We start from the raw sequence: 71,895 nt of genomic DNA, 5'->3' as shown, positions 1-71,895 counted from the left end.
AAAGTTACACCTGTCTCGACTGAAGCCGTCGGATGAATCGGAGAAGGTTGACGGACCGCGTATTGCGCCGCTAGCTCGGCCTCTCGACGTGCTCTACCTTGGTCCATCACGTTCTGAGCATCGGCCCCACCGCCTGCCGGGCTATGGCCACGAGGCGAATTACGATTCCGCGCACTGCTTGACACGGCCGGCTCATCAATATGTCTGCTGTAACTCCTGCTTGGGCGGGGGGTGGAATGAATCCTCTCACGGCTGTACGAATAAGCCTGCTGCTGAGCCAAGGCTGTCTGAAGAAGCTCTCTATCCCGCCGCATCTCAACTACTACTGGGGACTCGCCTTCGACTGGGAGAGCCGCCAATCGTGAAGCGGCGGCGACCATGTTATCTAAGGGGTTAGAGTAATGACCCGGCGGCGTCGGCACATGCTACGACATCGGTATATGTTGCGGTGGGTTATTGCCTTGATGAGGCGGGTACATCGTGCACGGTTGAACAGGCGCCCCTGTTCCTGGTACTTCAGTCCGGTTTACCACTGGCTGGTTACTGGTCCCTGCTCCGGGCGTGTTGACGAGGTTTCTCGCCTAGTAAACTGAAGGTAGGCTGTCTGATGCCTTCTCCTCATGACATCATTCGATGCATTCTGATCCAGCATAAGCCAAAAAGACTCCGATTGAACCCACTGCGTCTGAGCCTCTAACTCGGCCCGCATGGTGGCCATTCTTACGTCTTCGGCTGCCAGGTATTCCCTGGCTTGAGTTATCTGGTCTCTCACCTTGGCAATTTCCGCATTATGCTCATCCCGGTTTGCCGCGCTAACCTCGGTCGTCATCAGTGTTGCTAAAGTGTCAAGTAAACCAGACAAGACTTGAGCCGGCGGGCGCGCAGGGCCTCCTGCCCCGGCCGCCATTGCCGCCGCTGATTCGGAGATTAACACCGCCGCAGTTGAAGAATTCTTCCATGGTTGTGTACCAGCCATGAAGATTGCAACTCGGTTCAGTGGCTCGTGGGGATCCGGAATACTGTCGCCATCGGAATAGCCCCCAAGCTGGCCGTCTTGCAGATGGTACAATGACTCGATTTCTCCAGTAGATGACTCGCCATCGGAGTAAACGACGGTTTCACCACCAGATACCGATCAATCCTCAGATTCTGCCCTGTGGATGACTCCCACGAAGGCACGCTTCATGGGAGGCTGAACCAGGGCGGATCTCGCGCGCTGAGCCGTCTCGATGATGTTGGTGCAGATGTCCGGCTCAGGGCCCGGTTCGCTGATCTTACCGATGAAGACGTGAATTCCACTAAAGGGGACCCGGTACCCGTACTCAATGGAGCCGGCCTCGGGGCCCCAGCCTGCGTTGTCGATGTAGAGCTTGCCGTGGGGACTCTTGGTTATTCGGCCCACGGCGTATCCCTTGATCCCTTCGAAGCTGCCCTTTAAGAACTCGAAACCATCGTGCGATAGCCCCACGGTGGGCGCCAACTGTCGTGGGATTGTCACGGCAGATGTCCTAGTGTGAGGACTTAGTCGTGGAGCCATCGTGTTGAGGTTAACTTAAAGGGGTTAATCAGGACAAAGGACACGAGGAGTTTATACCGGTTCGGCCCCTTACGATGAAGGTAAAAGCCTAGTCCAGTTGTGATTGGAATTGCTAGGGTTTCAATGAACGGGAGCGAATACGCTTGACCCGGCTCTCGACCTCTTGTTTCTTGTCCCTAAACCGCCGCCCGGTCGTCCCTTTATATACACAGGTTGATGCTCAGTCGGTTTACAGAATCCCGGCCGGCTCATAATCATGCCCGGCTCGATATCTACTCTTTCCTAACGTACAATACAAGTCATACACCTTATGGCGGTTTACACTTATGGGCTCTAACCCGTCCCTGGGCCCTGAGTCTTGTTATTACGTTTCTTTACTAAAGCACCATCCTTTTTGTCTTCATGGGCTTCAATACAGGTGCTTCACTATGGGCATAACCCGGCCCCTCCAGGGCGGTTTATGCTCAATAGTTATATCCCCAACAGATTCCGTTTGATATTCCTTTTCTGCGAAACACTGAAATAGGCAAAAAAACAGCAATTTGCACTGGGTCTTTGATTAGTAGGTTAGTCCCAAAAATAATATAAAAGTGCATAACAAAGTCCATTAAACATCCAAAACAGATAATATAATAGCATGGAACAATCAAAAATTATAGATACGTTGGAGACGTATCATTTGTCGAGGTAGCCGAGAGCGTAGGTGGTGGAGCCATGGTCAAGGTAGCCCTGCGAAGAATGTCGTGGTCGATGTCGAGTCGGGGTGGCCGGTGTCGAGGAAGTCACCGTGGAGCTGCGGGCGCAAAGAGGCGTCGAGTTAGTCATGAGCCCAATGGTGTCGAAGTAGTGGTGCGCCGGGAAGAAGATATTGTCGATGACGCTTCGCAGCGGGTTTGCCAAGCCCGGGGCACATCGTAGACGAAGGCACGCACCGGTGTTGCCAGCACCGGGCATACGTAGACGGACGAAGATGAAGTTGACGAAGCGCCGCACCAGACTTGACAGGTCCGGGGACACGTCGTGGATGAAGGCATGCTTCGGTGTTGCCAGCACCAGGCATGCGTAGAATGGGACCTGCACCAGCTGTACGCCATGTCGAAAAAGTCAGAGAAGCCAGCAGAGAAGGACTCGACGACGGTTGCGGTGCCAATCGACGCGGGGCCGATGTCGCTCGCGGTTGTCGGAGTAGACGAAGTGGTCGAGGTAGATGACGGTGACGCTGGCGACGGGCTGGTGCTGGACGAAGACGAAGGGGGCGGACAGGCGGCTGCGGCGGCGGCGACCGAAGAGCAGCGACGGTGGCGGCTAGGTAGGAGCGCGGCGGCGATGCTCGAAGGAGGCGAAGAACCCAACATCGTGACGAAGACCAGCACGGACGGTGGCGTTCCCGCACCAAGGGAGATGGCGCGACACATACCACAGGAAGTCGAAGCGCGGGGACGATGAAGTGGACCGCGGACCGCGACACTACGATGATCCGAAGAGCGACGCAGCGACGGCAGGCATATCGGGGCGACAGCGAAAAGACCTCAGGTCGGCGGCGGTGACCACGGGTCGCTGCGCGACGGCCCGGGGAGGCGGCGCAGCAACGAAACCCGGGTCGATGCAACCGCGGGAACGACTCAGAACGGCAGCGTGACCGCGTGCCACGCTCGCTACGGCCCGAGAAGGCGACGCAGCGGCGGCGCGATGGTCGGTGCAGCCCGGAACGGCCGCCGTCCGTGCATCGGTCGCTCGCGTCGTTCTGCGCCAACCATCGTCACCTTGATTGGATCGGGATCCTCCTTCCACGTCGTCTCCATCCAGCTCGATTGCAACCAGGTGCATCTTTTTCTCGGAGGATGATGCGTCCCGTGTGGCGTGTACTAGTGCAACACATTGGCCGTGCCTTGCATGGCTAGCTTGGTTACCAGCGCCATACAGCGCGACCCAGGTGCTGTGCACGTCGACCGATGCGCGGACCGTGGCCGTTCCGGGCTGCTGCATGTCGCGCCAGACCCTCGTGTCGGAGAAGAAGCTGCGTAGTTGTGCCGATGTTGGAGTAGAGACGTGCGGAGGTCGATGCAAATCGATCGTAGATCGAAAGACCAAAAAAAAAACGCCGATTGAAACCATCGGCGAGGAAGTGAAAAAAAAAAACAAAGCAAGTGCTCGGGAAAAAGACTTTCTAAGGCAGTCGGTCAACACGACCGGCAGACGAACCCTAAGTACGGGCGGCGCGGCCCCAGCGGCGGTCATGGAGGCCAACCGCCCCGAGGGCGGTGCGCGGGTGCGAAAGCGGCGGCGGTTAGAGTTTGTTATCGATTAGGCTGATACCATATTAGAAGGGAGAGACGAGTTTGATGAAATAGTTCGTCATATTGCTTGAGCCCCGTGGGCATATATATAGGAGTACAAGGATCAATTTGAAGTACAAGACAAGGCAGGATCAAATCCTAGTATATTCTATATTTTCTAATAATCAATATACTCAACAAGGAGGAAAGAGCTTTAGGCATGGCCTTCTTATTGTATTGCGGAAGAATGAAAAACACACACACATTTTTTAATAAATTGTTTCGACCTTTGTTGTACATATTTATGGCAGGGCCGGGCCCATAGGTCTACAAAGTGTATGGCCCGCACAGGGCCCATAATTTTTAGGGGCTCCAAAATTTTTATATAGGCCTAGGTATATTTTCTCCTGGGTGCTGGGCCGCTCTTGGCACTGAGCCGGTGGAGCCTGGCGCTTCCGCGCGACTCCGCGTGAGGCCGCTGCTCGATGGGATGCCTCGATCAGAACAGAACGGGATCCCCCTCGATCGCATCGAGAGGAAATTGGCAGATGAGAGGGTGCATCCAAACCAGATCAAAATTGATCGCATCGCGTCCAGAGGAGGCGGCGGGCGACACGACGACAGGCAGGCCAACAAGCCTTCCGAGTTCCGATTAACTTCGTCTGAACTCTGATGAAGATATTCCTCTCGCCATCGCCATAACAGGTAGATCAACAAAGCATGTTCCTCTACCCTTGCTAGTCATGTGTCAGCATGTGTAGCATCAGTCGTGGAGGGTTCCCCGTCTTGATTTGTTATCGGCAAGAGTTAGAGAATCCATCAGTACTTGCATGGTCCAGGCCCTAGTTTAAGTGTTTAACTACTCCTGCCAGCTGCCACTAGCTTGCCCTCCTGATTAACTTTAGATCCTACATTCTACACCTAAGTCCTAAATCCTAATTAACTTTTTGGCAGAGATGGTTACTTCGTTGGAGATGAGTTCTTGCCTCCTTGATTAAAGATCATAGTATAGCAGTTCATCTAGACAGGACACAAGACTAGGTGAGTTAGATGGTTCGTCCAATTGCCAAACATTGGCGCATAATCTCTAATTGATATCTGTTGACAGCTGTCCTATCACTTTAATTTTATTTTATTCATCTTTTGTATCTTGTTTTTCAGTAAAACAGATTTGAGTCATCATGGGGAGAAGATTGATTACGAGGATATCATTGAAGATTTCACTTCAAAGAATACTAAAAGAATAATGTTGTTCAAATAAATATTATACAACCAGGAGTTGAATAGGTATGATTTTTTATGTAACCAATTGTTATGTAAGACATTATATCATACGCATTATAATTGCTTGTTAGTTCTTTTTTTTCTAGTTAGATAGGGCCCATTTTTTAGTCTCGCACAGGGCCCCAGATTTTGCCGGCCCGGCCCTGCAAATCGATCAACACAATCGGCCCTGGGAGCTCCAACACCAAGGAGTTAGTGAATCTAAAGATAAGCGGGGATATGAAAAACGTAAGAAGAAGAGAAATTGAAGAGCATATTCAATCTCAAAAAGTGGCCATTGGCAGTTTTTTTGTGAAAAAATATAGATGTTAATGACGATGAGATTCATGTTGGATAGTACTAATCAAGATGACTTAGATTTTCCTTTTGGCATGAGGTAGTTCTTCGAGAAATCCACAGTACCGCGATGATTAATGAAAAAACAGTCCAATTGGTTTTCCTTTGCACAACAAAGCAAGCCATTATTAAAAGGCAATTTATTGGATATTTTAGCATAACCATTTATTCGATTTATTGTATGGTTAACATGACTGACTGTCGAAACCCTTCCCTTACATGTAATGGCTGAGGGCAACTGACAACACACACTTTCAGAGCAAACACATTACGAAGATAAGAGGGGATTGACCACATGACCCATGAATAGGACCACACCAGAGATGTCTTCCCGGAGAAGGAAGAGGAAAGGGTGATCCGCGATGAAATCCATGACCGAGGGCGGCCTTGCCTGTAGCAGGGCCATTTTAATGGCAGTTGATGCCGCGGCCTCAGTTCCTTGTTCGTTCACTTCCACAAACGCTTGGTGGAAAACAGATGAGACACGAAGACCGTGTGCCATTGGGGAATCCACCATCTCGGAAAAATCTGCTTCATTGCTGAATGGAAGCTGGAGGCCCAAACATTTGAGCAAATCAGATGCTTCAGTTTCAAATGATATCTTGAACTTGGGGAGCTTGAATTGCCTAAGTGCAACCCTCTGCCTTGGGATATGCCGCTCCAGGAAGTCTGGTTCAGCACTCAATTTTTCGGCCAAGCTTGAGAGACCACCTGGTGCTTCTGGAAGAAGGATATACATGGAGAACTGCCTCTTGTCCCCACCTTGCTTGTAGGGAAGCTTAAGTACCTTCAACCCATCAGAAGACGAAAGGTATTGGTCATCCATGCTGGACATGAATGGTGTTTGAACTGAGCTCCCATCAGGAAGGTAGAAGTAGTCGTTTTTTGTTCCAGATGAATCAAACTGATCTGTCCAAGCCCCTTTGAAATAAAGGGCATTGGCAAGAACAAGTTTAGTGGTATTGTCAACAGATCCTGATGGGAGAATGTCCTTGATGCGACCGCTTGTGACTTTCTCTACCCATGAGTTCACTTGAGTAGCAACTTCAGCGGCCTGCGCCATGGAGAAATAAACAAAGGTCAATTACGTAATGAAAATAGATTGACAGTACTGCTGCCGCCAACCTTTGAACAAACAAACAGAAAATTCTTTCAAAGAACAAAATATAATTGTTATGCTAAGAATGCAAAGCAGCATACTAGCGTTTTTATAAAGCATTTCTATAGTAAAATTTGCAAACACATAGTAAAATCATCACATACAACGACGGATGACAGAGAAACAATTCATATGTGCATACAAACTTAAATGGTCATTACCAAGCCAAAATACTAAACGTATGTACCTATAGGAAGTTGGAAACAGTGCTAAAGCTGCTAGTGTAAAAAATAATGGTATACAATAACCACTAAATTACAAATCTAGAATGTGTATAAGATTGATACAGATCTCTATATTACATCACCACAAAACAAGCACTTTGAGTGAAGCAATGGCATGCCAACATGTACAGGCGGCTGAAGTAGTTAGTTAAGCATGTCATTGTTTCTCTCAAATGTACATAATTATGTCCGTTAAAAAATTCTTTAACTCTGTTTTTGTTTTCTGGTAAGAACCGAGCCCACGGGTGGGGGGTGGTCACCTTAGTTTGGAAGTCCACGGATTGGGTCTCAGCCTTGTACTTGCACACTGCAAGCTCTTGGAAGGATGGCTTGAGGGGCAGCGACGCGTCCACGAAGACACCGTTGGCGAAGGCGACATGCGGACCTCCAGCGGAGGACGCGTCGGCGAGCACGAACTGCACCACCTGCTCGGCGAGCGCGTGGAGTCCCTCGACCTCGCCTGTCCCGAGTGTGGCGACGAGTTGGTCCCGAGTTGCACTGCCCGCGCCAGCGGCGAGGAGGCTAAGCGCGACATGGAGGGAGACCGGGGAGAAGACGGCATTGCTGGCAGCAGACTTAGGGTTGGATGAGATGGTGGAGGCGAGACGGAGGGCAAAGCGGGTCTGGTGCGCGATGGAGAGGCGGACGTCGGTGGCAAGGGTGGTTGCCATGGCTGAGGTGGTGGTTTGTTGGGTTTTGGTTAGACCTGAGAGGAAGATGGAATAAATGGGAACTTTGGAGGTGCTATTTTCATGGGTTCTTGTGGCTATTTAAAGGGAGCCACATGCCCACTGTTGTGCAAAGGTTTGAAGCATCTGCAGTGTGGCCAACAAAACCACAAAAGCAATTTGGGAAGGCTCTCGATTAATTGCGCCATAAAGGAAGATAAGTGGTTTGTTGTCTCTCATTTAATTATTCATCGTCCAGTCATTTCGTATATACGGGAGAAACCTGAACCAATCCTTATCTAATTCTCAAAAAATATAAAGGAAGATAAGTGGTTTGTTGTCTCTCATTTAATTAGTCATCGTCCAGTCATTTCGTATATATGGGAGAAACCTGAACTAATCCTTATCTATTTCTCAAAAAATATCCCATCCTATCCCGGGTAAGTGTGCGGCTTTCAGTCTTATCTTCCCGCACGTATGAATTATGTAGAACATCAGATTCATCTGGAGATTGGTACACGCCTCGTGACATGTTCGTTTTAGAAGCATGGTGTTTTATTAAGATCACACAACGAATTAGTAGTATTCCCTCCGATCCATATTAGTTGTCACTGAAACTTGAGCGACAACTAATATGGATCGAAGGGAGTACTAAATGCCAAGCTTAAGATAATGACGCCAATGTGTAAAGTATCAAAGAAGATTTGCATTGTAAATCATGATATAACATGATTGGGATTTGCATCACTTGCCGTGGGGTGTGGGCTTGGCTTGTGGTCATGTGGATGACCCTCCCCCTCCCAAGATGACGAAACAGATAATCCATGCTTGTCACCACTTTTCCCCTAGAACAACGCTCTTCATCACTTTTCCCCTAGAACAACCAATTTACTTGGGATTACCATATGTCTCGTGACCTTTTAGTTGTTCATTTGAGAGGTATATCATTTTCTTAAGATCACACCACTGATTAATGAGTAGTACTAAATTCAAAGCTTCAGATTGCGATGAAAACGTGTAAAGTAGTGATCTAAACGCTTTTATATTTCTTTACAGAGAAAGTACATAAGATTTGCATTGTATTGCATCACATAACAAATTTTGGATTTTCACCACTTTTCGTGTGGTGGAAGCTTAGCTTGTGGTCATATTAAAATGTTATGATCCAAAACGGAGCATGATTTCATTCCTTAACTGCTCCCTGGCATACTAAAGGATGGCGCTACGAAAGATGACAAAACAATCTGTCTTTTCCATTGCGTCTGCTTGTTGCCATGGACCTTGCGTTCAGAGATGTGCCACCTCTTTCTAGTGTCATGTACATTGGTCTGATGCTGGTCTTGGTATCGCTCTTTGTCATGTACATATCTCACTACAAACAATACATGTATACACAAAAAAATTGTTTTTGTCATTTACCTACTCGAAAACGAGCAGGACTTAAGCTTGGAAATGTTGATACGTCTCCAATGTATCTATATTTTTTTATTATTTCATGCTATTATATCATCAATTTTGGATACTTTATATGCATTCTTATGCTATTTTATATCATTTTTTGGGACTAAGCTATTAACCCAGTGTCCAGTGCTAGTTCTTATTTTTGCTTGTTTTTGACTTTTCAGAAAATCAATATCAAACGAAGTCCAAACACGATGAAACTTTACGACGATTTTTTATGGATCAGAAGGGACCCTAGAAGGTTTGAGAGGAGGCCAGAAGAGCTATGAGAGAGCGACTAGCTCATGGGGCGTGCAACTCCGTTCGACCTAATTCCAAGCCTATAAATTCACAAATATTCCCAAGCTAACAGAGAGCCACCCGAAGCACTTTCTCCGTCGCCGCAAGCTTCTATTCTTCGCGATCCCATCTGGAGGCGTTTTTTGATACTCTGTCGGAGGCGAAAACGATCACGAAGGGCTTCTACATCATCTGTGTCGCCTTCCGATGGTGTGTGAGTAGTTCACCACAGACCTACGGGTCCATAGCTAGTAGCTAGATGGATTCTTTTCTCTCTTTGATCTTCAATACAATGTTCTCCCCGATCTTCTTGGAGTTCTATCCGATGTAATCTTTTTTTGTGATGTGTTTGTTGGGTTGTTGGTTACTATGGTGAAATCTATAACATAGGACTGAGTAGATTGTCGCTTTAGAAGCAACAATGGAGAGTGATCAATCAAACTTTCATTTATGAGCTTGGTATGATTTCTAGACGATTATGCCAATGGAACACTGTACTTAATAGTGGTTCTATAGCTCAACCTAAGGAATCGTAGGTCCTTCTAGTGATTCAATACATAACAAAGCTAGCATGACAGATGCATTGAAATGCAAATGATACACGTGGATCTGAAGTTGTCAAGATCCAATGGGATGAATGCTATACCACAAGCTGAGCATTGACAAGCACCAGATTGCCATTGGTGTTAATGAAAAATGTGCTAACTAGATTATTGACTCTAGTGCAGGTGGGAAACTATTGGAAATATGCCATAGCGGCAATAATATTGTATTATTATATTTCTAGGTTCATTATTAAGAATTTATATTTCATGTTATAAATGTTATGATTCTGGAATGTGAGATTCAGTGGAAAACCCATAAGCACGTGTGGAATGACAAAGGGTAAAATAACATTCTTAGTCTCGCATCTGAAGTTGTCAGTGATCATGTTTTCTGGATCCTAGAATATCTTTAAGAGTAACATAGTCGTAAAACAACATTGAGAGGTTGACTTTAGAAGAATGATCATATTGAATCAGCCAAAACTTATTTATTATACTTTGAGATAATATCGTCAGAAGTCAATTGCTATAACACGGAGTGTTAACGTACGTTTTAGTTCCTTAGACCATAAGAGTATCATAGTCACTTCCTACCATACAGTGGACTTTGGGGTTTCTCAAACGTCATCTATAATACGGTGATCATAACAACAACTTATAGGTTCATCGAAAAGTTTGACAAGGGATTAGATAGCTCAAGAGTGGGATTTGCTCCTCCGGAAATGGAGAGATATTCTTAGAACCTTCTCCATGTGAAGACATCATCATCGTCTGGCGAAACATAGGTGACTATGTCATGGAGATGCCGGAAGATTTCAACGAGAAATAAGAACAAAACCGGTAACAAGGAGAACGGTATAATGAGCATGTGTATGACTCAAGAGGATACTGACACATCTCACCTTGGGTTTTGTAAAGTATCTCGAAGCAAAGGGAATATCACATGATAATCAAAGGTTCACTCAAATGCCATTCATGTACTCATAGGGATTGATATGGACGTCCAGGTTCCGCTATCGATCACTAAACAAAGGGGGTTTGTTCATGTCTATGTTTTACCGAACCTACAGGGTCACAAGTTTAAGGTAATCACGATCTGCTGAGTGTTGGTAGGACAAGAGTGTGACGCCCCCGATTTGACCGTACACTAATCATACACGCAAACGTGTATGATCAAGATCAGGGACTCACGGGAAGATATCACAACACAACTCTACAAATAAAAATAAGTCATACAAGCATTATATTACAAGCCAGGGGCCTCGAGGGCTCGAATACAAGAGCTCGATCATAGACGAGTCAGCGGAAGCAACAATATCTGAGTACAGACATAAGATAAACAAGTTTGCCTTAAGAAGGCTAGCATAAACTGGGATACAGATCAAAAGAGGCGCAGGCCTCCTGCCTGGGATCCTCCTAAACTACTCCTGGTCGCCGTCAGCGGGCTGCACGTAGTAGTAGGCACCTCCAGAGTAGTAGTAGTCATCGTCGATGGTGGCGTCTGGCTCCTGGGCTCCAACGTCTGGTCGCAGCAATCGGGTATAGAAAGGGGGAAAGAGGGAGCAAAGCAACCGTGAGTACTCATCCAAAGTACTCGCAAGCAAGGAGCTACACTACGTATGTATGCATTGGTATCAAATGGAATAAGGGTATCATATGTGGACTGAACTGCAGAATGCCGGAATAAGAGGGGGATAGCTAGTCCTATCGAAGACTACGCTTCTGGTGACCTCCATCTTGCAGCAGGAGAAGAGACTAGATGGTAAGTTCACCCAGTATCATCGCATAGCATATAACCGATGATCCTCCCTTCGTCGCCCTGTGAGAGAGCGATCACCGGTTGTATCTGGCACTTGGAAGGGTGTGTTTTATTAAGTATCCGGTTCTAGTTGTCATAAGGTCAAGGTACAACTCCGGGTCATCCTTTTACCGAGGGACATGGCTATTCGAATAGATCAACTTCCCTGTAGGGGTGCACCACATAACCTAACACGTCGATCCCCTTTGGCCGGACACACTTTCCTGGGTCATGCCCGGCCTCGGAAGATCAACACGTCGCATCCCTACCTAGGCACAACAGAGAGGTCAGCACGCCGGTCTAATTCCTATGGCGCAGGGGTCTGGGCCCTTCGCCCATTGCACACCTGCACGTTGTGTACGCGGCCGGTGAGCAGACCTAGCCTCCCTTATCGTAGGCTTTCCAGTCCAACCCGACGCATGCCGCTCAGTCGCTCACGTCACGAAGGCTTCGGCTGATACCACAACGTCGAGTGCCCATAACTGTCCCCGCGTAGATGGTTAGTGCGTATAAGCCAGTGGCCAGACTCAGATCAAATACCAAGATCTCGTTAAACGTGTTAAGTATCCGCGAACGCCGACCAGGGCGAGGCCCACCTCTCTCCTAGGTGGTCTCAACCTGCCCTGTCGCTCCGCCACAAAGTAGAAGTCGGGGGCCGTCGGGAACCCAGGCCCACCTCTACCGGGATGGAGCCACCTGCCCCTTTAGCCCCCATCTCCGAACAGTATCATGAGTAATGTAACAGTATAAAGTATATAGTATATGCCGTGATCACCTCCCGAAGTGATCACGGCCCAGTAGTATAGCATGGCAGACGGACAAGAGTGTAGGGCCACTGATGATAAACTAGCATCCTATACTAAGCATTTAGGATTGCAGGTAAGGTATCAACAGTTGTAGCAACAATGATAGGCTATGCATCAGAATAGGATTAATCGGAAAGCTGTAACATGCTACACTAATCTAATGCAAGCAGTAGAGAGAAGAGTAGGCGATATCTGGTGATCAAAGGGGGGGCTTGCCTGGTTGTTCTGGCAAGAGAGAGGGGTCGTCAACACCATAGTCATACTGGGTAGCAGCGGCGTCGGTCTCGATGTCTAGCGAGAGAAGAGGGGGAAGAAACAATAAATATAATGCAAAAAAATGCATGACGATGCATGTCATGACAAAGCGTGATGCTAGGTGTGCCTTAACGCGGTACGAGGTGGTACCGGTGAAGGGGGAAAACATCCGGGAAAGTATTCTCGGTGTTTCGCATTTTCGGACAGATGAACCAGAGGGGGAAAGTTGCATGTTCGCTATGCTAGGGATGTGTGGCGGATGAACGGGCCGCGTATCCGGATTCGTCTCGTCGTTCTGAGCAACTTTCATGTACAAAGTTTTTTCATCCGAGTTACGGATTATTTTATATGAATTTCCAAAGTTTTAAATCATTTTTGAAATTAACAGAATTAAATTAATTTGGAAATGCCATTATGATGTCAGCATGACATCAGGGTGATGTCAGCAGTCAACAGTCAGTTGACTTGGTCAAACTGACGCGTGGGTCCCGGTTGTCATTGACTTAGGTTAACTAAACAGGTTAGTTAGTTTAATAAGTGATTAGGTTAATCTAATAGATCTAATTAAGTTAATTAATTAATTAATATTTTTATTATGTTTTTAGTCTCCTTTTTTAACAGGGGCGTGGGTGGGGGGCCCCACTGGGCAGTGGCCCATAGGGTCAAACGGGCGCGGGCGTTGGTCGGGTGCGGGGCGCCAGGACGCCCGCCCGTAGAGACAGGGGCTGTCCGCCTCCGGCGAAAGTGGCGAGGCCACGGCGAGTGGCCGGAGTGGCGGGAGCCAGAGGCGGAGACGAGCGAGGTGGCTACGGCGGTGGTGCCGGCGCCAACCGCAGGGGGAGGCGACGGGGGGCAGAGACAGTAGCTGCGGCGGGGATGGGGAAGGGCAGCAGCGGTTGGCGGCGGTCTCGCGCGGCGCAGGGGGCGCGGGCGCACAAGGCGGCAGGAGCAGCAGAGCAAAGGGGGCGCTCGGGAGATGGTCGGGCGTAGGGCGCGGCCGGCAGGGTCTGCAGCGCGTGGAGGCGAGGCGGCAGTGGCGCGCAGCGACAAGGGCAGAAGTGGCAGCAATCAGCAGGCTCGGGGGGAAGGAGAAGCGCGGGGGCACGCCGGGCGCGGGAGGCCACGGCGGCGCCAGCGGAGCCGCGGGGAGGAGGCCATGGCGTGAGCGCGTGCGCGCGAGGAAGAGAGGAGGAGGGAGAAGCTCACGGGGGCGGCGTAGGGTTCGTGGCAGTGGGGGTTGAGGAGGAGGACGGGGACGAGGCGTCGTCGCGGCGTCGGGGAGGCGGGCGCAGTCCGGTGGGGAGGAGGACGGGGACGCGGCGACGAGGTCCGGCGACGGCGCGGCAGCTTCGGGGCGGCGGCGGAGTCCGGTGGGCGTCGGGGTCAACGCGATTGTCGGGGGCGAGCGCCCTCGATCCAGTTCCACGCGGGGGAGGGAGAGAGATCGGGGGAGTGGGAGGGGTTACGCATCAGAGGGGGGCAGCGGCGACGGCGTGGTGGGATCGATCCCGATCCCATCTGGATCGGAAGGGGGAAAGTGGGGGAGAGTGGGGCGACGGGGGGGGGGGGGGGGGGGGGGGGGTGGGGGGGGGGGGGGGGGTAAGGGCGGGGGGGTGGGCCTTGGCCCAGTTGGGCAGGCCAGCTGGGCCGGAGCCCAGTGGGGGTGCTGTTTCCTTTTTTTAGTTTTGGTTTTCTGTTTTTGTAACCTCTTTTCTTCTATTTCTTTTTCTTTTCTGTTTTATTTTAATTTTGTAAAAATATAATTTCAACTCCTAAATTTAGCATTGCCACTAAACCCAATGCCATAAAAAGATTTACCCTAAACAGAACAGTTTAGTATTTTACATAATACAAAAGGCATTTAATTTAATTGTTTTATCTACAGTTTTATTCATCTTATAGTATTATAAATATTTTATAAAAGTGTGGTTTCTCCACCATAATTACCTACGCATTATTTGGCACAACCTGAACATTTTAGTTTTATTGTTTGAAAACTTTTATTGTTTGCCTATATTTTAAATTTGAATTTGAATTTGTTTCGAACTAACTCAAGATTAGCAACTATAATCGAGGTGACATGGCATCATTAGTAGAGGATCACTATAGCTTAATTACCCGGGCGTCACAATTCTCCTCCACTACAAGAAATCTCGTCCCGAGATTTAAGAGGAGAAGTGCGGGGAAGGAAATAGGTTACGAAATCCTAACGGGTCTTGTTGGTCTTGGTTACTCTTCTCGAGGAGGTCGATCCATTAAGTTGATCTTCTCCAGGTCATCATGATGAAGTCGGCATCCTTTCTTCGGGAACTCCATCGTACTTACGAATAGGTAAGGGGCAGGTCGATAACAATAGGATGCTATAAGGGGTAATCATCTGGGGTTATCCCATGAATGAACACATGACTATCTCTGGAGTTGAACAAATGAAACACATCGAGAGCAAAGTAAGACGGTACAATAAGAAGTTTCAAGCGGATAGACAATCGTTCGATGCCTAGTCAAAAGGTGAAAGGGGTTTCAAAGCAACGGATTAATTATTGTGTCCGATGCCAGAATTGATGATCTCATCGGGAGGTGGCTCATGAATTATATACGAGCCCACGCGGGAGGAATAACTTTGGGAACAATGGGTGTACAGGAGAGTCGGGTTTCGATCCTGTGGAACTGTGGGTTATGGGCCCACCATGTGGGCTAAAAGTAGGAAGGGTGATTACGTCTTGCACGATCATGTAAGTAAGGCCTGTCAGAGGGTAGCCTGTCAGTTATGTTGGCAACAACGTTGGTACCAAGGGCGAGGGACGAAGAGAACCCTTTTCCTGCTCATTGAATGAGGCAGACCATTAGGCAAAGTTCTCTTCCATCGGTGGATACCGGAATGTCATCAACAATAGTAACAGGTTCTTACTAACAGAGTTGTACACCGAGGTGCTTACAAAAGCAGGAGAATATTACTGCTTAGGTCATATAGCTCACAAGAAAGATTAAACCAAACAATGGAAAGGAAAACATATGTATCAGATTAAACAGAACAATGGAAAGGAAAATGTGTTTAAACACATTTTTTTGGGGTATATCATTCCCAAGGACAAGCAAAGCATGATTTCCTTGACAGGATATAATGTAGAAAACCCTTTAGGTAAGGGGGGGGATTTCATGACATTACCCATACATTGGTGTTTGGGTAATTGAGCAGGAAACATTTAGCATTGGGCTTCAAATGTTCTGTTTGAAAATCGGAGTACCACAGACATGCTTCGAGATAGCATTGACATGGTCTTCAATCAAAGGTCAGACTCTGGATACACGAAGGGATTCATCATTAAGCCAAGGAGAGGATGAGGAGGTGGCTGATGGACTCAGCAATAATTCAACGAGGTATCCAAAAAGATGGATTTCCACAGTTATGTGAACAAGGAGATAACAGTTGTCGGATCAAATGATATGATGATGTATGATCAAGGAAAAACATACACAATTAAACATTAGTTGAAAAGGGTGCCCAAAGTATGGCCTTAGGTAGCATGATCAATGTTAGAAAGGTGATTCAACAACCAATAGTCTAAGAATGAAATATCGACCATTAACTTGGAAGCAATAGGGTGCTAGAAACACGAACAAGTTTGTGTTGAACGGAAGGCAATAAAGTGGTCGATGATAACACAAATCATCGAGGGCAAGGAGGGTACTTATCATCGTGAATTCAATCGATATCTTGGAAGGGGTCAAAATGTTGATGATGATCACGACACATTTGTCGAGAGGTTACAAGAAGATGTAACCGATCGGCGATGACTTCAAGTCAATGGAATGATGAAGCGAGAAGTTACCGAAACCATAGGTATGACACAAACTTGAAATCAGGCTTGTCATTCAAGGACAATTGTTATGACGAGGAAGATCGACGTAAGATTAGCTCATCATCGAAAGCTGTGCTCTGGGAATAAGGACCGGGTGGCACAGTTTAAACTTTAGCACAAGGTGATGGCCGATCAGGCTAGGATTGACATGCTCGAGTACAAACTCGTGAGTAAAGGAGATTACTAAGAGTTGTTTAATCGTGGTGCGGACCCGATTTAGTTATCGGTGTCCTTGAGTGACTAACAACTCGGAACCAGGAAACATTGGAATCAGTGAGGATTACTACTCGATGAAGGCTCATAATAAGCAACATGGTTCGATGATATTATCAAGATACCAGAGGGTAACACTCGAAGGTAGAGCAAAATAGAGGGTTGACAAGTGTATTGATCTACAAAAGACAAGTACTTTAACTTGTCCGAGAAAAGGAATCAAGGAATATCAACATGGCCGAACCCATAGTTGCAAGGGATCCAATTCAAAGACACCGGAAGAATTATCCAACTAATTAAAAGTTTTTCAAGAAGCTTCCATGATAAGTTCCACATCAGGTCCATGGGCATGAACACAAAGTTCAAGGTCGACTCCCGCTTCCTCAATGCATAACCTTCCATTCACCTCTTGTATTTCGAAAATGACATTAGTTGTTGAAAGTTTTACCTGGTGCAATACCAGATAAGTATGACCCGTGAAATCTTTCGGGTTCACACAGATTAGGGAAGGCGTTGGTTCAACTCATCGGGGCATCTTAGAAACATATACCACAAAGTTCATGGGTAAATAATACAAGCTCGAAAGTAGAGCATGGTTAACAAAGCAGAGGATACAATTTACCAAAGGCATTATATACCCATGGAAAGGCTCACAAGGTTATTGAATATGAAGGACACTGTCGGATAATAATCCAACACGAGGTCTGGTGGTCTACAACGGAGCTGATGTGAGTTTCGGTACTCTATCAAACGAAGAATGAATGCAAGTGCATCAGATTATAGAAACAACTGACCAACTCAAAGCTCAAATGCAAAGGAATTATGAATTCCAAGACAAGGGATCAGAAGCAAAGCTCTGATTAGGGATGGATAAGTTGAATAGCCTTAGGGGTACAATCGACGACAATTTGATTGGTCGAGATCCAGCTCATGTTTAAAATGACGTCTGAGCCAAAAGGATGAATTCTAGGATTCGACTGAGGAATGGGAGCATCCTCAACATATTAAATCAACGGACTTAAGATCATAAAGACAAGGGATGTCAATAAGATTATGAGACTTATGGGATTAACCATAATGCAAGCAAGCAAGAATTTCAAGATCAATAGGTTGCTCAGGATTTTTGAAAGATCGAATGGTATTTCGAAGACTTTTATGAAATACATGAATCAACTGGGGATGAGTGGATACTCGGTAAGTGCGAGGAATTATCCATAGGGGCATTCAGGCGGCAAGGAACTGCAGGGCAGTAGACACAAGGGATTCTCGGAATATCCGAAGTATTTCAGGGTATCTTGTAATAACAAGACCGAATTGGAGATGAAGTTATGACCGACAACTGTATGTAGCTTCCCATAGGGATTTACCGGTGGTATGGGGTTGCAACGGCAAAGGGCACAAGGGTCTCGAGGAAACATCGGAGAGTATCTTCAAAATTTTCAGGTGCAGCAAGCGATCATCTGGAGTGAAGGGGCTCTCTGGGAGAAGTATTTTTGAGAACCTAAAGTTAGATTTTAGAAAAATCATTTAACCCGAGTAGAAGAGAGTTCAGAGTTCCAGAGTAAGGATCGAGGAGTAAAAGATCCTAATACCACCCAAATGGCGACGTGAGCCCGTAAGGCACACATCCATGTTAGTAAAAGTTTTGTAATGTCTAGACTCGACTTCGGCCAAGGAGTTGGAAAGGGGATTCCTACAGGCAGTCGACTCTAATACCAACTTGTGACGCCCCCGATTTGACCGTACACTAATCATACACGCAAACGTGTACGATCAAGATCAGGAACTCACGGGAAGATATCACAACACAACTCTACAAATAAAAATAAGTCATACAAGCATTATATTACAAGCCAGGGGCCTCGAGGGCTCGAATACAAGAACTCGATCATAGACGAGTCAGCGGAAGCAACAATATCTGAGTACAGACATAAGATAAACAAGTTTGCCTTAAAAAGGCTAGCATAAACTGGGATACAGATCAAAAGAGGCGCATGCCTCCTGCCTGGGATCCTCCTAAACTACTCGTGGTCGCCGTCAGCGGGCTGCACGTAGTAGTAGGCACCTCCAGAGTAGTAGTAGTTGTCATCGACGGTGGCGTCTGGATCCTGGGCTCCAACATCTGGTCGCAGCAATCGGGTATAGAAAGGGGAAAAGAGGGAGCAAAGCAACCGTGAGTACTCATCCAAAGTACTCGCAAGCAAGGAGCTACACTATGTATGTATGCATTGGTATCAAATGGAATAAGGGTATCATATGTGGACTGAACTACAGAATGCCGGAATAAGAGGGGGATAGCTAGTCCTATCGAAGACTACGCTTCTGGTGACCTCCATCTTGCAGCAGGAGAAGAGACTAGATGGTAAGTTCACCCAGTATCATCGCATAGCATATAACCGATGATCCTTCCTTCGTCGCCCTATGAGAGAGCGATCACCGGTTATATCTGGCACTTGGAAGGGTGTGTTTTATTAAGTATCCGGTTCTAGTTGTCATAAGGTCAAGGTACAACTCCGGGTCGTCCTTTTACCGAGGGACACGGCTATTCGAATAGATCAACTTCCCTGCAGGGGTGCACCACATAACCTAACACGCTCGACCCCCTTTGGCCGGACACACTTTCCTGGGTCATGCCCGGCCTCGGAAGATCAACACGTCGCAGCCCTACCTAGGCACAATAGAGAGGTCAGCACGCCGGTCTAATTCATATGGCGCAGGGGTCTGGGCCCTTCGCCCATTGCACACCTGCACGTTGTGTACGCGGCCGGTGAGCAGACCTAGCCTCCCTTATACAAGAGTAGGCTTTGCGGTCCAACCCGGCGCACGCCGCTCAGTCGCTGACGTCACGAAGGCTTCGACTGATACCACGACGTCGAGTGCCCATAACTGTCCCCACGTAGATGGTTAGTGCGTATAAGCCAGTGGCCAGACTCAGATCAAATACCAAGATCTCGTTAAACGTGTTAAGTATCCGCGAACGCCGACCAGGGCCAGGCCCACCTCTCTCCTAGGTGGTCTCAACCTGCCCTGTCGCTCCGCCACAAAATAGCAGTCGGGGGCCGTCGGGAACCCAGGCCCACCTCTACCGGGATGGAGCCACCTGCCCCTTCAGCCCCCATCTCTGGACAGTATCATGAGTAATGTAACAGTATAAAGTATATAGTATATGCCCGTGATCACCTCCCGAAGTGATCACGGCCCAGTAGTATAGCATGGCAGACGGACAAGAGTGTAGGGCCACTGATGATAAACTAGCATCCTATACTAAGAATTTAGGATTGCAGGTAAGGTATCAACAGTTGTAGCAACAATGACAGGCTATGCATCAGAATAGGATTAATTGGAAAGCAGTAACATGCTACACTACTCTAATGCAAGCAGTAGAGAGAAGAGTAGGCGATATCTGGTGATCAAAGGGGGGGGGGGGCTTGCCTGGTTGTTCTGGCAAGAGAGAGGGGTCGTCAACACCGTAGTCGTACTGGGTAGCAGCGGCGTCGGTCTCGATGTCTAGCGAGAGAAGAGGGGGAAGAAACAATAAATATAATGCAAACAAATGCATGACGATGCATGTCATGACAAAGCGTGATGCTAGGTGTGCCTTAACGCGGTACGAGGTGGTACCGGTGAAGGGGGAAAACATCCGGGAAAGTATTCTCGGTGTTTCGCGTTTTCGGACAGATGAACCAGAGGGGGAAAGTTGCATGTTCGCTATGCTAGGGATGTGTGGCGGATGAACGGGCCGCGTATCCGGATTCGTCTCGTCGTTCTGAGCAACTTTCATGTACAAAGTTTTTTCATCCGAGTTACGGATTATTTTATATGAATTTCCAAAGTTTTAAATCATTTTTGAAATTAACAGAATTAAATTAATTTGGAAATGCCATTATGATGTCAGCATGACATCAGGGTGATGTCAGCAGTCAACAGTCAGTTGACTTGGTCAAACTAACGCGTGGGTCCCGGTTGTCATTGACTTAGGTTAACTAAAGATGATTAGTTAGTTTAATAAGTGATTAGGTTAATTTAACAGATCTAATTAAGTTAACTAATTAATTAATTAATATTTTTATTATGTTTTTTATTCTCCTTTTTTTAACAGGAGCGTGGGTGGGGGGCCCCACTGGGCAGTGGCTCATAGGGTCAAACGGGCGCTGGCGGTGGATCGGGTGCGGGGCGCCAGGACGCCCGCCCGCAGAGACAGGGGTTGTCCGCCTCCGGCGAAAGTGGCGAGGCCACGGCGAGTGGCCGGAGCGGCGGGAGCCAGAGGCGGAGACGAGCGAGGTGGCTGCGGCGGTGGTGCCGACTGCAACCGCAGGGGGAGGCGACGTGGGGCGAAGACGGTAGCTGCGGCAGGGATGGGGAAGGGCAGCAGCGGTTGGCGACGGTCTCGCGCGGCGCAGGGGGCGCGGGCGCACAAGGCGGTAGGAGCAGCAGAGCAAAGGGGGCGCTCGGGAGATGGTCAGGCGTAGGGCGCGACCGACAGGGTCTGCAGCGCGTGGAGGCGAGGCGGCAGTGGCACGCAGCGGCAAGGGCAGAAGTGGCAGCAAGCAGCATCAGCAGCAGGCTCGGGGGGAAGGGGAGTAGGGCGGCGCGCGGGCGGCGCAGCGCGAGCGAGCAGCGCCGCGGCAGAGCGAGGCAGGGCTCGGGCGCACGTGCGCGGGGGCACACCGGGCGCGGGAGGCCACGACGGCGCCAGCGGAGCCGCGGGGAGGAGGCCATGGCGTGAGCGCGAGGAAGAGAGGAGGAGGGGGAAGCTCACGGGGGCGGCGTAGGGTTCGTGGCAGTGGGGGTTGAGGAGGAGGACGGGGACGAGGCGTCGGCGCGGCGTCGGGAAGGCGAGCGCAGTCCGCGCGGGGAGGAGGACGGGGATGCGGCGACGGCGCGACGGCTTCGGGGCGGCGGCGGAGTCCGGTGGGCGTCGGGGTCAACGCGGTTGTCGGGGGCGAGCGCCCTCGATCCAGTTCCACGCGGGGGAGGGAGAGAGATCGGGGGAGTGGGAGGGGTTACGCAGCAGAGGGGGGGGGCAGCGGCGACGGCGTGGTGGGATCGATCCTGATCCCATTTGGATCGGGTGGGGGAGAAGTAGGGCGACGGGGGAGAATTGCGCGTAGGGGGTTGGGGTGTGGGGGGGGGGGGGGGTTAGGGCGGCGGGGTGGGCCTTGGCCCAGTTGGGCAAGCCAGCTGGGCCAGAGCCCAGCGGGGGTGCTGTTTCCTTTTTTTTAGTTTTGGTTTTCTGTTTTTCTAACCTTTTTTCTTTTATTTCTTTTTCTTTTCTGTTTTATTTTAATTTTGTAAAAATATAATTTCAACTCCTAAATTTAGCATTGCCACTAAACCCACTGCCATAAAAAGATTTACCTTAAACACAACAGTTTAGTATTTTACATAATACAAAAGGCATTTAATTTAATTGTTTTATCTACAGTTTTATTCATCTTATAGTATTATAAATATTTTATAAAAGTGTGGTTTCTCCACCATAATTACCTACGCATTATTTGGCACAACCCGAACATTTTAGTTTTATTGTTTGAAAATTTTTGTTGTTTGCTTATATTTTAAATTTGAATTTGAATCGGTTTCGAACTAATTCGAGATTAGCAACTATAATCGAGGTGACATGGCATCATTAGTAGAGGATCACTGTAGCTTAATTATCCGGGCGTCACAAAGAGTGACGAGGATTTATTTTTGAAATAGTTTCGTTAATATTGGAAATAGTTTCAAGAGAACCGAAAGCGTATCGGGGTCACTGAAAGGGTTTCAGAGTTTATCGGGCAATACCGAATATTAGCGATAAATAATATATAGGTGCAAAATGTTTCTGAAGATGTTAATTGATAATAAAAAGCTCTAGTAATTGCTTTTTTAGAATTAGCTCTTGGTAATTGTTAGTCATTCGGCAAATGTTGTTGCTCATAAATTAGCAAAGGTAGGCGTAGTGAAAGCATTATGTAAGTGTGGCTAATGATGCCATCAGATTTTATCTTAGAGGTGGTCTCTGATGAGATCCTAGACTATTCTTTTTAGTTAAATAAAGCATCAACTTATCCTAAACAAAAGCTATTTCTTTCGGTTCATATTGATAGTTGCTTGTGTTTTCTTTGGTCCTTGCACTGTTCTATTTGCACCATGTATCTTTCACCTGAGGTTGTTTCGCCTCAGTTTATTTTTATCTCTTTTTCTGCTACTTGTATGTGGTTTGTTGTTGTAATTCTGGCTGATTGATGACTTTATTAATGCAAAGTCAAGCTAGGTTCGAGCCTTTTTTCAGGCTCGACAATGTCTTTTTTTAGAAAAGAAAAGAGAAAATACACAATAATTTTATTTATCAACTATAGTCGACAGAATGTACATAGTACTAGAAAAAAAATCATGGGAGCATGTGCAACGAGTTATTGTAAGCATCGAGGCATCAACTGCTTTACCCTGCAGTGAAGCATGGTATAATTGCTTTTGTATTGTTAGTTTTTTTGTGGGGCATATATTGTTAGTTATTAGTAGCTAAAACAAACAATCGACCATTGATGCACCAACCACGAGCATTCTCTAACGGTCAAACAAAAACAGCAAAGAAAACCAATAAAACCAACTACAAACCAATATATTTCTTTTGGTGCACATCATCCCCATTTTCGCCATCTTTGTCGTCGATCTTTTCAACACGCTTTCTTTTCCGTGTAGCCGCCCTCATCCACCCCCTCCTCGTAATTGTTGTGTATGGCGCTACTATCACTGGTGATGCCGGAGCCCTAAAGGTAGGAGGGGATACCCAATCGGCATGCATGCCAGTCTCTGCCCCCCCCCCCCCCCCCCCTCCTTCTCGTCTTTCCTCCTTTTGGATTTCCTTCTCCTCTCCACCCTTCATCCGCCATCCACCTCTTCGCGCTGAACGGTCCGCCGTGCATTGCGTTCTAAGAACCTAGTCGGAAGATGTTACGAAATTTAGAATTTTTCTGCTGATCGAATGCCACGGCTTCAATATGCCCTTTGGATCCGCCGGTGGAAAAAACCCGGATGTTTTTCATCTAAGATAAGAGTCACTACTAGTGGTTCGACAAAATGCCACGTTTTTTATTTCGGCTCGACAAAATGGCACATCTTGTCTCTCCTTTTTTTATTTTATTATCTTTGGAAAAAATAGCACGTCCTTGCCTCTCTAACACGTGGGGTGTGGAGGACCACTGCCAGTGACTGACAGTTGTAGGGCTGCCCCGCTCAAAAAAAAAAAGTTGTAGGCGCTGCCGGTGGTGCTTCCCTACCAGCACCGCACCGGTCCAGTCGCCTCGCCACCACCGCCACAGCCACAGCAAACTGCGGCGGTCGCATCCCCACCCCACCGAGAACCTCCCCTCCTCCGAATATCCACCGCCCCCCGGCCGCCCCGCCTCGCCTCCCACGCACGCCACCGTCCCGCCGCCCGGCCTCCTACTCTCCCGAACCCAACTCCGCTCCAAGTCCAACGTCCACCCCAGATCCCAACCCCCCGCCGCCCCGCCGGCCCAGATCTCGATCCGCGGATCCGCCGCGGCGTGGCGGGCCGCCGGGTGATCCCATGGCCCCCGCCCTCGCCCCACTCCTCGCCAGCCTCGCGGTGGCGGCCGCGGTCCTGGCGGCCGTTGCCGACGCGGCGTGCCGGCACACCAACCTCACGGCGGGCTTCGCGGCGGACCTCACCATGCTGCAGCACCAGCTGCGGGGCACGGTGCGCCTCGACCCCTCCGGCGCCTGCGCGCTCCAGCTCACGCGCTTCGACCTCCTCGCCGCCTCCCCCTCCGCGCGCTTCTGGGCCGCCGACGGCCCTTCCCTCGACGACCTCGCCAAAGGCCGCCCCTTTTCGCCGCTCCCGCTCAACGCCACCTTCCGCAACGAGACGCTCCGCCTCCCCTTCTCCGCCCCGCTGCCGCCGCTCCTCGCCATCTTCGACCCCGACACCTCCTCCGACCTCGGCCACGTCTTCCTATCCGCCGTCTCCAACTCCTCCAACACCACCGCCGCTCTTGCCTCCCGGATCGCCGCGCCCACCATGTTCGACAACTGCGTCCAGCTCTCCGAGGGCTACCGCCTTCGCTGGACGCTCAATGTGTCCGCCGGCGAGGTCGACATCGGCCTTGAGGCTGCCGTTGGCTCCGAGTACTACATGGCTTTCGGGTGGGCCGACCCCAAGGCCAACTCCCCCGCCATGGTCCGCTCGGACGTTGTCGTCGCCGGCTTCACCGAGGAAGGTATGCCCTTCGCAGAGGACTACTACATTACCGACTACAGCGAGTGCACCATGGGGAAGGATGACCTGCCAGTGTCGGGAGTGTGCCCGGACAGTGCTTATGATGACGGGAGGAACAATTCCAGGCTGGTTTATGGGCACCGGCGCGATGGCGTGTCTTTCGTCAGGTACAAGAGGAAACTCGATAGTGAAGATGACAAGTATGATGTGCCTGTTGGTGCCACGGAGGAGATGGCTGTGGTCTGGGCCATCGGGAAGTTGCGTCCGCCGGACACTCTGCGCCCACACTACCTCCCGCAGAACCATGGGGGGCCGAGGGACGAAACCTTTGGATTGATGAGGGTCAATTTGTCCGAGGTGGTGGACAGTTGCCTTGGACCGTTGGATGCTGACAATAAGCAAGACCAGGACAGGATCATTGCCGATGGGAAGACACCGCTGGTTGTGACATCCGCTCCAGCATTGCGCTACCCAAACCCACCAAACCCGGACAAGGTGATATACATCAACAAGAAGGAGGCGCCACTGCTGAAGGTTGAGAGGGGTGTGCCGGTGAAGTTCTCAGTGCAGGCTGGTCATGATGTGGCACTGTATGTCACTTCAGACCCCATCGGTGGAAATGCCACTTTGCGGAATAAGACTGAGGTCATATATGCCGGTGGCCCTGATGTTCATGGTGTGCCAGCAACCCCCACAGAGCTGGTTTGGCTGCCTGATAGGAATACACCTGATCTTGTCTACTACCAGTCGGTGTATGAAGCAAAGATGGGGTGGAAGGTTCAAGTGGTAGATGGAGGCCTCAGCGACATGTACAATAACAGTGTATTGTTGGATGATCAGCAGGTTACTCTGTTTTGGACTCTGTCCACTGACTCTATATCCATAGCAGCTCGAGGTGAGAAGAAAAGCGGGTACCTTGCTGTCGCGTTTGGGAGTGGGATGCTGAACAGTTATGCCTATGTTGGCTGGGTAGGCAATGATGGAGTTGGCAGGGTCAAGACTTACTGGATTGATGGAAAGAGTGCAGCAGGTATTCATTCAACATCTGAAAATTTAACCTATGTCAGGTGTAAATCAGAAGATGGCGTTATTACATTTGAGTTTACACGTCCTCTTAAGCCTTCCTGTACTGGAAAGGTAGAGTGCAAGAATATTATTGATCCAACCACACCTCTCAAGGTTGTTTGGGCCATGGGTGCAAGCTGGTCAGGAGATGATCTGACGGACAGTAATATGCATTCGGTCACAAGCAGTCGCCCCATACGTGTTCTTTTGTTGAGAGGTTCAGCTGAGGCAGAACAGGACTTGCGGCCCGTTCTGGCTGTGCATGGATTTATGATGTTTGTGGCCTGGGGCATTTTGCTTCCTGGTGGAATATTGGCTGCTCGGTATTTGAAAAGCTTGAAGGGAGACGGGTGGTACCAAATACATGTCTATCTGCAGTATTCTGGGATCTCTATAATGTTCCTTGGCGTCCTTTTTGCTGCAGCTGAGCTCCGAGGTTTCTATGTCGATTCAGTGCACGTCAAGTTTGGTTTGTCAGCCTTACTGTTGGCAGCTTTTCAGCCACTCAATGCCTATTTCCGGCCCAAGAGGCCCGCTAACGGGGAGGTTCCACCCCAGAACCGTGTCCTCTGGGAGTACCTACATGTCATCACAGGCAGGTCAGCAATTGTCGTCGGAGTCGTGGCGCTTTTCACCGGAATGAAGCATTTAGGCCACAGGTATGACAGTGAAAATGTAGAGGAGCTCACCTGGGCCTTGATGCTGTGGGTGCTTTCGGCCATAGTTATAGCTCTGTCCTTGGAATATAAAGAGGTCAAACGAAGGGGCGGCGACCGAAGCTTCAGAGGGCACTGGGTTCTAGGTAACACCGAGGAAGATGACTCGGTTGATCTCTTGCATCCTGACAGCTCTGCCAGGAGTTCAGAATCTAGGCCTTCTGGTGTAATGGAGGTGCAGCTTGAGCCTCTCACTAGATGAGTAGTAGATAGCATAGATCAATCTTTATCTCCCAGTGTCAGATACACACATACACACACCAATTCCTGTTTTCAGTCATACAACAGAAACAGATGGTGTCCACAAGCACGGCGACTTTCCGCTCAGAAAGAAAATTGAATTTCTCATGCTTGTTTCCTCTACATGGCAGAATGGTACCAGGCTACATAGGATCTTCAAATTATGCCTTTGATTCCTTGCGTCACACTGTTCAGATTGTATAGTGTACATTTTGTTTTCTCACAATAGACAGGCACAATTTGTTACATTGCCCCCAAGTAATTCTTTTCCCCATCAGATTTTGAGAAAGAGAGATAAGATATACATTTTGTTATATCCGCAGCACCATTAACTGGGCAGAGCATTCGAGGGACAGAAATTGTGTATCATAGTGCTAATGCTATTCAATATTCATTTTGAGATAAAAGGCATCAGATGTTGTAATGTGCTTAGAATTTTGAACATGTCCATAACTACTGGAGCATCTTCAATTCATTGACTGATCATTCCATTAAACTTTGCAGTAGAGAATATCACTGATGAGTGGTAAGACTGGCTTTTTCATGCCAGGTTTTTTGCGCCAATGTGATAATATTGTCCCAATGCTATTTGGAAGTTGAAAAATGTGCTTGTACGTATGAAAAATGGTAGAGTAATCTGCATTCAAGGGTGTCTGGATATGACCATGTACAGAAATACTCCCTCCATAAAGAAATATAAGAGCTAGTGATCTAAACGCTCTTATATTTCTTTACAGAGGGAGTACTAAGTTGTTTTGCATCCACGGCATCATTTAACCAGTCAGAGGATTCAAAGGAGAGAAATTGTGCATCATAGTGGGATATTATTCAACATATTTGTTCCGAGAATGTGATATAAAAGGCAAAGGGTGTTGTACTGTCTGTTGTATGTTGCCAGTGCTATAGCTCTTTAAACATGTCCATGTCTATTGGAACATCTTCAAAGTATTTACTGATCATTCCATGAAACTTCTACATAGATACAACAATGGCAAGATTGGTTTTCCATGTCAGATTTTCCGTTTTTGGGTCGATGATTCGTCTCCGCCCTACTTGCAAGTTGGGAAATGTGCTTGTATGACTTGTATCCCTTGAGCTATGGATGTGTGAATCACACAACCAGCGCCTATGACTGAGAGTTTATTTCAGGGCGAACTCTTAAGCTGCTGCTTATATGGGAGCGTTTCGCCCTGGAAGTGCATGTTGTGGAAGTTCCTGTTTCCAGGGAGCACACATTGCAAGCAACAACATTGAACTATACAGCAGAATTTTGCCCTGGGGCACACATTGTTAAGAAATTTGTCAACTGCCAAGGACTATGAACTAAAATGTCCAAGGATAACCATGGACAGATGATCACATAATATTCATTCTAAGGGTCACAAGTCCAGCGAAACAAAGAGGTCATTAGTAATATGTATCAGCCAACAACAGAGCGCACATCAACGGTTCAACGACTTCAGTGCACATCAAACACACTTGACAGTTTTGCATCTGATAAGAGTTCGCGGCGTAATGAAACCTCCAGCATCCAACCATAGATGTTCACATGCTACATTCTAGTCGACAAAAGAGAGCAGAACAAATGCTAGCAAATAACTATGGCTACGGTAAAGGTTTGTTCTACAGCTAACATTCTAGTCGCCAAAAGAGAGCAGAACAAATGCTAACAAATGCTAGCAGCCCCGGTTCAGGTTTCTTCATATGTTGAAAAGAACAGGGGCTTCTCCTCGCTCATAAACACAAAAAGGGGCACTAATGCATGCATCACTACGGCTACGGCTGCGGCGTTATCTTCACATGGACTCGCAGATGGAGTTTGTCGTCGATGAAGAAGTGGCTGTTTTCACCAATGACGTCTGGCCAAGAAATCCCGCATCCAAAAGCCTGTTTACTATCGGTGGTAGTGGTGCGCCTCCACAAGAAGAGAAACTCCAGCGATGGTCTTGTTTTTACCTCAATCTCATAATCTATTGTCCCTCTTACTGGCCCCTTGTCTTCTAGCTTCTCTATTGAGAGGCCAAAAAAGTTGGACAGCGCCATTTTACCGTGCGCTGAGAGGAAGAAACCATGCCCTGCACAATAGAACGGCGGGGAGCGTATCGATCCTGATGGGAAGAGCCCCGAGCATTGCCCATGACTTAGAGTAAAGTCAACTATACAGGACGGCTGGTCCATCAGGATGCCATTGGTCATGCTGCGCACTACTGGCACCAGTGGAAGTAAGCTTGAACTCAAAATCTTGTGCCTTTCTTCTGAATTTGGATACTGAAAGCAGGCCCACCTGAGCACAAAGTCATAGACGGATTCTTCAGATGCAACCCCGGGGTGATTCCTTGATAAAATGGCTACAATCCCAGTGAGAGATATCCTCATCAGTTCACCCTGAAACCTGAAATGACGCACATAATGATATTATGACAACAATGTCCACATGTTTCCTAAAGGAGGAAAAAGAAAAGGCATGTCAATCCAATGGGGGTTACTTACTCTGTCGACAGGAATTTATCGTATCTTTTAGCAAGGAATTTCTTGGCCGCCTCTTCCAGGGCAGGTGCCATTGAAATGGAACATGGGAGATCTAGGCACATTACTGCAGATTCTGCGGTCATAGGCAGGTCTATGAGCCGTTGACCGCAAAGCTTAATGCAAGAAGCAGCCTCAAATTTATCAGCGGCCAGCAGGATATCAACCAGAAGAATGGGTTCAGTTGGTGCCAGCTTTCCACTATAAATAAAGTGTAAAAGCTCCAGGAAGGCTTTGTACTCTGTTCCAAGTAAGAAATAAGGGCAAGGAGGCATAAGGATTGATGAAACAGTTCAACGAATTCTCAAACAGTGACATTAAATGGAGGAGTACAAAAGAAGAGGGATAGCTACTGTTTTATGCATACATGATTATTTAAGTATGACAATCGACTTCCAATAATCAAATGGGGAAACATGTAATGCGTGAGAAAATATCCATTTGGGGCAACAGTTTGTAAGGGTAATGACTAATGAGAGCCAATCGAGATCATGATATCAAAGTAGAAAAGTGTGGCAGGAAACTCCAAAAAAGGCCTCTCTACAATGATAATAATAATAATAATAATACAAAACAACACAATCACAATAACCAACTAGAATTATCAGTTATAAGAAGACGAAGGAGAGCAAACCGTACACTGGTTACCTGATTCAGCAATTGTAACTGTTGCCTGTCTGTGGCCAGATTCCTTCATGCCATTTGAGAAAAGCTAACAATCATGAAGCTTATCAGAAAGATGAGGCAACTGATTATATAGAACAAATGAATTTCAGAAGATCGTCAGAACTACCTTGCGAAAGAAATTACTTTTTGCAGCAAGAATCGCCGAGCAGACATGTATAGTTTCAACTCGTAAAACTGGTGTACTCGTCACAGTATAAGAGTCGATATCTTCTCCACCATCACCTGCAAAATACCATGGTCCAATAAATATAGAGAAACATGCAAATCTAGGTAAGAAAAGGCACATAACAGAATTACTAGACATGTTTTTTTTTGTTAAAACTGGAACCTCATACAGTCACTCTCCCTGTGTGCGCAAATTTATTAAATCAACTTTTAGAAACATGGCAAAATCTTAAACATATGAAAAACTGGATACCCATTGAGCTGCATCAAGCATGTGTGTGATAATACCAGACTAAGTCTCGTATTGTTATCTTCTTTTATCTAATTAATATGTATTTCATACCTCTGAAGCAACAAGAAGCAGTAGAATTGTATCTCGCCAGGATTGGGTTGTAAATAGTATGTTGCTCACGCGTCAAAAAAAATAGTATGTTGCTCGTATGAAGAAGCAAGCAATCAAGTACTACCTAGTTTATCAACAGACTGTGCAATTACTGTATCAACACACCACCAGTGTGTACCACAGTCAATATATGTTTGTACTACTTAGAAGAAAGTGATTATCAGGAAGCTAATTTATGACCTTTAATGTTTCAATGCAAAAACAAAGGAAACTGAGGTGAACCAAAGACAAAACATGAACTAATGTTTACTTCAAATGTGGAACAGGGAACTCCTTAACCATTAAGGATGACACTTGCTCATACAAAACAACTCACAAACTAATGTTCAGTAGATATATGAAGGATGACACTTGCTTATTCATATCCAAGTTCACATATTCCAGAAATAACACCTGTGATAAATCTGTTCTTCTAACCTTTGGATGCTATATTTAGAGATATAAACATAGCAGATTCAATGTAGCAATCAGGCAAATATCATTTTTCATGCAAAAGATGTGAAATAATTGATCAGCTTGTTCCTTCGATCAAAGGTTGATTGCTATTTCGCCAGCATACAGACCTATCACATACAAATTATTCCAAATATTCTTAGCTGTCCAGTGCCAATTCCCAACTTGAATATGTGACTACAGTCCTGCCGCATGAAGAAGAATTACTTAGAAAAGGTTTTGGGTTGTAATTTTATGTTGCTCCTACGAAGAAACACAAGAACCCAAGTACTGCCTAGTTGAACGGACTGTCAACATATGTTTGTATACCCCTTAAAGCAAGTGATCATGAGACAAGGTATATAAACCCTAAATGTTTCAACAATGAACCACAGACAAAACACAAAGTAATGTTGACCTCAAAAAATGTGGAACAGGGGGCTCCTGAATCATGAAGGATGACGCTGATACAAAACAACTCAAGGACTAATGTTCACAAAATACATGAAGGATGACACTTGCTCATTCATAATTTCATATCCAAGTATACATTCCAGAAATAACGCTTTTGATAAATAAATCTGTTCTTGGACTTGTTTTGGACCTTTGGATCCTACACTGGGGGATATATCAATTGCAGATTCTGAAGAAAAAATCATTTTTCATGTGAAAGATGTGAAATAATTGATCAGCTTGTTCCTGTAAACTAAGGTCTGAAGCATCAAGGTACAAGAATCACACATAACTACCATTAACAAGTACGAATCTCCCAAGCCTGCAGACCAATAAACATACAAATCATTCCAAATCCGTTTAGTTGTCCAATGGCAATTCTCAACTTGAATGGTATAACGTAGTTTGTCCGCCACTGCTACATCCAAATAATCAAATACTCCTTCCGGCCCACAATGTAAGAAGTTATTACATCTATTGGATGTAATAACATCTTATTCATGGGACGGAGGGAGTATGTTATATGTGACTACAAAATTGCTGCATTTGAATTGGGGGTACAGACAACATATACTATTTGGTAACTGGTGTTCTGAATTTTATTCTATTCTGAGATGTTGTTCTGAAAATATTACCATGTCCGAGAATCTCAACACCTTGAAATCTAAAGCTTAAAAAAGATACTTTCTATATACACTTATACAGTATCGAATCCGGATATACGCACGTAGATCGGGCAGTTAGTTTAGCGTGACACCTAGAATCCACTTAATGAGTAATGGTACTTATGCCTCTGTAAGTACGCACCTTCGGCCTCCTCGCGCCGGCGCTTGCGGCTGGCGGCGTCGTTGGCGCCGACGACCACTATACGCAGCTCCCTGTCGGAGAAGGCCTCATTGTCGAAGGCGAACTCGAAGCCCGCGTCCACCTCTGGCCCTGGCCCCGCGCCCCCAGTCGACGCGTCGCCGCCACCCACCGGCGCTGTGAGAGGTATTGTTGAGCTGCGCCACCCGGCGGCCGTAACCCTAGCTGGCGGCGGAGGGAGAAGGTAAAATGGAGAGAGAGAGGCAGTGGGTAAGGTCGGGGGCGCTGTTGTGGACCTTGGGACAGAGAGGTGCTCCACTAATAAGAGAGAGAGAGAGGGGAGGGGAGGTCGGACGCCACGCCATTGATGGATGATGTGACCTCGCCGTGTGCCAGTGGCGAAACACTTTGACCGCGGGCGCGCGCTCAGTCCTCTCCCAAACTCGAATACCGAGGCGGGAAAGAAAGGGCTTTTGTTTCCAAAATAAATACAAGGCACAATGATTCTCACTTACTCTATGTCTATAAAATTAGTGTAAAGACAAATAAAAAAATTGTTTTGCAAAATAAATACGAGGATATCATTTATATTAATCTTATAGACATATTAAAGGTCAAAGTCTTGCATCAACGCATCAATTCTTGAGAAATAAGAGAAATAGTGTATTAAAAGAATGAGGGAGCTCCTTGATAAATCGTTGACCCAGTCAAAATCGGATGACTTAGTTTCAAATTGAAGACCTCAATTGATTGCAAGGCCTTAAAAATTATGGAGCATAGTGTACTAAAAGAATTGAAAGAGAGAGCTTCTTGAGAAATCGTTGACCCGATCAAAATCAGATTACCCAATTCCAAATTAAAGATGTATTAATAAAAGAATTAAATGATGGAGCTCCTTGAGAAATCGTTGATCCGCTCAAAATCGAATGACCCAATTTTAAATTGAAGATCTCAATTGATTGATTGCGAGGCCTTTAAAATTAGAGAGCATCGTATATAGTATAGTATATATTTATTGATCATTCCATGGAACTTTGACATAGATACAACAATGTCAATATTGGTTTTTTTCTGCCAGATTTTTCAGGTCGATGATTCATTTCCGCCCTATTTGGAAGTTGGGAAATGCGCTTGTATGAATTTGATCCTCTTAAGCTTTTGATGTGAAGTAGCGATCATTTAGGGCGTGTTTGGTTGCCGTAGTGAATAGTAGTTGCGTTGCATACACATCTCAACCTAGCCTGGTTCTGAAAAAACAGCCTCATATGTGACATCTGCGAGTTGTTTGGTTACCTGCATCTAGGATCTCTGCATTACGTAATACGCAAGTGCACTTTGTTTGGTTGCCTGCATTGGCTCAAGCGGCACATGAACTCGGTGTTTGGTTGCACGCATGAGGTATGATTAAGAGCTAGCACTTCACTTAACAGACAGGGTTAAGAGCTAGCAGAGGGAAGGGGAGAAGAAGTGCAGTGTGCGCCGGACAATGGCGACTACAGTGGATAGTGGCCTTGGTGCCGTGTCCGACATGACAAGCATGGAGTCGTGAACGAGCGACCCCGTTGGCGGCACGGCAAGCGACACCGTCGGCGAACTAGTTGCAATGCTCGCTGGACAGAGGAGGAGAATGCAGTGCTCGCGCCATGCTATCGTCAGTGCAGTGGACGAGAGAGGAGGCAGAGATGATTGACGCCGGAAACGACTCCAGTGTAGTAGGACGAGAGAGAGGAGGAGAAGATGATCGACCCCGTCAGCGGCGCGGCGAACTGCAGTGTGCACGGAGGCAGAGGACACAAGAAAGCAGTGTGCGCGCCATTGCAGCGTCAGGGTAGTAGGAGGACGGCAGAGAATAGGCCGAGATGAGCAACGCCAGAAACGACTCTAGTGTAGTAGCACGCGGGCAAGGAGATTAAGGGGAAGGTTTTTCGGCGTCGAGAGGGACGAATAGGAGGGCTCTGAGCAGAGGAGCTCGACATGACGGCGTCAGTGCAGTAGACTGCTATTCAAAGAGAGATGAAGGTACGATCATCGAAACCAAAAACTTACAACACGAATGTTGTGAGGAACTACGAGATTAGGCTGCTGGTCAAAGTAAATTTTAAATGATCGATCGTGCGCGACGAATCTAACAAAATTCGTCCAGAATAGCTCCAAACGGGAACATGAGATTAAGAACTTACGGCTGAAGAAACTACGAACCGATCGCCTGAATGGAACCGTAGCATCGATGTGCATCTTTTTCGTGTAGAGCTTACCACGAATCGAAGCATCGTTGTGTAGATTAAAGGGACATGGAAGAGAGGAGATTAGAGAGGAGCTTAATGGAGGTTGAAGAAGACACCAGGTAAACACCCTGCATCCCTCCAGTTTCTCCTGGTGCAGGGGCCCGCTCGCTGCGCTTTCGCTCGGCCTGGCTTCACAGAAACTGCCGATTCTTGTGCTTCCAGCCAGCCAGGCACAGAGGTGCTTTAAGAAGCGTGTAATGCAGGCCCAATAGTGTATGCGGGCTACCAAACAGGCTTCTTGCTTCCCGCGCGGGCTTGATTAGGCTCTATGCGGGCAACCAAATACGTCTTTAAAATTTAGGATTTTCATATCTTGTCACCTTCTTTGTCTTGATTATTACTATCTCCGTCCTATAATATCCCATAATATAAGAATATTTTTGACAATACACTAGTATAAAAAACACTTTTGTATTATAGGACGGAGGGAGTATCTACCACATTGCACTTCAGAGTTCAGAGTGACGAACAAGCAGTATCCGCAGCGGTTGTGTACTTTTCTGAAGAACCTGTTTATTTCCTTTCTCTAACTCTTTCTAGATAATCACACATCAACGACCATGGTTGAGAGTTTCTTCCAAGGTGAACTCTCAAACTAAAAGGCTCAAGCTGCAACTTATACACGAGCGTTTCACTCTGAAGGCGTGTGCTGTGGAAGTTCCTGTTTCCAGGGAGCACACATTGCAAGCAACAACATTGAACTATACAGCAGAATTTTGCCCTGAGGGCACACATTGTTAAGAAATTTATCAACTGCCATGGAGTATGAACTGAAAAATGACCAAAGATAACCATGAACAGATGATCACAAAATATTCATTCTAAGGATCATAAGTCCATCGAATCAAAGAGTCATCAGCGACATATATCAGCCAACTTACCGACAAAGTGCACATTAACTGTTCAGCGACTTCACTAGTAAGAATACGTGACACAATGAAACCTCCAACACCAGGCTCTGGATGTTCACACTGCTACATTTCCAGTCATCAAAAAAGAGCAGAGCAGATGCTAGCAAATGACTATGTCAAAAGAACAGGGGCTTCTTCTCGCTCACGAAAACAAAAAGTGGCTCAGTAATAAGTTTATCAACTGACATGAACAAAAAAAATGTCCAAACATAACCATGAACAGATGGTCACATAATCCGACTCACGACAAAGTGCACGTTAACCGTTCAGCGACTTCGTCGGACATCAAAACACACGTGCGCGCGTTTGACAGTTATGCGTCTGGTAATAAGAGTCCACGACACAATGAAACCTTCATCATCCAACTGTAGATGTTCACATGCTACATCGCTACATTTCCGGTCACCAAAAGAGAGCAGAGCAAATGCATGCATCACTATGGCTGCGGCGTAATCTTGATGCGAACTCGCAGATGGAGATTGTCGTCGACAAAGAAGGGGCTATCATCAGCACTGATCTCCGACCAAGGAATCCTGCATCCAAAAGCTTGTCTAATGTCGGTGGTGGTGGTGCGCCTCGATATGGAGGCAAACTCTGACGACCGCCTTGCCGTTACCTCCATCTCATAATCTATTGTCCCCCTTAGTGGGCCATTGCCTTCTAGCTTCTTTATTAAGAGACCAAAAAAGTTGAATGGCTCAGTTTTAGCGAGCGCCGAGAGGAAGAAACCTTGCCCTGCACAATAGAATGGTGGCGAGCGTATCGATCTTGATGGGAAGAGCCCGCGGCAGTGCTCATGCTTTATACTAAAGTTAATTACGCAAGATGACTGGTCAGTTAGGATGGCAATGGTCATGATACGCCCTAGTGTCACCAGTGGAAGTAAACTTGAGCTCAAAATCTTGTGTCTTTCTTCTGAATTTGGGTACTGCAAATGGGCCCACCTGAGCACGAAGTCATAGACGGATTCTTCAGATGCAACCCCAGGGTGATTCCTTGATAAGATGGCTACAATCCCAGTGAGAGGAATCGTCATCAATTCATCTTGGAACTTGAAATGCAACAAAACCATGTAATGCCTTCATATAATGATTTTGTGACAACAATATCCACAAGTACACTAATAAAGCAAGAAAAGAAAAGTGTATCTCAATCCAATGGGGTCACTTACTTTGTTAACAGGAATTTCTCGTATCTTTCAGAAAGGAATTTCTTGGCTGCCTCTGATAGGTCAGCTGCCATTGAAATGGAACATGGCAGATCTAGGCACCTCACTGCACATTCAAGGGTCATAGGCTGGCCTATGAGCCGCTGAGTGCAAAGCTTGATGCATGAAACGACATCAAATTTGTCAGCAGCCATCAAGATATCAACCAGAAGACTGGACTCGGTTGTTGGTCTCAACTTTCCATTGTACATAAAGCGTAAAAGCTCCATAAAGGCATTTCCCTCTGTTCCAAGTAAAAATGAAAGCAAGGAGCCATAAAGATTGATGGAACATTGTAATAAATCTCAGTCAGTAACAATTAGACCCCCCCCCCCCTTCCCTTCATGACTTTGCATGTATATATTTTACAAAAAGTCAAACTTCATGAACTTTGACCAAGTTTATATATAAAAATATCTATAATTAAAATACCACATAAATATCATTATATACGTCATGAGGCACAATTTATATTGTATCTATTTGATATTTTTTGTGTTGACATTTCCATCAATTTATATGGCCAAAGTCTACAAGGTTTTACTTTTGAAAAAAAATTCTATATGCACCATATATTGCGGAATGGAGGGAGTGTAAAATAGAAGAGATAGCTATTTAAGTATGAGCATTGACTTCCAATAGTCAATTGAGTAAACTTGTAAAGCCTGAGAAAATATACATTTGGTAGGCAAAGTCTGTAGAGGAAACGAGAATAGCTAGTTCATTATCAAAGTAGAAAAATGGGGCAGGAAACTCTAAAACAGGCCTCTCTACAATAATCACATTGCTTGAATTAAAAAACATGAGTAAATAATGCAATCACAACAGCATACTAGAATCATCGGTTATAATAAGATGAGGAAGAGTATACCGTACACATGAGTTACCTGAATCAGCAATTCTAATTTTTGACTGTCTTTGACCAGATTTTTTCGCGCCATTTGAGAAAAGCTAAGAAACATGAAGCTTATCAGAAATATGAGTCAACTGATTATAAACCAAATGCATTTCAGATCATCAGAATTACCTTAAAAAAGAAAGAACTTCTTGCGGCGAGGATCACCGAACTGACATGTATGGTCTTGACTCGTAACACTGACGTACCCATCACAACACAAGAAGAGTCAATACCTTCTCCATCATTATCTGCAAAATGCCAAGTTCAGAAAAATATAGAGAAACATAAAAAAACTAGAAGAAGGCACATATCATAGTTACGAGACAAGATTTTGTTGTTAAAATTGTATGGAACATCATATTCACTATGTGTGCAGATTCATTTGATCACCTTTAGATACACATGAAAAAATAAAATATCAGGAAAATTGGACACTCATTGAGATTCATCAAGCATAATAGCAATCATAAATGTCACCCCAAGGATTCTATTAGAATTTGTTATAATTGCACTCCTTGTATTTAAAGACCCCCCTTGCATTTAGAATAACATCGCACCTCCTTGCTCATATAAGGTGGAAAATTCACCATAAATCCAGGTCATAATTACATGAAAGAAGACAAATTTGCATACATGAGGGAGAAATTGGATTGCAAAAGAAAGGCACATAATAATATGATCGATAACTTTGATGCAGACAGGTGAAAATACATACACATCCGCACATAGATCGGGTGCTTAGAGTAGTGTGGTACCAGTAATCTACTAGTGATACACTAATGGGGTTGCACGGTACTACTGTGCCGATATGTACGCACCTTTAGCCTTATAGCGGTGGCGCTTGCGGGTAGTGCCGACGACCTCTATCCGCAAGACCCTGTCGGAGAAGGCCTTGTTATTGAAGGCGAACTCGAAGCCCGCATCCACCTCCGCCTCCGTCTTCTCTTCCCCCGGCCCTGTCACCAGCCCGGTTGGTGCCTCACCTTCGGCCATGTGCGTGCGCCGCCGCCTCCACCACCTCCGCCCTTTGGGAGCACTGGTGGGTGTAACCCTAGATAGCCGGCCCGGCGGCGGAGAGAGAAGGGAGAGGCGACTCAAATACCAAGGAGGGGTGTAGGGTGGAATTCCGTATAAACAAAATTTCTTATTTGGCCTTTTCTTAAAATGTGCTTCCTTTTTGGCCCAAATGAAAATTTCTTCCTTATTTGACACAATGTGTAAAACTTATTCCCTATGTGACATCCCATCCACTTCGGCCACTAACAATATTAAGTGTGACATGAAAGACCATTTTGCTTCTGCATACTATGTGGCTAAAACTATTTACTCATGGACTGGACACGAGAGCTATATCTCGCTTCAAACGAGATGGAAGCAGCTCTCGCGTGAGGGTTTCCCTCTTCCCGTTATTTCTGGGCCGGCCCATTTTTGTTTTTTTCTCGCTAGCTTCTCTTCACTCAATCCTTTGGTTCGTGGGTTCTGCTCCGGTTTTCTTTTTTTTTTTCTTTTTTCTTCTCTTTTTTCTTTCAGTGTTCTTTGTGCCTTCGCAGTTTTCTACGTTATTTTCTTATTTTTTTCATCATTTCCTTTGTTTTAGTCCAGTTTTTATTGATTTTTTCTTTCTTTTCTTCTTCTTTTTCTTCGGTTTTCTTTTGTTCCTTTCTCCATTTTTGTTGGTTTTTTACTTTTCTTTCCTATTTTATTCATTTTCATTGTTTTTTTCCTTTATTAGTTTTCATCATTTTTTAGTTTCCTTTGGTTTGTTCTGTTTTCCTTGGTTTCCTCATGGGGTTTCACGGATTTCTTCGGGTTTTTCTTTTTTCTTTGTTTCTAAGGTGTTTCTTTCTTTCTTCGGTTTTCACCACTTTTTTTGCCTTCAACACATGTCTACATTTTTATACAAATTTTTACATTTTACGTATACATCAGAAAACATTTTTTATGGATGTTTAATATTTTTCAAATACATGATTAACATTAAAAAAATAAACATTGTACATTTTCGGTATATATCAGGAACATTTTTTCAGGCATGTTTAACATTTTTGAAATATATGATTAGCATCTTTCTATACATGATCAACACTTTTTAAAATTTATGTTTTAATAGTCAAGTTTTTAATACACATTCTACATTTTTTGTATACATCGGTAACATTTTTGTGTACACATTTAACATTCTTGAAATAGATGATTAACACTTATTCAATTTTTGTGTGTTTCATAACTACTTTTTTCATACACATTGAACATTTTTGGTATACATTAGGAGCAATTTTTATAAATGTTTAACATTTATTGAAATATATTATCAACATTTTATTCGATATACAATCAATATTTTTGGCATAAATCAGGAACATTTTTTAATTCATGTTATACATTTGCTTTTACATCAGGAACATTTCTCATATACATATTTATCATTTCCAACAAATATTAACAGATTTAAAAACTTATTTTCATGTCTACTTTTTTCCATACACGTTGTACATTTTTTGTATACATCAGAACCATTTTTCTATACATATTTTTTTCCCAAATGCATGACTAACATTTTAAAAAAATATACGTAATATATATTTTCTAATATATATGTTTAGAATATTTGGAAGTATAAAGAAAAGTAAAAAACAAAAAAAGTGAAAATAAGTAGAAAAAAGGACAAGGAAGTGGCCTCCCACACGCCTGGGCTGGCCCAGTATAGCGCTCGCTTCAGGCGAGGCTAGCATCGAACTAGTGTCGAGCGAGGTAGAGGCATGCCCTGGGCCGGACCCATGTTTCAGAGTACAACAAAAGATATTTTTAGGGGGAAAGGCCCACGGGCCTAAAAGTTTCTAAATTGATGAAAAATAGTACATTACATAGTTACAAGGAGCGACCAATGAAGTCCTGATTTTATGTGGAAATGATACCAATTTATATCTAAGTAAAGAAAGCAATCATGTCGTTTGAGCACCGCCACCGTTGGGAACAAGTAACTCGCCATCAGCAGGAATCCTCCACAATGGTCGAAGAGGACAGTGCTTGTCGCCTCCGGTAGCTTAGAAAATCAGATGACATTCACCACACGTCAGATTGCGCGGAGCTCACGTTCGGACTCAGAGGCGCCACGATTGCAGATGTCTAACACCATGTCTGCTACCTACTCCATTCGTAGCGTTTTTACACTAGTACATTCCAATGAATAAGGTGTGCATGCCTTTTAAATTTCAATTTTGACTTCAAATTAGTTATAAGTTATGTGACCCTAAATCATACCACTGAAAACTTCTTTCAAATACAAATCAATGATAAACTTTCGTCACATATAATCCACATATAATAAATTAAATTGATGATCAAATTTAAACTTAAAACACATGCATGTCTCTATTCATTGAAATGAAGGGAGTATGACAATTAGTCGCGCACCTAGGAGGTACAATTGTGATTACAATCGTGTGTGGTGCTCACGTGTTCTTTGGCGATGGATTAGTTCCAGGAGTAGATATGACGAAAGTTAGCAGCACACTGAATATAAAATAAAATAAATTTAGCAGCACACAGAACATAAATTGTGGATTGTATGGATTAATTAGCAACACACAGAATATAAAATAAAATAAATTTAGCAGCACACAGAACATAAATTGTGGATTGTATGGATTAATTAGCAGCACACAGAATATAAAATAAAATAAATTTAAACCAGTCCACATTTTATAAAATCAATGACGTAGGACTGGTTTAATTAGCAGCACACAGAATATAAAATAAAATAAGTTTAGCAGCACACATAAATATGACATTTTACTCCTTCCGTTCTATTATAAGATGTTTTAGATATCTTAATATAGACTACAAACGGACTGAAATGATTAAATAAACACATTAAAACACGTCTATACACATCTGATTCAAAAAAAAAGTTAGAACATCTTATATTTCGAAACGGAGGGAGTATCAAATACTAGTCTTTTTTTTAGCACTATACAACACCAGGGGCAAAATCTTTTCATTTCACACTTAACACCGTTCGTGTCCAAAATGGATGAGATGTCAAAATAGGGAACAAATTTTAAACGTAATGTCAAATAGGCAAGAAAGTCTTGTTTGTGCGCACTAAGGAAGCACATTTAAATAAGGGGCCAAATAAGAATTCGCTCTTCCTCCCTGAAAAAAAGGAATTATCTCTTCTGTGTAGGGTTGGTCTTGCGCACCAAGGACCAAGTTTTTGAAACGAATTTTTGACCAAGTTTCTCAACTTTTGGTGGGTAACAAAATATCTTGATGCTCAAAATTTTGGGTCCAACTCAAATCAAATTAAAAAATTAAGTGAATTTCAATAGATCAAATTCAGTAATTTCAAAGATTTGGAAAATACACCCTCCATAAAGAAATATAAGAGCGTTTAGATCTATAGATAAAATCAAATATATCTTTACGAAGGGTGTATTTTCCAAATCTTTGAAATTTTGTATATTTTGGTAAGGTCCAAGAAAAATCCTTTACTGAATTTTACTTTTGATTTTAGGTTAGAGAGAAGTACATGTTTGTGAATACATGACACACAAAAAGTTTGTTATTGTACGAACACTTGGGTGTCTAGCTCAATCACTCGCCACCGGTCGGTGCCCCACCTATGGCTGCTTCCCCACCAGCGTCCCACTGCATGCACCCGTGCGGACCGCGTCCGCCTGCACAATCAAAGCCGAACTTCCACCACGTGAATCTCATGCGTGAGACGCACTTGGAGTGCCTACATACGTTTGGAAGCAGGGTGCGCCGCTACCACCAGGACGACGACCGGTGACAGCGGCAGCGAGGAGAGACGCTAGGGGGAGTCCATGGTGGTTTTGGGGTTAGGGCTCCCATATGTGTTCTTTTATTGAGAGGTTCAACTGAGGTAGAATATGTCTCTCCTCGCATGTCCAAGTGCAATCGGCATGCCGACATATCGGGCGAGAGGATCTCGCACTCACGACACCACACCGGGCACCCGTGCCTCTCGTGGTCCGCTCTTGGTATTTGAAGCTCCTCATATTTGGCTTGCGGCACATCCAAGATGCTGGGTAGGGTCGGGTCCATTGGTCTGGCGAGATCCATTACGGTAGCGGTTGGGAACATATGTGGTGTTGCAGCGTCCAATGTGGATTTGGCCAGAAGGTCGTGCGTGGGAAGAGAGGTGGTGTAGCAAACAATGGGGTACGAGTAGTGTTTTGGGGTGGGTCCATGCTGTCAGAGCCGACGTGGCGGACGTGTAAACTCCCCCACTACACCCTGCGATTTGAGGCCGAACAATCCAGAAAGTCTAGCCCAATATGTTGTTTGCGTTCAATGGCTTAAAATGTGCCCGGACCGGACTATCCAGACATTTAGGAGCAGAATGGGTGCCCTCCTTGGAGATTCCTTAACAAAAATGGATCTTCTGACTTACAAGAGGCAAGTTAGGGAGGTACAATGCCCTCCTTGCTTAAAATAGGGAAGGCAAATTAGATATATGACACTCTTCATAGATTATTATAGATTGTCGATTAATGTATATAAAGCATTGTGTTAGAGCACTTAGAACTCCATCGACATGGCGGCATAGCGGGCGAGAGGAGCTCGCACACGCGCAACCACACTGGACACCCACGCCTTCACTCTCTGTGCGGCTCTTGGCATTTGATGCTCCCCGTATTCGGCTCGGCGGCTGCTATGGGCGCGGGCGCGGTGACACCTCAAAGATGTTGCGTAAGGTCAGGTCCGGCGGTTCGGTGAGATCCATTGCATCGGCGGCAGGCAGTGGAGGTGGTTTGTGGTGTATGAGGTAGATTTAGCACCGAGGTCATGGTCAGGCCCATGAAGAGAGGCGGAGTAGCAAACAAAGGTGTTTGGGTAGTGTTTTGGGTGGGTCTGGGCTGTCGGATCCGACGTGACGGACGAACGAACTCCCCTACTCCACCTCTCTATTTGGGGCCGGACAATCCAAACAGTCTAGCCGGATATGTGGTCCTCTTTGAATGGGTAAAAATGTGTATGGACTGGACTGTCCAGACATTTGGGACTGAAATAGATCCTTAATGGAAGCGGATCTTCTTCTGAATGTAAGGAAGCAAGTTAGGGAGGTACAATGCCCTCCTTTGTTTAAAAGTAGGAAGGCAATTGAGAGAGATGATACTGTTCACAGTCACAAGTTATTATAGATTATGGATTTTTTGAACAAGCGCTCATATATATGCGCATACACCCACCCTTATGAAGGCACACGCGCACACCTTATCTCTATGAACATCTCCAAAAGACAGAGCCGGCCGGATAAATACGAGCATCAGGACTTAAACCCTGATGGACCGAGGATATCACCATCCAACCACAAGCTGGTTCGCGATTATGAATTAATGTACATAAATCATTGTGTTAGAGCACTGTTAATGTACGAAACTGCAGGGAAAGAAAGTTAGGTTACACATTGCACTTCAGTGTGATGAACAAGCAGTATCCAGCATCCTTATTTTTTTCGAAGTACCGGTTTATTGCCCTTCTTTATAGTGAATCACACACCACGCCCATGGCTGAGAGTTTCTTCCAAGGTGAACTCTGAAATACGGCTGAAATGCATTTTCGTCCTGCAGGCATATGTTGTGAAAGTTCCTGTTTCCAGGGAGCACACATTGCAAGCCACAGACCCGTCAACATTGAACAATATATACAGCAGCATTCTTTCCTGGGGGGCACACATTGTTAAGAAATTTATCAACTGCCATGGAGTATGAACTAAAAAATGTCCAAAGATAACCATGAACAGATGATCACATAATGTTGCAAGTCCATCGGAAGAGGTCATCAGCATTCGGCAATATATGCCAGCCAACTTACAGCAAAGTACACATTGACTGTTCAGGTTTTTTCATAGGGCCATTTGCATTTCTGTCCCTAACTCGAACCACCTAATCAGATATACCCCTAATTCGAAAGCCTACTCAAATTTGCCCCTCCGCCGTTAGGTACCCTTATAGTTTGACCGTCCTGAAAAAAATAGCAAAAAAAAATCTAAAAAATCTAAAATTTTGTGAGACCGAAGATACCCATGTGCCCAAGGTGTGTGCAAATTTTCGTGCTATTTGGACATTCCAGGAGCTCGTGGCGAGGAAAAACAGTTAATCTGCACGCTTGTGAACAATAAATTTGAAATAAAATAGCAAGAAAATTTTAAAAAATGTGAATTTTTTTGGCATCAAAATGGCTTGGGTGCACAAGGTGCTTGCAAGTTTTTGTGATCAAATGACATGCGAGGAGCTCTAGCAAGAAAAAAACAAAATAGTTATTTTTTCCCAAGTTTTTTCCCGAGGAAAATTTTGTTTTTTTTCTCCACAAGCCCCTCCAATGTCCAAACACAACAAAAAATTGCATGCAGCTTGCAGACACCCGAGCCTCTTTGATGCCAAAAAATTTCATATTTTTTTGAATTTTCTTGCTATTTTTTTGAATTTATTGTTCACAAGCATACATATTTATTGTTTTTCCTCTGACACGAGCTCCTGGAATGTACAAACAGCACGAAACTTTGCACGCACCTTGCATACCTGAGTATCTTTGATCCCACAAATTTTCAGATTTTTTAGAATTTTTTTGCTATTTTTTTCAGGACAGTCAAAGCCCTTTGACCGGCTTTGACATACTTTGACCGGACGGTAATGGCACAAAAGGGTATTTCTGTAAGTGCACCTAACGGCGGAGGGGCAAATTTGAGCAGGCTTTGAAATTAGGGGTAAATCTAAGAGTGGGCGCAAATTAGGGGCATAGATGTAAATGTCCCTTTTTCATATGTTAATAGAACAGGGGCTTCTCCTTGCTCGCAGAAACAGGAAGAGACTCGAGCGAGGCACAACACCCTAGCGGCTAATGCATTGATCGCTATGACTATGGAGTTATCTTCACATGAACTCGCAGATGGAGTTTGTCGTCGACGAAGAAGGGGCTATCATCAGGACTGACCTCCGCCCAAGGAATCCTGCATCCAAGAATTTGTCTATTATCGGTGCTGGTGGTGGTGCGCCTCCACAAGGAGCGAAACTCCAGGGACGGTCTCCTCTTTACCTCAATCTCATAATCTATTGTCCCCCTTACTGGCCCCTTGTCATCTAGCTTCTTTATTGAGAGGCAAAAATAGTTCCTTTTACAGATCGCCAAGAGGAAGAAACCATGCCCCGCACAATAGAACGGTGGCGAGCGTATCAATCCTGACGGGTAAAGTTCATTATACAAGAAGGCTGATCAATTAGGATGGCATTGGTCATATTACGCACTAGTGGCACCAGCGGAAGTAAACTTGAACTCAAAATCTTGTGTCTTCTTTCTAAATTTGGGTACTGGAAGTGGGCCCACCTAAGAACGAAGTCATAGACGGATTCTTCAGATGCAACACCAGGGTGATTCCTTGATAAGATGGCCAAAATCCCAGGGAGAGGGATTCTCATAAGTTCATCCTGAAACCTGAAATGAGGCAGATAATGATTTTATGACAGCAATGTCCGCATGAAAGAAGGAAAAAAAAGTATCTCAATCCAGGGGTTACTTACTTTGTTGACAGGAAATTCTTGTATCTGTTTGCAAGGAATTTCTTGGCTGCCTCTATCAGGTCAGTTGCAACTGAAATGGAACATGGGAGATCTAGGCACCTCACTGCCAATTCTGGGGTCATAGGCAGGTCTATGAGCTGCTGACCGCAAAGCTTCATGCAAGAGACAACCTCAAATTTGTCAGCAGCCATCAGGATATCAACCAACAGAGTGGGCTCAGTTGATGTGAACTTGCCACTGTACATAAAATGTAAAAGCTCCATGAAAGCCTTGTACTCTGTTCCAAGTAAGAAATAAGGGCAAGGAGGCATAAAGGATCAATGAAACAGTCCAAAAATCTCACACTGTAACAGTTAAGTAAAGGGGTACAAAAAAGAAGGGGTATCTGTTTTTTGTTTTTTGCCTGCATGATTATTAAGTATGACCATTGATTTCCAATAATCCATTAGGGAAACCCGTAATCATTTGGAGCAAAAGTTTATAAAGGTAACGAGAGACAATTCATATCAAAGTAGAAAAGTGTGGCAGGAAACTATGAAATAGGCCTCTCTATACTAATCAACAATTTTATTTAAAAAATAAAAAAATACAATGACAATAACAAACTAGAACTATCAGTTATAAGAAGATACACCATACACTTGAGTTACCTGAATCAGCAATTCTAAGTGTTGCCTGTCTCTGGCCAGATTCTTTCATGCCATTTGAGAAAAGCTAAGAAGCATGAAGCTTATAAGAAAGACGAGTTAATTGATTACAGAACAAATGCATTTCAGAAGATCTCGGAATTACCTTGAAGAAGAAATTACTTTTTATAGAAAGAATCGCTGAGCTGATATATATGGTCTCGACTCGTAAAACTGGTGGACTCGTCACAATAAGAAGAGTCGATATCTTCTCCATCATCACCTGTAAAATACCGAGGTCAGATAAATATAGAGAATCATGCAAAACTAGGGGAGAAGAAACAGAAGACACATAACAGAATTACTAGATAAGTTTTTTGCTGTTGAAAATGTCTTCTCAATGTGCGCCAGTTCATTTAATCAACCCTGACCTTGAGAAATGTGGATAATGTTAAACATCATGAAAACCAAGATACTCAATGAGTTGCATCAAGCATAATAAGCATGCTAAAGTAATCATAAATGTTACTCCAAGGATTCTATTCGAGTATACTGAACCCAAGTAACAAAGGTAAAAAAAAAACAGACCACTCATAATGTTTGTATGAAATTAACAGGCAACCAAAGATGAGCAACGGATTGCCACTACAGTACCGACATACCAATTGCGTACCACAATTCACATGTATTCATACTAAACAGTAAGTGATCATGAGAAATAATAGAGGTGAACTAAAGGCTAGTGTTGACCTGAAATGTGGAACACACTTGCTGAGATAATCATGAAACTATTTCTTCATATTCCAAGTATGCAGACATGCAGTCAACAAGGCAATAGCATATGGACAATAATCTGTTGTATTTGTTTTGGACCTTTTGATGTTACAGTCAGAGAGATAGCAGTTGGAAGATTCGATGTAGCAGGCGATGAACCAAATTTCCCCACATACATTTTTGTTGTGAAAGATGTGAAATAATTGATCACCTTGTCCCTTTTATCTAAGGCTGACGCATTGTGAACATATACTAATTTGTTAATTGCTTCGTCGGGTTAAATCTGCAATCGATTCATCTTGGGTTTGTGGGGAACTTACTAATTGAAGGGCCTAAACCTAAATTGATTACCTTTAAGCACTGTTCGAATGGGAAGACTAATTACGATGTGCACGCAACGCAACCGCGGAGGCCTGGGCTGCTGGGTGGCTATGTACGCACCTTCGTCCTCCTCGCGGCGGCGCTTGCGGCGGGGAAGTGAGCCTCCGGCGCCGGGCGCGTCGTTGTCCCGGCCGACGACCTCTACCCGAAGCTCCCGGTCGGAGAAGTCCTTCGAGTTGAAGACGAGGTGATAGGCGTCGTCTACCTCCGCCTCCGCTCCTGCCCCCGTCGTCGACATCTCGTTCGTTGTAACCCTAGCAGGGGTGGCGGCGGAAGAGGAGCAAAAAGGATGGATTCAGCTGGTAAATTTAAAGAGCATTACAATCAGTACCTACTTAAAAAGAATCTAAGAGCATTTCTAGCAGATGTGTACCGCCATCTTATAAATTTCGTTTACAGTATTCTGTAAAAAGAATTGCGCAACGGCGGACGGATCGGCAAAACAGATACCGTTAAATGTCGTCGGATTCCCACTCGATTTGAAACATCTAGTTCACAACAAAGATCATCAAGAGTTAAAAAGGGATTCCGCCCTAAGGCCATGGATCAATCAGTTCAAAGAATTTACTCCTAACAAATTCTTATAGGAATTCTGGTAGAATTAGAGAGCATTAAAAATACGAGATACTATAGCCCTTTTTTCCTTAAAAAAGAAAGAGTACGGGAATGATGTCGCGGGCAACCGACAAGGGATGGTCACAATAAAGTATACAAATCACTTTCAGATGTAATTGAAGGTAAAGAGGGAAGGTTTCGCGAGACTCTGCTTGGGAAACGGGTCGATTACTCGAGGCGTTCTAAGTAAGATAGTTCTGCATATAGCACCCCGATAGATAGTTCAACCTTGAGCTACTAAACTAGATAAGTCATACTAGCATCTACTCCTAGCCGTCGTCGCCGGAGTCGCCATTACGGGACGGGGGCTCGTTGTCGTGGAGGGTGTGGTGGATGAGCATGCCGGAGAGGGTCGAGGTGAGTTGGTACTCCTCCAGAAGCGTCGGCACGCGCGCGACCGCAACTGCATCTCCGGCGGCGGCGGCCTCCTTCGCCTCCCACCAGGCGCGCTCGGCCGCCCGGAGGCGCTGGATGGACGGACCGAAGAGCCGCCCGAGGCGACAGAAAGTTGCCCCTGCTGGCACTTCGGTGCTGCGGGTGCGCGCTTGCTCCCTGCGCCTCTCCGACATGGGAGGGGGAAGGAGGAGCTGTCGGCCTCATCGTCGTCGTTGCCGCTTGCGGCCGTCGAACCCACCGTGACCGCCAAACCCCCCGCGACACCCGAACCCACTGCGGTCGCCAAACACCCCGCCACCTCCATGCCCGGAACCCGCGGACGCCATCTCCAGTAAGATCAGGTGGTCAAATACGTTGCATAACATCGTCAGAGGTGTGAGGATTTGTCGCCGAAGGATGATTTTTGCGGCGGAGGTGGCTAGGAGGATTGCGGGACGGGAACCCTAAAATGCCCCACACCCGCAAATATATGGAGGAATTGAGGGCGGCTTATGGGCCACCTGTAAAACTTTTTACGGGCTGGGCTGTAACGCCCCGAGACCGATGGGCCAGGTGTCTTCCAGTTATTCGCTGTGTTGCCTTGTCATGTGCCTGCGTGTCATGCATTTCATATCATGTCATCATGTGCATTTCATTTGCACACTTGTTCGTCTCATGCATCCGAACATTTTTCCCGTTGTCCGTTTTGCAATCCAGCGCTCATTCTTTTTCCTGAGATTTCACGAAATCCCAGTAATCTTTAGGCAATTTCATCGCATCATATCTTTGCACATGTGGCTCCGTTTTGGACGTGTAGCATATCGAAATGTTCATCTCGACGAGTACATTATTTCATCTCATTGCATCATTTTTATTCGAGCTCATCTTGATGCCCGAAATGCTATTGAAAGAGGGCTATGTGATGATAATTTCAGATCTGTTACAGCAAATGCATTTTTGTCATTTTTGCCATGATTAATGTGTGCATGCTATGATCCTGAGCTCTACATGTGTTTTGTAGAATGCCATGCCATCTTTACAGGGGTGTATGCCATGTATTTTTGTGATCTTTGTGGTGACTAGCACAAGCATGCAAAGTAGCTTACTCAATGTTGCTGATTTCAGGGAATTTCACTAAGTCTCTGTCCTGTCCTTATTTTTAAGCCATATGTTCATGTTGATTCCTAGTGATCCGTGCCTCTTTTGAGCATGATCAGTAAGGATGTTTTGTAGATATTATGGTGCTCTAACCATTCATGTCTTTGTTTGCAATTATGGAGCACCCTAACTTGACTCAATCGAGCTCTACTTTTGCTATAAAATGTTTCTGGCATTTTGTTAACATGTTTAGCAATTTTGCCGAGCTTGTTGTAGTTGATCCGTGCATGTTATGATGTTGTTCTTGTCATGTCTAGCTTCTATGCCATGTCTATTTGCTGGGTGTATACTTAGTTTGTCATGAAATACCTTGTAGTGAGTGCATCGAGCTCGTAAATATGCCTACTCGTTATCTGTTTTGCCATGCTTCAGTTTTTCACTAAGTCTAAATCTGTTTATGTTTTTGCTATGTTCACATGCTTGCAATTGTATTTTCTGATCCCTTTTGGCTCATGGTCACTAAGGGACTTTTGTTGTATGCTTTGAGTAGCTTTATTCCATGCCTTTCTTTTCCATGATATGTTCCTGTAACATGTAGTTATCATGCTTTAAACATTGCTTCTTGATATTAAATTCCTGACATGCTGTCAATTTCACTAAGTCTGAAACCTGTTATCTTTTGCACTTTTGCCATGCTTGTTTGAACCTGTTATTGAGTGAATTAGCCATAGCTCAGTGTTCATCTTTTGTCAAGCATCTTGAGTGGATCTCTGCCATGTATTTTTTTGCTATGTTTGAGTGCAGTAGCTTATTTATCTTGATGCATTTAGAAGGCTACTTGTTGTTTATCGCAGATCAGTGTCATTTTTGTTTTGCTTGCCATTTCCAAACCGTGCATCCGATTCCGGTGATCTTTATATCGATTTCGACCGAAATCAACTCACCTTTCCAGTGGCACTCTTGGTTTTCCAAGTTGAGGCCAGGTTCAATCATTCCTTTCCAAATCATGCATATGCATCACATACCGCATCCCTCATATCCTTCCATGTTTTGCATCATGTTGCTTGAGCATTGCATGTGGTTGATTGTGTCTCCCTTTGATTGTTGTTCTTGCTTGGGTAGAGCCGGGAGATGATTTCGTGTTTGAGGAGCCCATTGAGTACGTTTACGAGGTTCAAGCTTCCGTTCTTCTTGGAGAACTTTGCAGGTGATGTCTACTACACAACCTTCTTCTTGTAGACGTTGTTGGGCCTCCAAGTGCAGAGGTTTGTAGGACAGTAGCAAATTTCCCTCAAGTGGATGACCTAAGGTTTATCAATCCGTAGGAGGCGTAGGATGAAGATGGTCTCTCTCGAGCAACCCTGCAACCAAATAACAAAGTCTCTTGTGTCCCGAACACACCCAATACAATGGTAAATTGTATAGGTGCACTAGTTCGGCGAAGAGATGGTGATACAAGTGGTATATGGATGGTAGATAATGGTTTTTGTAATCTGAAAATATAAAAATAGCAAGGTAACTAATGATAAAAGTGAGCGTAAACGGTATTGCAATGCTAGGAAACAAGGCCTAGGGTTCATACTTTCTCTAGTGTAAGTTCCCTCAACAATAATAACATAATTGGATCACCTAACTATCCCTCAACATGCAACAAAGAGTCATTCCAAAGTCACCAATAACGGAGAACGAACGAAGAGATTATGGTAGGGTACGAAACCACCTCAAAGTTATTCTTTCCAATCAATCCGTTGGGCTGTTCCTATAAGTGTCACAAACAACCCTAGAGTTCGTACTAGAATAACACCTTAAGACACAAATCAATCAAAACCCTAATGTCACCTAGATACTCCAATGTCACCTCAAGTATCCATGGGTATGATTATACGATATGCATCACACAATCTCAGATTCATCTATTCAACCAACACAAAGGACCTCAAAGAGTGCCCCAAAGTTCTACCAGAGAATCACGACGAAAACGCGTGCCAACCCCTATGCATAGGTTCATGGGCGGAACCCGCAAGTTGATCACCAAAACATACATCAAGTGAATCACGTGATATCCCATTGTCACCATAGATACGCACGGAAAGACATACATCAAGTGTTCTCAAATCTTTAAAGACTCAATCCGATAAGATTACTTCAAAGGGGAAACTCGATTCATTACAAGAGAGAAGAGGGGGAGGAGAAACATAAGATCCAACTATAATAGCAAAGCTCGCGATACATCAAGATCGTGCCAAATCAAGAACACGAGAGAGAGAGAGAGAGATCAAACACATAGCTACTGGTACATTCCCTCAGCCCCGAGGGAGAACTACTCCCTCCTCGTCATGGAGAGCACCGGGATGATGAAGATGGCCACCGGAGAGGGATTGCCCCCTCCGGCAGGGTGCCGGAACGGGTCTAGATTGGCTTTCGGTGGCTACAGAGGCTTCTGGCGGCGGAACTCCCGATCTAATCTCCGTTCTGGAAGTTTTAGGATACATGGGTATATATGGGTGAAAGGAGTACGTCGGTGGACCGAAGGGGGGGCCACAAGGCAGGGGGGCGCGCCCCAGGGGGGTGGGCGCACCCCTACCCTCGTGAGCTCCTCCTTCATCTTCTGACGTAGGGTCCAAGTCTATCCGGTAGGTTTCCTTCCAAAAATAACTTCTCCAGTTTATTTTTTTCCATTTCGACTCCGTTTGATATTCCTTTTCTTCAAAACACTGAAATAGGCATAAAACAACAAATCTGGGCTGGGCCTCCGGTTAATTGGTTAGTCCCAAAAATAATATAAAAGCGGAAAATAAAGCCCAATATTGCCCAAAACAGTAGATAATATAGCATGGAGCAATCAAAAATTATAGATACGTTGGAGACGTATCAAGCATCCCCAAGCTTAATTCCTGCTCGTCCTCGAGTAGGTAAATGATAAAAAGATTATTTTTGATGTGGAATGCTAGTTGGCATAATTTCAATGTAATTCTTTTTAATTGTGGTATGAATATTCAGATCCGAAAGATTCAAGACAAAAGTTCATATAAAATAATAATACTTCAAGCATACTAACTAAGCAATCATGTCTTCTCAAAATAACATGGCCAAAGAAAGTTCATCCCTACAAAATCATATAGTTTAGTCATGTTTCATTTTCGTCACACAAGAATGCTCTCATCATGCACAACCCCGATGACAAGCCAAGCAATTGTTTCATACTTTAGTAATCTCAAACTCATAAACTTTCACGCAATACATGAGCGCGAGCCATGGATATAGCACTATGAGTGGAATAGAATATAATGAGGGGGGTTATGTGGAGAAGACAAAAAGGAAAAAGTCTCACATCAACGAGGCTAATCAATGGGCTATGGAGATGTCCATCGATTGATGTTAATGCAAGGAGTAGGGATTGCCATGCAACGGATGCACTAGAGCTATAAATGTATGAAAGCTCAACAAAAGAAACTAAGTGGGTGTGCAGCCAACTTGCTTGCTCACGAAGACCTAGGGCATTTTGAGGAAGCCCATTGTTGGAATATACAAGCCAAGTTCTATAATGAAAAGTTCCCAGTAGTATATGAAAGTGACAAAACAAGAGACTCTCTATCATGAAGATTACGGTGCTACTTTGAAGCACAAGTGTGGTAAAAGGATAGTAGCATTGCCCCTTTTTATTTTATTTTTTTATTTTTTTATATTTTTTGGGCCTTCTTTTTTTCTTTGGCCTTTCTCTCTTTTTTTTGGGACAATGCTCTATTGGATGATGATCATCACACTTGTATTTATTTACAACTCAATGATTACAACTCGATACTAGAACAAAGTATGACTCTATATGAATGCCTCCGGCGGTGTACAGGGATATGCAATGAACCAAGAGTGACATGTATGAAAGAATTATGAACGGTGGCTTTGCCACAAATACTATGTCAACTACATGATCATGCTAAGCAATATGACAATGATGAATGTGTCATGATGAATGGAATGATGGAAAGTTGCATGGCAATATATCTCGGAATGGCTATGGGAATGCCATAATAGGTAGGTATGGTGGCTGTTTTGAGGAAGATATAAGGAGGTTTATGTGTGAAAGAGCGTATCATATCACGGGGTTTGGATGCACCGGCGAAGTTTGCACCAACTCTCAATGTGAGAAAGGGCAATGCACGGTACCGAAGAGGCTAGCAATGATGGAAGGGTGAGAGTGCGTATAATCCATGGACTCAACATTAGTCATAAAGAACTCATATATTTATTGCAAAAATCTACAGGCCATCAAAAACCAAAGCATTACGCGCATGCTCCTAGGGGGATAGATTGGTAGGAAAAGACCATCGCTCGTCCCCGACCGCCACTCATAAGGAAGACAATCAAATAACACATCATGTTTCAAATTTGTTACATAACGTTTACCATACGTGCATGCTACGGGACTTGCAAACTTCAACACAAGTATTCCTCAAATTCACAACTACTAAACTAGCACGACTTTGATATTATTACCTCCATATCTCAAAACAATCATCAAGCATCAAACTTCTCTTAGTATTCAAAACACTCATAAGAGAATTTTATTATTAATCTTGTATACATAGCATATTAGGATTTTAAGCAAATTATCATGCTATTTAAGACTCTCAAAATAATATAAGTGAAGCATGAGAGTTCATCTATTTCTATAAAATAAAACTACCACCATGCTCTAAAAAGATATAAGTGAAGCACTAGAGCAAACGACAAACTACTCCGAAAGATATAAGTGAAGATCAATGAGTAGTCGAATAATTATGCAACTATGTGAAGACTCTCTAACATTTAATAATTTCAGATCTTGGTATTTTATTCAAACAGCAAACAAAGCAAAATAAAATGACATTCTAAGAATGGCAGACATCATGTGAAGAAGCAAAAAACTTAGGATCAACCGATACTAACCGATAGTTGTTGAAGAAGAAAGGTGGGATGCCAACCGGGGCATCCCCAAGCTTAGATGCTTGAGACTTCTTAAAATATTATCTTGGGATGCCTTGGGCATCCCCAAGCTTGAGCTTTTGTGTCTCCTTAATTCCTCTCATATCACGGTCTCCCTAAATCTCAAAAGCTTCATCCACACAAAACTCAACAAGGACTCGTGAGATAAGTTAGTATAAACCATTGCAAAAACCTTATCATACTCTACTGTAGCAAATCACTAAAATTATTATTCAACATTGCATACTAAATGCCTCTGCATATCTAATAGTCCTATCCTCAAATAGAATCATTAAAGAAGCAAACATATGCAAACAATGCAAACATAACAACAATCTGCCTAAACAGGATAGTCTGTAAAGAATGATGCAACATCCATACTTCCCTAGCTCCAAAAATTATGAAAGAAAATTCCCACTGTAGTAAATTTATCAGATCTTAATATGCAAAAGATTTCAACATTTTATCACATTCTGACTTTTCTAGGGAATTATTGCAACAGTGGTAAACTTTCTGTTTTCAAACAACAACATGTGGACTTCTAAAATAGGCATAGTAAAGGCTATCAATGCCACTTTTATTGAAATAAAATATGAATTTTTTTTTCTAAATAACGGAAATAAAATCCTAACAAAATAAATTGACGCTCCAAGCAAAACACATATCATGTGGTGAATAAAAATATAGCTCCAAGTAAAGTTACCGATGAACGAAGACGAAAGAGGGGATGCCTTCTGGGGCATCCCCAAACTTAGGCTCTTGGCTATCCTTGAATATTACCTTGGGGTGCCTTGGGCATCCCCAATCTTAGTCTCTTAACACTCCTTGTTCCATAGTCCATCGAATCTTTACCCAAATTTGAAAACTCCACAACACAAAACTTAACAGAAAACTCGTAAGCTCCGTTAGCGAAAGAAAACAAAACACTACTTCAAGATACTGTAATGAACTCATTCTTTATTTATATTGGTGTTAAACCTACTGTATTCCAACTTCTCTATGGTTTATAAACTCTTTTACTAGCCATAGATTCATCAAAATAAGCAAACAACACACGAAAAACAGAATCTGTCAAAAACAGAACAGTTTGTAGTAATCTGGATCAAACGTATACTTCTGGAACTCATAAAATTCTCAAATAACTTTCTGGACCTGCGTAATTTATCTATTAATCATCTTCAAAAAGAATTAATTAAATAGCGCTCTCCAAATAAAAATGGCAGTAGTTCTCGTGAGCGCTAAAGTTTCTGTTTTTTTACAACATGATCAACAAGACTTTCCCAAAGTCTTCCCAAAGGTTCTACTTGGCATAAACAGTAATTAAAAGCATAAAACCACATATAAGCAGAGGCTAGATGAATTATTTATCACTAAACAGGAACAAAAGGCAAGGAACAAAAATAAAGTTGGGTTGCCTCCCAACAAGCGCTATCGTTTAACGCCGCTATCTAGGCATGATGATTTCAATGATGCTCACATAAAAGATAAGAATTGTAACATAAAGAGAGCATCATGAAGAATATGACTAGCACATTTAAGTCTAACATACTTCCTATGCATAGGGATTTTGTGATCAAACAACTTGTGGGAACAATAATCAACTAGCATAGGAAGGTAAAACAAGCATAACATCAAAATTTTAAGTACATAGAGAGGAAACTTGATATTATTGCAATTCCTACAAGCATATGTTCCTCCCTCATAATAATTTTCAGTAGCATCATGAATGAATTCAACAATATAACCGGCACCTAAAGCATTCTTTTCATGATCTACAAGCATAGAAAATTTACTACTCTCCACATAAGCAAAATTCTTCCCATTCGAAATAGTGGGAGTATCATAAGAGACTTGAATAAAATAAATTGTTTCCACATTAAAAGAGTAATGTTCAGAGAAGGGGTAATCATAATCATGACAAGTTTTATAAATATAATCACTACTTTTTATAGCATAAGTATCATCACAATAATCATCATAGGTAGGAGGCATGCTATCATCATTATAAATTTGCATATCAAAACTTGGGAGACTAAAAATATCATCTTCATTAAGCGTAGCATCCCCAAGCTTAGGACAAACATTAATTGCAGCAAATATATTCTCAAAAACATCATCTTCATCAAACATAGCATCCCCAAGCTTGGGCCTTTTCATATCGTAAGCATAATCACTCTCATAATTAATAGTATGGATAGCACCAATAGTATAGCAATTATCATATTCTTCCAAGCAAGTGCCAAAAAGATTTTCGAGATCATACGAAGTATCATTATCTTCCACAATTATATTTTCATGAGGCACAATAGTAATAGGGGCAGCATTATTTGGGAGAGACATCTTTTTACCTCTCTTCCTTTTTCTTTTCTTCTTCTTCACCACATCATGTGTGGGTTCAATCCTCTTTTTGGGGCTCCTTATTAATGAGATTGGTTGAATAGGAGGCTCCTCCTCGTTACCTGATTCATCATAAGAAATAATAGGAGGATATTGGGAAGTCTCTTCCCTCTCATTAGTATTCTCTTCATCTTCTATTTGTTTTCTTTTCTTTATGTAATTGGCAATATAAGGATTTTCAATGCAATTCACCGCGCAATACATATAAATTTCCTCTAGATCAAAATGAAGAACTTTATCAAGGGCAAATTTTGGAATATCCTTAGTTCTACGTTTAATTTCTTCATAACCCAAGAGCAAACTAAGTTCATTATGATGTGCAAGGGAAATCAAGTCATCACAATTTTTGGACACGATACGCTCATGAAACAATTTGCATCGGGTACTAAAATGATCACGTTCATTGCAAAGTTCACAAGTAGGGCTAAGAAAAGATAAATTTTCAGCACATTCATCTAGCTCTTCTTGCAACAATTTGGTTTCTAAGTACTTATGCCTCTTGCAATATCTATCTTCCCTATTTGGTGTGTACTTGCAAACATGCACTCCACAAAAATTGACATGTTTATAGGAGGCATTTTCATCATAACTAGTGCAATCATCATCAGCATCATGGGTATTCAAAGAATTCATACTAACAACATTGCAATCATGCTCATCATTCAAAGATTTAGTGCCAAACATTTTATAGATTTCTTCTTCTAGTACTTGAGCACAATTTTCCTTTCCATCATACTCACGAAAGATATTAAAAAGGTGAAGCGTATGAGACAAACTCAATTTCATTTTTTATAGTTTTCTTTTATAAACTAAACTAGTGATAAAACAATAAACTAAAAGACTCGATTGCAAGATCTAAAGATATACCTTCAAGCACTCACCTCCCCGGCAACGGCGCCAGAAAAGAGCTTGATGTCTACTACACAACCTTCTTCTTGTAGACGTTGTTGGGCCTCCAAGTGCAGAGGTTTGTAGAACAGTAGCAAATTTCCCTCAAGTGGATGACCTAAGGTTTATCAATCCGTAGGAGGCGTAGGATGAAGATGGTCTCTCTCGAGCAACCCTGCAACCAAATAACAAAGAGTCTCTTGTGTCCCCAACACACCCAATACAATGGTAAATTGTATAGGTGCACTAGTTGGGCGAAGAGATGGTGATACAAGTGGTGTATGGATGGTAGATAATGGTTTTTGTAATCTGAAAATATAAAAACAGCAAGGTAACTAATGATAAAAGTGAGCGTAAACGGTATTGCAATGCTAGGAAACAAGGCCTAGGGTTCATACTTTCGCTAGTGTAAGTTCCCTCAACAATAATAACATAATTGGATCACATAACTATCCCTCAACATGCAACAAAGAGTCACTCCAAAGTCACCAATAGCGGAGAACGAACGAAGAGATTATGGTAGGGTACGAAACCACCTCAAAGTTATTCTTTTCAATCAACCCGTTGGGCTATTCCTATAACTGTCACAAACAACCCTAGAGTTCGTACTAGAATAACACCTTAAGACACAAATCAATCAAAACCCTAATGTCACCTAGATACTCCAATGTCACCTCAAGTATCCGTGGGTATGATTATACGATATGCATCACACAATCTCAGATTCATCTATTCAACCAACACAAAGGACCTCAAAGAGTGCCCCAAAGTTCTACCGGAGAATCACGATGAAAACGTGTGCCAACCCCTATGCATAGGTTCATGGGCGGAACCCGCAAGTTGATCACCAAAACATACATCAAGTGAATCACGTGATATCCCATTGTCACCACAGATACGCACGGTAAGACATACATCAAGTGTTCTCAAATCTTTAAAGACTCAATCCGATAAGAGTACTTCAAAGGGGAAACTCAATTCATTACAAGAGAGAGGAGGGGGAGGAGAAACATAAGATCCAACTATAATAGCAAAGCTCGCGATACATCAAGATCGTGCCAAATCAAGAACACGAGAGAGAGAGAGAGATCAAACACATAGCTACTGGTACATTCCCTCAGCCCCGAGGGAGAACTACTCCCTCCTCGTCATGGAGAGCACCGGGATGATGAAGATGGCCATCGGAGAGGGATTTCCCCCTCCGGCAGGGTGCCGGAACGGGTCTAGATTGGCTTTCGGTGGCTACGGAGGCTTCTGGCGGCGGAACTCCCGATCTAATTTCCGTTCTAGAAGTTTTAGGATACGTGGGTATATATGGGTGAAAGGAGTACGTCGGTGGAACGAAGGGGGGGCCACGAGGCAGGGGGCGCGCCCCTACCCTCGTGAGCTCCTCCTTCATCTTCTGACGTAGGTTCCAAGTCTATCCGGTAGGTTTCCTTCCAAAAATAACTTCTCCAGTTGATTTCATTCCGTTTCGACTCCGTTTGATATTCCTTTTCTTCGAAACACTGAAATAGGCATAAAACAACAAATCTGGGCTGGGCCTCCGGTTAATAGGTTAGTCCCAAAAATAATATAAAAGTGGAAAATAAAGCCCAATATTGCCCAAAACAGTAGATAATATAGCATGGAGCAATCAAAAATTATAGATACGTTGGAGACGTATCAGCAGGCAAGATGACCATACCCTCGAAATCACTTCTATCTTTGCTTGCTAGATGCTCACTCTTTTGCTATGCCTATGCTGCGATACCTACCACTTGCTTATCATGCCTCCCATATTGTTAAGCCAAGCCTCTAACCCACCTTGTCCTAGCAAACCGTTGTTTGGCTATGTTACCGCTTTGCTCAGCCCCTCTTATAGCGTTGGTAGTTGCAGGTGAAGATTGGAGCTTGTTCCATGTTTGGAATATGGTTATTTGGTTGGGATATCACAATATCTCTTATTTATATTAATGCATCTATATACTTGGTAAAGGGTGGAAGGCTCGGCCTTATGCCTAGTGTTTTGTTCCACTCTTGCCACCCTAGTTTCCGTCATATAGGTGTTTTGTTCCCGGATTTTGTGTTCCTTACACGGTTGGGTTATAATGGGAACCCCCTTGACAGTTCGCCTTGAATAAAACTCCTCCAGCAAGGCCCAACCTTGGTTTTACCATTCGCCACCTAGCCTCTTTTTCCCTTGGGTTAGGCCAGCCCAAGGGTCATCTTTATTTTAACCCCCCCGGGCCAATGCTTGTCTAAGTGTTGGTCCAAACTGAGCGATGTCCGGTGGCTACCAGGGGCAACTCTGGGCTGGCCTACCCAACGTCTTGCTCATCCGGTGTGCCCTGAGAACGAGATATGTGCAGCTTCTATCGGGATTTGTCGGCACATATGGGTGGTCTTGCTGGATTTGTTTTACCATTGTCGAGGATGTCTTGTAACCGGGATGCCGAGTCTGATCGGATTGTCTTGGGAGAAGGAATATCCTTCATTGATCGTGAGAGCTTGTGATGGGCTAAGTTGAGACACCCCTGCAGGGATTTGAACTTTTGAAAGTTGTGCCCGCGGTTATGGGCAGATGGGAATTTGTTAATGTCCGTTTGTAGAAAACCCAAAACCTTAACTCATTTAAAATGCATCAACCACGTGTGTAGTCATGATGGTCTTTTCTCGGCGGAGTCCGGGAAGTGAACACGGTGTTGGAGTTATGTTTGACGTAGGTTGCTTTAGGATCACTTCTTGATCATAGTTTCTCGATCGTCCTTTTGCCTTCTCTTCTCGCTCTCATTTGCGTATGTTAGCCACCATATATGCTAGTCGCTTGCTGCAACTCCACATCATACCTTTACCCTTCCTATAAGCTTAAATAGTCTTGATCGCGAGGGTGTGAGACTGCTGAGTCCCCGTGACTCACAGATACTTCCAAAACCAGTTTGCAGGTGCCGATAATACCGTGCAGATGACGCAACCGAGTTCAAGGAGGAGCTCGATGAAGTTCGTGTTCGTTATGTTGTTCCGTTGCCAGTTGATCAGTAGTGGAGCCCAGTTGGGTCGATCGGGGATCTGTGTAGCATTTGGGGTAGTCTTCTTTTATTTTGGTTCTGTAGTCGGACCTTGAATGTATCTGGATGATGTAATGCTTTATTAATGTATTGTGTGAAGTGGCGATTGTAAGCCAACTATGTATCTCTTTTCCTTATGTATTATATAGGTTGTGTGAAGATTACCTCACTTGCGACATTGCTTTCAATGCGATTATGCCTCTAAGTCGTGCTTCGACACGTGGGAGATATAGCCGCATCGAGGGCGTTACATGGGCTCATTTTAGCGGATCTAATCCAGTCGTTTTTTGGCCCATCTCATAAAAAGACCGGAAAAACGTAGTTCGCGGGACTTATACGTGATCTGCGAGAAATGCTCTAAGAGCAAGTCTAGCCGATGCTGGTGTAAAAATCAATTTACGAGATTTGCGGTACTAAGAGCAACTTCAATAGTTTTTCTATCTCTAAAATAACCGTTGTTTACGAAAAGTTGGGACAAAAAACCTTTCCAACAGTTCCATATACTAGCTTTATCTTTAGAGGAACCCATAAAAGAGGCCTCTTCTTCCTTCAGGTTTATGGGATGTAACTTTTTGGTGCGCTGAAATTTCATCAACTGCCACGCTCGCGACGCCACATGCCGCAGCACCCCTGCCGCCACCCACTGCCACCTCACCCATGCACACAGCCGCACCCATGCCACCACCCACGCATACCGCCGTCACCACGCCCACGCCATCGCTCGCGCCCGCCTTGCCTCACCCGCGCACACGGCCGCACCCATGCCACCGCCCCGCGTTGCCGCCTCACCCGCGCACGCGGCCGCACCCATGTCACTGCTCGTGCCCACTGCCGCTTCACCCGCGCACGCCGCCGCATCCATGCCACTTCCCGCGCACGCCGCCGCTCGGCCGCTCCACCGCTCGCACCCGTGGCCACGCTCTGCCGCCTGCGCCGCCGCCACAGTCTTGCCGATGGCCATCGCACTGCCCGCCGGTGTCACTGACCGACATGTCCTAGCAATTATCTATTTTTTGTTTAATTAAAAATAAAAAATGCTTTTAGGGGGAGAAGAGTAGGGAACTGACAAAAGTTACTTTCAAAAAAACTTCCTCTAACTTTTACGGGAAAATCCAAAAAACCACTTTTACGGGAAGATTTTTAAGGGAACTGTTAGAGTTTCTCTATATTGGCTCTGATAGAACTTTATTGCAAAAAAGAAAAGAATCCCTCACCTCTTTCTCGCGCCTGGCTTGCTTCAGCCGTTCGCCTATTTTGGCGATGCTCCGGCAGCTGCTGTCGAGCTCCTCCGCGTGCCCCGACAACGCTTTGGTGCTGCTCCGGTTGTCCTCCTACTATGGCGACGCTTCGGCGGCCGCTGTCAAGCTCCTCCGCCTGCTCCAGGGACACTCTGGCGTCTGCCTACTCTGGCAGCCGCTACCGAGCTCCTCCGCCTACTCCGGCGACATTCCGGCGACCGCTGTTGAGCTCCTCCGCCTGCTCCGGCGACGCTCCGGTGGCCGCTGCCGAGCTCCAGGCTGCCTGCTCCGTTGTTGACTCATTTACGTTTCACCTCAAAATTGGCCTAAAAACTGCAGATATGGAGTATGTGGGTGATAATATGCAGTATTCGGGGTGTTTTTTCAACATGTACTGCAAAATTTAGAGGTTTAACCACTTTTTTTACAACATCTGCTAGAGTTCCTCTAAGAGCATCTAGTAGACCCAAGAAAATGCCCGATCCCTATAATAAACCTAGTTTTTAGGTTTTGAGACAAAAAAATCTGTGCAGGTCACGGAAAACAACCCGGCGTGGAAAAATATTCACGGGAGCGGGATGTTGGACCCTGAGTTCCTCATCCATTCAGTTTTCGAAGCCTTTTTCGTCTCTCCCCTCATTCCACCGCGACAGTTGGTGGGAGAAAAGTTTCAACCCAACCATCACCGAACCGGGTGTCGAACTCACCAAAATGAGGCGAAATTCCGCCACCGCGGCATCCGTCTCACGATTTTGGCTGTCCCCGCCACCGCTGACCAGCCAGCCAACGTCACCGCCCTTCCTCGCCTCATTCCCGAGGCTCTCGGAGCTCGAGCCCGCTTGAATTGACCTCACGGGTGGCCGTGGCTGCTCCACCATGCATGGATGCCGGCTGGAGGTTGCAGCGGCCGAGTTTGACGCCCTTGCGCCCCTCATCACGTGTCCTCGCGCTCGTTGTTGTGCTGCCGCGTGCTGCCAGCAGTCTAGTAGACGCCGATGCCTGGACGAGGGAGACCGGGATAGAGGCGCGGGTCGGCCAAGATAGAGGCGTTGGGCGGCTGGTGCTATTCTTGATGGTCGGTGTTGTTTCTGACGAGGAACAAGGAGGAAGATGCAATTGAAAAAAAGGTGTGACCAATGACACTTGGGTCCCACATGTTTTCTACAGTATGTCTTTTACGGTATCTGTTTTGAAGAAACAACAACAAGAAGAATATATGATGGCAAATCAACATGTGCCCCATGGCAAATTTATTGTTTGTAGGAACCATGGCAATTTTTTCATGAGCCATGGCATTTGTTTTAGAAACCATGACATTTTTTTGTAGAAACCATGTCTTTTATGGTATCTGTTTTGAAGAAACAACAACAAGAAAATATATGATGGCAAATCAACATGTGCCCCATGGCAAATTTATTGTTTGTAGGAACCATGGCATTTTTTCATGAGCCATGGCATTTGTTTTAGAAACCATGACATTTTTTTTTGTAGAAACCATGGCAATTATAATGTACTCCTATATACCATGGCTAATCAACATGTGTCCCCGTGGGTTTTGGATTTTGCCATGGGTTGTTATTACAAAGTTGCCACACACGTTGGTTTCACTAATGGAAATTGCCGTGTCTTTAATTCTATACTTATCACTCTGTCCTATAGGGATTCTCTATCGTTTTTGCTTTGACCTATAGATAAATCGCAAAATCAAACTACCATGGCACATACAATATTTCAGTTTCCATGGCACCTACAACAGAAGTGCCATGGCACCTATATATTGTATTTACCTATGGTCTAATAAAATAATTCTACCATGGCTTTTGACATTTTTTTCTTTGTTGTGATGTTCTTATGTTTTCTCCATGGCATTTTTTCAGTGAGCATGGCAATTTAATAGATATAGCATCTGCCATGACAAAGGCATTTTCTGAAATTTCTGTTAGCTATAACATGTCAATTCCATGGCATCTTTTTAGAGATTTTTGTTTATACTATGCTGATGTTAATATTATTTCCCCATGGAATTTTTTAGAGAATTCCTTGGCAATTGTTGTTTAGTAATGTTTCCGGGACAATTTCATAGATTATACTCTAAAGAAGGCAATTCTTTTGGTAAAGCGACATGGCACACTTTAAACATTTGAATTGGTATTTTTCTGAAATTTCTGTTATCTAGAACACGCCACACTTTAAAAATTCCTGGTTTTTGTATTTTTTTGTAGAAGCTTGGCATTTTCATTTTAAAAAGCATGGTGATTTTATTGTAGAAGCATGGCATTTTTTTGTAAGAGCATGACATTTTTTGTACAAGCATGGCATTTTTTATTTTGAAGAGCATGTCATTTTCATTTTAAAGAGCATGGCGTTTTTCATTGTAGAAGCATGACATTTTTTAGCATAAAGAGCTTGGCATTTTTTTATTTCGAAGAGCTTGCCATTTTCATTTGAGAGCATGGTATTTTAATTGCAGAAGCCACAAATGGCATGATTTTAAGCCCACCACTGGTAAGTTGCTAGATTACCGGTGCTTACCATTGGCAGGCGCTAAAGTGCACCAATCACTAATGTTACCCCAAAGTGTTTTCCAGCAGTGAATATATGAAGGATGACACTTACTCATTCATATCCAAGTACACATTCCAGAAATAGCACTTTCGATAAATCTGTTCTTCTGCTTGTTTGGGACCTTTGAATCTCACAAAAAGAGATAATGATTGCATATTCAACGTAGCAATCAAGCAAGTTTCATCATCCATGTGAAAGATGTGAATAATTGATCAATTGTTACTTTAAACTTTTTCGCAAAAAAAGCTTGTTACTTTAAACTAAGGCTGAAGCATCACACGGTAAAGAACCATAGATAACTGCCCTTAAGCAGTACGAATCTCCCCAGCCTACAGACCTATAACATACAAACTTTTCCTAATCTTTAAGTTGTCCAATGGCTCAACTTGAATGTATGATGTAGTTTGGGCAGGTTTGCTACATCCTAATCTTTAAGGTGATGCTACATCCAAATAAATATGTGGCTACAGATTTGCTACACTTTTTTTTGCAGGGAGATTTGCTACACTTTAATTTGGGATACAGACAACATATGCTCTTTGATTACTGTTGTTCTGCAAAAATTACGTCAAAGAAGCTCAACTACTCAACACCTCAAAATCTAAAACTAAAAAAAAAACTTCTATATAGTATCGAATCCGGATATGTGCACGTAGATCGTGTGCTTAGTTTCCAGGGAGCACACATTGCAAGCAACAGACCTGACAAAATTGAACTTTACATCAGCATTTTTTTAGGCAATTTACAGCAGCATTCTGCCCTTGGGGCACAACATATCAACTGCCATAGAGTATGAACTAGAAAATAGTGAAAGATAGCCATGAACAGATGATCACATAATATGCATTCAAAGGGTCACAAGTCCATCGAGTCAAAGAGGCCATCAGCATTCAGCAAGGTATACCAGCCAACTTACGACAAAGTGCACATTAACTGTTCAGCGACTTCGCTGGATATCAAAACTCACACGCAAACTTGACAGTTTGCGTCTGGTAAGAATCCGTGACACAATGAAACCTTCAGCATCAAACTCTAGATGTTCAGAAGCTACATTGCAACATTACCAGTCACCAAAAGAGAGCAGAGCAAATGCTAGCATTGTTCACCTAGTTCATATGTTAAAAGAACAGGGGCTTCTCCTCGCTCATCATGAATGAAGCACATCATGCTAGTGGCTAATGCATGCATCACTACGGCTGCCGGCGTTATCTTCACATGAACTCGAATATGGAGTTTGTCATCAATGAAGAAGGGGCTATCGTCAGGAATGACCTCTGACCAAGGAACACTGCATCCAAAACCTTGCGTACAACCGGTGGTGGTGGTGCGCCTCCACAAGGTGGTGAACTCCAGCGACGGTGTTGTTTTTACCTCAATATCATAATCTACTGTCCCCCTTACTAGGCCCTTGTCTTCTAGCTTCTGTATTATGAGGACAAAAGAGTTGGACGGCTCCATTCTACGGTGTGCTGAGAGAAAGAAACCATGCCCCGCACAATAGAATGGTGGCGAGCGCATCGATCCTGATGGGAAGCTCCCAGAGCAGTGCTCACGCTTTAGACTGAAGTTAATTATACAAGACGGCTGATCAATTAGGATCACATTGGTCATGCTACACCGTAGTGGCACCATTGGAAGTAAACTTGAACTTAAAATCTCGCGTCTTTGTTCTGAATTTGGGTACTGCAAGTCGGCCCACCTGAGCACAAAGTCATAGACGGATTTTTCAGATGCAACCCCAGGGAGATTCCGTGATAAGATGGCCACAATCCCAGCGAGGGGAATCCTCATCAGTTCATCTTGGAATCTGAAATGCAACAAAACCATGCAATGCTCGATATAATGATTTTGTGACAACAATATCCACATGTTCACTGATAAAGGAAAAAAGGGGGTATCTCAATTCGATGGGGGTTACTTACTTTGTTGACAGGAATTTCTTGTATCTTTTAGCAAGGAATTTCTTGGCTGCCTCTGACAGGTCAGCTGCCATTGAAATGGAACATGGGAGATCTAGGCACCTCACTGCGGATTCTAAGGTCATAGGCAGGCCTATGAGCCGCTGACCGCAAAGCTTGATGCACGAAACGACATCAAATTTGTCAGCAGCCATCAAGATATCAACCAGAAGAGTGGACTCAGTTGTTGGTGTCAACCTTCCATTGTACATAAACCGTAAAAGCTCCATAAAGGCATTTTCCTCTGTTCCAAGTAAGGAATGAAAGCAAGGAGACATAAGAATAGTCCAATATATCACAATCAGTAACAGTTAAGTAAAGGAGTACAAAAGGAAAGGGATAGCTATTGTTTTAGTGGTATGCTTCAGTCTAGCGAAATAGAGATTTGATTCGTTAGACTTCGGTAAACAGTTTAATTCCTAATTTTAATGTGCATGGCTAAATCCCTTATGCATGAAAAGTATTAATCCCTAGAAGTTAGGATCTCCACAGCATCCTTCCTATAAAGAGCTACTACTCTATCTTTATATAAACGGTGAGCTACTCCGTATATGCTTAGTTTGCACAATTGGATGGTCTCTCCTCTGTATGTTTATTGGCCAGAAACTGGAACATATTGTACTCGTATGTATTCATAATTTTTTGAGACGATTTTATACAACTTTGTACACCAATATAGATGTAGTAAAATGCATGCAGATGAATAAGAATCCTTAAATAGAGGAGATTCCCTAAATAGAGGAGAAACCTTAATTAGAGGAGACAGCTTTCTATTCGGTCTATTTCTCCTCTTGCATGTTGTGCCGTGAGAATTAGCAAGCTCGTACACGTTAAAATTATCAAGTCCTTGATGACATATAAAAGTAAGACTACAATTCCCTTTGCAACTGAAGGGTGTGCTTTAATCTCAGCCACTATCTGCATCGAAAGTCCAGTGAGTTTGAATAATCAATTGAGGAAACTTGTCATGCACAAGAAAATCCATTTGGTAGGCAAATTCTGTAGGGGAAATGAGAATAGCCAATTCATTATCAAAGTAGAAAGTTGTGGCACGAAACTCCAAAACAAGCCTCTCTACAATAATCACATTTCTTGAATAAATAAATAATAAATAATACAATCACAATAGCAAACTAGAGTCATCAGTTATAATAAGACGAGGAAGAGTACAGCGTACACTTGAGTTACCTGAATCAGCAATTCTAACTGTTGACTGCCTCTGACCAGATTCTTTCATGCCATTTGAGAAAAGCTAAGAAGCACGAAGCTTATAAGAAATACGAGTCAACTGATTATAGACCAAATGCATTTCAGAAGATCATCAGAATCACCTTGAAAAAGAAAGAACTTTTTGCGGCGAGAATCACTGAACTGATATGTACAGTCTTGACTCGTAAAACTGGTGTATTACCTTCTCCATCCTCACCTGCGAAATACAGGTCAGATAAATCTAGAGGAACATGCAAAACTAGGGGAGAAGAAGGCACATAAGATAATTACTAGACGAGAATTTTGCTTTTAAAAATGTCTGGAATATCATGTTCGCTGTGTGTCAGATTCATTGAATCAACCCTTTAGATAGGCGGGAAAACTTTAACATCATGAAAACAGGATATTCACTGAGTTGCATCAAGCCTAATAAGCATGCTAGAGCATCATGAATGTTACCCCCAGGATTCTATTAGAATTTTCCATGAATGCACTCAATTAACAAAGGTAAAAGACGAGACATTACTAGAATCGCCCTTTTTGCCGAGTTTCAAAGAAACTCGGCAGAGCCCATATTAAACTCGGTGAAATCTTCACCGAGTGCCGACCTAGGCGCTCTGTATTCGGCTGGACGGGGCCCGGCAATCATTAATACTGCCGAGTTCTTTCTATCACGAACTCAGTCAATATTTAAACATTATTTGTCGAGTTCCTGTTAGAAAAAACTCGGCGAACTACACTGTCTAGGCCACAGTTATATGGCCGGCAAACATTATGTTGCTCGTATTTACTAATAGGCAGCCAAGTTCATCAGCGGATCATACTATTACAGTACCAACATGCCAGTGTATACTATAGTCCACATGTGTTCGTACTAATTAAAAGTGTTTATCAGTATGCTAATTTTGACATTAGATGCTTCAACACAACAAAACAGAAATAGAGGTGAACCAGAAACAGAACACAGACTAATGGTGACCTCAAATTTGGAACAGTAAGCAGAATTATGGGGTGTTCTAGGGACTTGGGGAGCTCCTCCCTTCACACCTCCTCACTACATATATCAAGGGTGACACCTGCTCATATAATCATGAAAAAACATACCAGGAGAACTTTGAACAACTCGAGATCCAAAACTAAAGACCTAATCGGTTGTATTTAGGATAACATTGTACCTCCTTGCCCATTTCTAAAAAAATATAAGGCAGAAAAGAGAAAATCCACCACAAATCCAGATCCTAATGGCGTGAAAGAAGATAAATTTACATCCATGAGGGAGAAATTGCACAGCGAAAGGAAGGCGCATAACGATATAATCGATCGACACTTTGATGCAGGCACCTTCACGGCGATGGAGCTTTTACGGTTTATGTACTGCGAATATTCTAATGGCTAGAATCTACTGCGAATATTCTAATGGCTAATGGTACTACTGTGCCTGTACGTACGCACCTTCACGGCGGCGCTTCCGGCCAGCGCCGACGACCTCTATCCGCAGGACCCTGTCGGAGAAGGCCTCGTTGTCGAAGGCGAACTCGAAGCCCGCGTCCACCTCCGCCTCCCCCGCCGTCTCCGGCACCGGCGCCGCCCCCGATGACGCGTCGCCTCCGGCCATGCGCGTGCGTAGCCGCCTCCGCCACCCCTGCCCTCTGGGAGCGCCGGTGGCCGTACCCTAGCTAGCTGGCACGGCGGCGGAGGAAGAAGGGACAGGCGAGGCGACTCGAATAACGAGGCGGTGCGCCGGTGTGGGGTTGGTCTTTCGCACGAAGGGGCCAAGGTTCAAACGAAATTTTCACCAAGTCTCTGAAAGTTTGGTGGGTACCAAAATGTTTGTAAGCTCGAAATTTCGGGACAGAATCAAATCAAATTCAAATTCAGCGAAGATCCATTAAAACTAAGTGAATTTAATAGATCGACTTTCAAAAGGGTTTGTTCAAACTTTCGGAATTCGGATATTTTGGTAAGGTCTACATTTTTGTCTGTCACTAAAATTTAAACCTTCGAATTATCCAGTGACCTCGATTTTTCTTCTGGATTTTAGGGTAACACAAGAAGTACATATGAATACATGGTATGCGAAAATGTTACTTCCTCCGTTCTCATATTACAATGCACATTGGTTTTTACAAAAGTCACAAATCACAAACTTTAACTAAGCATATAACATATGAAAATATATTTCATAATAAATTCAGTGACGATCGGCTACAACTAAGTAAATTTTAATAGATTGAATTCTGAAAGAATTTTTTTTTCAAACTTTCGGAGTTCGATATTTTGGCAAGGTCTAAATTTTTGTCTGTTACTAAAGTTTAAACCTTCGCCAGTGAGCTTGATTTTTCTTTTGGATTTTAGGGTAACAAGAAGTACATGTGAATACATGATACGTGAAAATGCCCCTCCCGTCTCATAGTATATATTGGTCTTCACAAAAGTCAAACTTCTCAAACTTTAGCCAAATTTATACACACAAAAAATTATCTATATCTACAATAAGTCAATAACAAATACTCTCTCCGTCTGAAAATAATTGTCGAAAAAATGGATAAAAATGAATATATCTAGTATACGTCTATATACATCCATTTCTCCGACAAGTATTTCCGGAAGGAGGGACTATATACTATGTGAAAATAGATTTCATGATGAATCTAATGATATTGATTTGGTAGTTGGATGTTGATAATCCTTTCTATAAAATTAAGTTTCATTTTAGAAAATCTAAAACACACTATATTTCGGTACGAAGAGAGTATTGTACAAGCACTTGGGAGTCTAGGTTAACCACTTCCCACGCGCCATCGGTTGATGCCCATCCCGCATGGACCTTGGCACACCGGTTGGATCCTTCGTTGAGAGCACTCGTGCTAGTCTTAGCGGGAGTTCTGTTGCCCACATGTCCAGAGCCAAACTTCCACGTGAGACAATGCCACCACATCCCTTGAATCTTGTGCACGAGAAGCACTCAGAGCTCTTGCCTTCATTTGGAAGGAGGGACCACTACCACCACAATAACGACCGAAGACAATGGTGGCCAGAAGGACCGCATGGGGAGGGGAGCCCTTATCGGTGGTAAGGTTAGGGTTCTCTGGTCACCCAAATAGAGCGACACGGGAGCTCGGGGTTCTCAATGAAATGTTAGTTTTTCTGCAACACTAACTTAATTTGAGGTGACAAGGTCGCAACAAGGTCGAGATCTATGGTTCCCTTCCATTCCAAGACATGCTTAACTCCAAGGCCAACATGCAACATAAACATCACTCTCGAATAGCAATTGCTCGTGCAACAGTCACCCCTTGGATCATCAAGCATTAACCATCTGAATTTGGCAACATCTTGCCATTAATCTAGGCTCACCAAGATGGTCGTAAGTGTGCCATTTCGGATTTGATTCAAATGATAAAGAATCAATTAAGGTATTGACATTGGCTACTAAAGGGTGAAGGCAATGTGACGGGTCAATCAAGTGTCAAATCTGGAGAGAAGAAGTTGAGAGTGC

At 44.3% G+C, this 71,895-nt stretch overlaps 4 protein-coding genes and 2 pseudogenes across 4 annotated transcripts; 1 reads left to right on the top strand and 5 right to left on the bottom strand.

The window, feature by feature from the left end:
• Nucleotides 1-5,561: 5,561 nt before the first annotated feature.
• LOC125556601 (serpin-Z1C) lies at nt 5,562-7,587 on the bottom strand. The gene is made up of 2 exons (XM_048719297.1): nt 7,077-7,587; nt 5,562-6,487 (listed from the first exon to the last, which is right to left on the bottom strand). Exons 1-2 carry the CDS (start codon nt 7,485-7,487, stop codon nt 5,702-5,704), a joined length of 1,197 nt encoding a protein of 398 aa, XP_048575254.1. The 5' UTR covers nt 7,488-7,587; the 3' UTR covers nt 5,562-5,701.
• A 16,519-nt stretch (nt 7,588-24,106) lies between these two features.
• Nucleotides 24,107-27,381, top strand: LOC125510399 (cytochrome b561, DM13 and DOMON domain-containing protein At5g54830). Its single transcript, XM_048675563.1, has one exon. It carries the CDS (start codon nt 24,257-24,259, stop codon nt 26,906-26,908), a length of 2,652 nt encoding a protein of 883 aa, XP_048531520.1. The 5' UTR covers nt 24,107-24,256; the 3' UTR covers nt 26,909-27,381.
• Nucleotides 27,382-28,459: 1,078 nt separating this feature from the next.
• LOC125507314 (BTB/POZ domain-containing protein POB1-like) lies at nt 28,460-33,715 on the bottom strand. The gene is made up of 6 exons (XM_048671932.1): nt 33,710-33,715; nt 32,420-32,858; nt 30,266-30,381; nt 30,121-30,184; nt 29,437-29,713; nt 28,460-29,338 (listed from the first exon to the last, which is right to left on the bottom strand). The coding sequence occupies exons 1-6, from the start codon at nt 33,713-33,715 to the stop codon at nt 28,723-28,725; spliced, it is 1,518 nt and encodes a 505-aa protein (XP_048527889.1). The 3' UTR covers nt 28,460-28,722.
• Nucleotides 33,716-36,021: 2,306 nt separating this feature from the next.
• LOC125556599 lies at nt 36,022-38,710 on the bottom strand (annotated as a pseudogene).
• Nucleotides 38,711-45,535: 6,825 nt separating this feature from the next.
• Nucleotides 45,536-48,304, bottom strand: LOC125556600 (annotated as a pseudogene).
• A 17,787-nt stretch (nt 48,305-66,091) lies between these two features.
• On the bottom strand, nt 66,092-70,146 carry LOC125556598 (BTB/POZ domain-containing protein POB1-like). Its single transcript, XM_048719296.1, has 5 exons — nt 69,849-70,146; nt 68,519-68,613; nt 68,376-68,439; nt 67,152-67,431; nt 66,092-67,036 (listed from the first exon to the last, which is right to left on the bottom strand). Exons 1-5 carry the CDS (start codon nt 70,009-70,011, stop codon nt 66,322-66,324), a joined length of 1,317 nt encoding a protein of 438 aa, XP_048575253.1. The 5' UTR covers nt 70,012-70,146; the 3' UTR covers nt 66,092-66,321.
• Nucleotides 70,147-71,895: the final 1,749 nt, after the last annotated feature.

This window comes from Triticum urartu, chromosome 5 (genome assembly GCF_003073215.2).
Source record: "Triticum urartu cultivar G1812 chromosome 5, Tu2.1, whole genome shotgun sequence".
NCBI classification, from domain to species: Eukaryota; Viridiplantae; Streptophyta; class Magnoliopsida; order Poales; family Poaceae; genus Triticum; species Triticum urartu.
The sequence above is the reverse complement of the archived record's forward strand: the minus strand, read 5'-3'. Positions and strand labels throughout refer to the sequence as shown.

Coding starts and splice junctions, on each gene's coding strand:
- LOC125556598 (XM_048719296.1), bottom strand. CDS start 70,011: ATGGCCGGAGGCGACGCGTCATCGGGGGCGGCGCCGGTGCCGGAGACG. Junction 68,614..69,848: donor CCGGAAGCGCCGCCGTGAAG/GTGCGTACGTAC, acceptor TGTATTTCGCAG/GTGAGGATGGAGAAGGTAAT. Junction 68,440..68,518: donor AAAGTTCTTTCTTTTTCAAG/GTGATTCTGATG, acceptor CGTGCTTCTTAG/CTTTTCTCAAATGGCATGAA.
- LOC125510399 (XM_048675563.1), top strand. CDS start 24,257: ATGGCCCCCGCCCTCGCCCCACTCCTCGCCAGCCTCGCGGTGGCGGCC.
- LOC125556601 (XM_048719297.1), bottom strand. CDS start 7,487: ATGGCAACCACCCTTGCCACCGACGTCCGCCTCTCCATCGCGCACCAG. Junction 6,488..7,076: donor CCGTGGACTTCCAAACTAAG/GTGACCACCCCC, acceptor TCCATGGCGCAG/GCCGCTGAAGTTGCTACTCA.
- LOC125507314 (XM_048671932.1), bottom strand. Junction 29,714..30,120: donor AGTTACAATTGCTGAATCAG/GTAACCAGTGTA, acceptor TACTTGGAACAG/AGTACAAAGCCTTCCTGGAG. Junction 29,339..29,436: donor GATAAATTCCTGTCGACAGA/GTAAGTAACCCC, acceptor GCGTCATTTCAG/GTTTCAGGGTGAACTGATGA.